General features: G+C 39.2%; 3 protein-coding genes across 4 annotated transcripts; 2 read left to right on the forward strand and 1 right to left on the reverse strand.

Annotated features, from left to right (window-relative positions):
- Nucleotides 1-31,919: 31,919 nt before the first annotated feature.
- On the forward strand, nucleotides 31,920-34,565 carry LOC110893032. Its single transcript, XM_022140155.1, has 6 exons — nucleotides 31,920-32,437; nucleotides 32,651-32,782; nucleotides 32,837-33,023; nucleotides 33,138-33,422; nucleotides 33,828-34,133; nucleotides 34,293-34,565. The coding sequence occupies exons 1-6, from the start codon at nucleotides 31,920-31,922 to the stop codon at nucleotides 34,563-34,565; spliced, it is 1,701 nt and encodes a 566-aa protein (XP_021995847.1).
- Nucleotides 34,566-34,586: 21 nt separating this feature from the next.
- Nucleotides 34,587-35,048, forward strand: LOC110893033. The gene has a single exon (XM_022140156.1). It carries the CDS (start codon nucleotides 34,587-34,589, stop codon nucleotides 35,046-35,048), a length of 462 nt encoding a protein of 153 aa, XP_021995848.1.
- A 1,358-nt stretch (nucleotides 35,049-36,406) lies between these two features.
- LOC110895221 lies at nucleotides 36,407-41,529 on the reverse strand. Of its 2 annotated transcripts, none has more exons than XM_022142498.2 (11): nucleotides 41,277-41,529; nucleotides 41,111-41,193; nucleotides 39,731-39,836; nucleotides 39,558-39,656; nucleotides 39,394-39,459; nucleotides 38,622-38,738; nucleotides 38,399-38,473; nucleotides 37,795-37,897; nucleotides 37,625-37,672; nucleotides 36,754-36,875; nucleotides 36,407-36,669 (listed from the first exon to the last, which is right to left on the reverse strand). In XM_022142498.2, the coding sequence occupies exons 1-11, from the start codon at nucleotides 41,355-41,357 to the stop codon at nucleotides 36,571-36,573; spliced, it is 999 nt and encodes a 332-aa protein (XP_021998190.1). In that variant the 5' UTR covers nucleotides 41,358-41,529; the 3' UTR covers nucleotides 36,407-36,570. The 2 variants fall into 2 exon arrangements, with proteins under 2 accessions (XP_021998190.1, XP_021998191.1); XM_022142499.2 differs by having other exon boundaries at nucleotides 39,731-39,816; nucleotides 41,277-41,505.
- Between the last annotated feature and the right edge of the window lie 30,560 nt (nucleotides 41,530-72,089).

Genomic DNA, 72,089 nt, shown 5'->3' on the forward strand with positions numbered 1-72,089 from the left:
TTGCAAAGATTGTGCTGAGAAAGATACAAAGTTGGCTGCATTGGAAAAGCTCAAAGAGAACTTACTGCACAACGTGAGGAGCATAAAGGAGTCAGATGATCTCCTAAGCAGCAAAGTGAACGTGTACAAAGGAGCTTGTGATGAAGATATTCAGATGAAAAATCTTCTGAAAGCAACAGTTCTTCAAAAGCAAACTGCAATCAACGGATATATTGAGATAAATGCTGAGCTGAAACAAGAATTGGCAGCAATGAATATTGAAACCAAAAGAGTGAACAATTTACTTCGAAGTTATCAAAGTTCAGAGTATGTTATTGATCGCATCTATCCTGCCGTTGCAGCTCATAAGTTTGCAGATAATGAAGGAAATTCTGGTAAGAAAACTGGTGAGTTATAACAGAGTACCAAATCCAATGTGGGATGGCTATACCCCCCCGAGACTTTGAAAAGGTGGCTGAAGCACTCAATCTGAATCTGAAATCCGAGTCTATCGATGGATTGCCAGATGATATTGATGTCACCTTCACAGCGTCTGATACTGATCATGAGTCCGAGTTAATTAAGAAAGTGGTCGATCAGGTGTTGGATAAAGATGAAGAATCAAATTCAGAGTCTAAATCGGAAAATCCGAGTTCATCAGGCAAAAGCTCAAGTTCACCGGTCAAAAGGGTTTTCAATAAAGATTTTCTGATGTCAAAAAATAATTTGAATGACGAAACATTCAAAGTAGCATATACTTTGAATGATTCTGACAAATTATATTCTGATGAAGAATTTCCAATAAGAGGTGTTAAAACTGAAATGATTAACAAGGTTTTCAAATTAACAGAAATTAATATTTCTGAAATAAAAGATGAAAATCTTACTGAAAAACCTAAAAAGTACACCTCAAGAGTTCAACAAAGATTGAACAAGAAAAAGGGTTACAGTTCTGGTTCGGGTTATCGAAAGAAACCAAACCATAACAGTAATTTCAAAAAGAAAGGATTAGGTTTTATTACACCAGAAATTATAAAAATGAGAAAATTTATAAACCAAAAACTAAATTTGTTTCAGGAGCAAGTTCTGAAGAGGAGAAGGAGAAACCGGAGACAGTCAAACAAGGAGTTTCTCGCTGAAAAGAAAAACAATATGTTGAAAGAATCTGAATCGAAAGTTGAAAGAAGAACCTGTTTCAAATGTCAAGAGGTTGGACATATTGCTTGCAATTGCCCAAAGCCAACCAACACAAAACAGGAAGTTTCTTCTAACTCTAAATTGAAAGAAAAATGTGTTGATAAAAAGGAACAACAAATAGAAAAATTTAAAGTGTTCAAAAATTCGACTTTCAAAGTTGGTGAAAGTTCGAAATATTTTTACAAAAGAAGAGCAAATCTTAACAATAAAAAATGGGTGGTTAAGAAATCAGAGGTTAGTTCTGGCAATGAATCTGACTCGTCAAAGTCAGAGGAGCCACATGTTGTGCTAAATGATGAGAATTTCGTTCTAACAATGGATGATGAAAATTTTTCACCATTGTCAAACGGAAACTTGAAGTCAGAAATTGGTAAGATTGAGATTTCAGATCAATTCTTCTCTAACAAGAAAGAATTTAATGCTGGAAAAGCTTTTAACGAAAAAGTGTTACATATTTTTGGAAAAAATGGCTGATGGGAAGGTGAAGGGAGTGAAAGAGTTTTATGAATCGAAAATTGTTAAACCAAATGAGGATGGTTCACCCTTGATTGATCAGGCATGGGTGAGATTCTTTAAGAAGTAAAATCCTGACTTGCCGGAGCTCCCAAGTTGGTAATCATGGAGCATGAATCGGCATCATTCTTGAAAAATGTTTTTGTGAAAAACCTACAAGTGTTAAATTTTTACAAGTGGTTAAAGAAAAAACATTGTGATGAAACCCCATGTTTGTGAAATCAACAAAACTAATTTTCTGGAAAAACCATTTTGATTAAAACAAACTTAAGTGTTTTGAAATCATAATGGGAAAATAGTTTGTTGTCAGGGGGAGTTCTGATTGTTTAAGCCAAGTGGATGGCAAATTGAAGCAATTCACATCAGTTTGTCAGTTTATTTGTACAGTTTATTGCGTTTATTTTCAAATTTTCCTTAAAAATCAAAAATTGAAACATATTTTTGATTTTAGGGGGAGTAAAAAATTTAGAAATTTTGAAAATTTGAAAAATCCAAAAACATGATAAAATCTATGTAAAAAGCCAAAAACATCGAAAAAACAAAAACAAGTTTTGTTGTGAAAAAGAGGAAATGATAGTACATCAGTAGACAATCACAGCATGCTAAAGAAATGGAAAGTCAAATGTGATAAACGGTCTCACTAATGATATGCCAGTAGGTTTTTACACGCTTAGTAGATTGTTTTCGAGATATAAACCTAAATATTAATAGCTTACTTATCTCGTGGGGAACATCTCTCGGATATATGGGTAACCCCCGAAATCTTGTTTGAGAGATTGCCTGATTCTGAGATACCAGGTCTTTATAATGTTTGATATCTGGGGTATTATACTTAGTCTTCTGATATTGCGGAAGCAATGGCCTAGACTTCGTATAAGTTTCTTTACTGCTTTTCATTAAAGAAAAAATCCAAAAAGAATGTGTTTTAGCATAAATTTTGAAAAATCAAAAAGATTTTATTTCATTTTATTTTCGACAACTGAAGTTGAAAAGCTGATTTTCAAAATTCCGAGTGCTAAACATGATGAACTACAGTGGGTTGGGAGAGTTTGTTTTGAAATTAAAAATGAAGTTAAAGTTGAGTTTACTGCTAGTTAATCAAGGTCATTAATTTGAACTTGATATAACTATTGTTGATGATGAATGATATCTACCAGTGGTTTCTAAATTTGTTAAATTTTAAAAATTATGCAATTTACTTTTGGGTAGAGATTTGTGCAGATCCCCGTGTCTAAGCCTGAGCAGAGTTTGAGCCAGGATACGATCTTAGAACGAAAGCTATGTCAGATTGCGATCCCGGAACAATTTAAGGGGGAGTCTGTTAGCAAAGGGGAGTTTGAAGTTTAAAAGAGCCAGACTCAGCTGTTGATGCTGATGAGCAAAAAGAAGATAGAGAGAGATTGAAGTATGCTTACAGAGAAAGACATTTTGGAAAGAGTGAGAAGACTGATCAAGACCGAAGACTCGACACACTGAAGACTCGTCAACATCCAAGGGGGAGTTTGTTGGTGCATATGTCTGTTGACTTCGTCTTGTATCGATCATGTAACTAGATAGGTGTCACACCCCGATATTTCCACGTATTACCGGTGGGCCCGGTGGGGAGTATCGTGACGTAGTTGATATCATCATAGTCAAACAACACAATATTTAAATGCACAGCGGAAACAAAAGATAGATTTATTTCAACCAAATATATTGTAATATTAAGTATCACAAAACAGTTGAAGCAGATCCACAGGCGGATCAAAATAAAGAGGAAACTTGTTCAACAGACTTTAGGCATCTAAGCTTGCGAGACTTCTATTTGATGCTAGGAGAGACCAGCCTATTTCGAGTAGTACCTGCACTTAGCCTTTTTGGGAAAATACGTCAGTTTACACTGGTAAATACAATTTAACTGACTCATTTTGAAAAGGTTTAAAATTGATTTGAATGCTCATGGCACAAAAGATTTTTATAACTTGGGATAATTATTTGTATATAAACTTGTAAAAGAATTACATGTTTGTCATGCGTTCAGTTGCCTGGTTCGTGCCGGGTTAAAGATCAATAGACACACCACATGGTATAGTCCCGCGGCGAGTTATTCTCGTACCGGCAGTTATACCTTGTTAATTTTAAATGCACTGACGGGTGTACGCCTACACCCGCTTGCTAAGGTCGTGGCCATTCCATGAATGATGCCAAGGATATCTGGGACATGGTCATTAACCCCCCAAAGGCGTTAAGCAAACAATACCAAATTTTTAAACGGGTCATCTTGATAATATTTAACCATCAAACGATTAAACTCAAATGCCCGACCAAGCGGTATTTTATATACCGTACCCCAAGCCCGTATAGGGAAAATAAGTTAAAAGTATTTACCTTTGCAAGTATAATTCACAACAAGCAAGTGCACGTAGCTTTTACCAGGTCTCCTATTCTGGAACGAAGGTTTATAATAACCTATTAGATTTCTAACGGGTCTTTTATTAAGCCTAAGCTTAGACCGGTTAGTTTTAAAGAAAGATACGGTTCAAACGCATGAAAAGCGAAGACCGGTTTAGAATGTGGTTTTGACCTGACAAGCTTGCATGCTTGTTTAATATGGGTAACTTAATCACTTTCTGGATTTTGAGACAAAAACGATATGGTTGGCCCCGTTTCGGCTAATATATGTAAACTAGTTACAGAAGCCGATCCGAACGCGAAAGGTGCGTAACGAGTAACCATATGAATCATATACAAGTTTCCTAAGTTAATATGCCTTAAATATGTTGTGACATCAGTAAGATATCTTCTATTATGCCCAAAATAATTTTAAAACAAACTATGCCCCGTAAGGGCATTTTGGTCATTTTAAAGGTTATAAAAGAGTTTAATTAGTAATCTGAGTTACAAGTCTGTTTTAATCAGTAAATATACCTAATTTAATAAGTTATAACAGTAGGGTATCATATATGTGAAATTTATTACTTATAACCATACTATGGACCGTAGGGGCATTTTGGTAATTTCACATAAGCCTAAAAGGTCAAAACTGAAAATCTGAGTTTAGAACATTTGCTTACTGTTAAATTGTAAAATTTTACTGAATATATCAGTAGGCATTAACCCTTATATGTTTAAAATAGTTTTGATACATACTATGCGTTAAAAACGCTTAAAAAGACGATTTGGAGCCATTTCCGGGTTTTCAAAGGAAAGCTGATATTTTTATAATTCCAGAAGGCTCAAAATAATTTATTTATCATATTAGATCAGTAGAAAAAGGTTTGGTACCAAAAGGGTTTGTAAAACACATTTTATAGCCAAAAAGGGCAAAACCGGCAATAACCGAATTAAGCTTAGAACTCTAAGTTATGCTCAGCCTAAAAATAAATAAAAATCTCCAAAAATCACAAAATATTATTTTATATCAGTAGGTATAAAGTTTGGTGTCAAAAATTGGGTTTAGATAGGCTATATGCTAATTACGCCTTTTAATTAATAAAAACCTTTCTAATTACGCTATTGAGCATAACTCTTAATCTAGACCTCCAACTGATGTTAAATTTTAGGTACAAGTTTATAATTCAGCAACTAAGATTCCTACTCTTTTACTTTTTCAAAAATCACATTTTAAGGTGATAAGGGCATAATAGTCAACATTTAAGCACATAACGGAAACATGCAAATGATCTAGATAACTAATGAACCAAGTTGTATAATCTCAGAGGGTTATACTAACATGAAACCTGGTCCAAATAAGGCTCTAAGGCATTTCTAAATTATGTTTAAACGGGTCAGAACTGAAAGTCAAAGCAGAAGTTAAACTATGCGACTTTCGGTTCCAAACCGAGCCTAAACTGAAAATTGTCGGGGTGAACATGTTTAGACATGTTCTTACATTAATTACCAAGTTATATTAATGATAAAACAGGTTACATGGATCCTACATTGCTAATTATGTATTAATTTGAAAATAAGTATTATGTTGACTTTTTAAAGTTAGCTTTGACCCGACAATTGACCTAGTTAGAGTGGGAATCAGAGGGTACCCTTTTAGGGGTTTATTACCCACATAATTACCAACTCATAGGTATTTTTAATTCGAGATTTGACTGAATAATTATTGATTAATCTCGAAGTCAAACCTTAATTACGACGGTTTGACTTTTAGCTAATTAACTAAGCTAAACTGAATTAAGAAAGGTCAAGGACACTTACAAAGGTCCTAAGTGGGATTAGGGATCTTGAGGAAGCTTGTTGAAGTCTAGAGAAGCTCCAGAAATCTGCCTTGGATGGAAATGAAGTGAGCAAGGAAAATGTTGCAACTTGTTCTTCTTATATAGTGAACCCAATTGAGTTGGATGATGCCATGTAACTCTACTGAGGTTATGGGATGCTCCCAGGTGTCCCTATGTTGCCCAATACCAGTTGCAAAGTCCCTGTTTTCGAAAACCATCTTCTTATGGCGGTGCAACCTGCTGAACAAGCACCTGTCCAATTCTGCTGCTAGCGACAGCCTTACGGATCGTAAGAGCTCAAGCTTGCGGTCCGTAAGCAACCCTTTACGAACCGTAAGCCTGAACTCTTACGGTCCATAACCAATGACCAGAGACAAAATTTTTGCAACTTCTTAGGCCTTGTCCATGCAACTTAAATCCGAATTTTCATGCTTTCTTTTCAGTAGAGGGGCCAAGTGCTCAGACCTTGCATGCTTTGCATGCTCTTACACATTTTGGTTCTTTGTGTTGAATGCCTCAAGTGCCAACATTTTCGAGAACTCACATTGGATCCAAGTCTTGAGTTATAATCAATTTGTTATTTAGGATAACCAGATTTATTTGCATAATTTAGATGTTGATTAAATATATCATGGTTAGGGATTTATTAATAGGTCGCTCAGAGGTATAAATTAACATGTCGACGCTTTTAAATCCTACCATACATCTTTATCTGGATCCGTTTTCATAACACGTTTTTATTACATGACACATGTCTTTATTTTATTGGGTATGATTTTACAAGGTGTTACATCCTCACCCCCTTAAAAGAAATCTCGACCTCGAGATTTACTGAAACAATCGAGGGTACTTTTCTTTCATGGTGTATTCTAACTCCCACGTATATTCGGGACCTCTACGGGCATCCCATTTAACCTTCACAATAGGCACATGCTTCCTCCGAAGCTTCTTAACCTGTCGATCCTCAATCGACAAAGGTTTTTCCACAAATTTCAAGCTCTCATCTATGTGCACATTCGTATGTGGTATGACTAGCGATTCATCAGTTAGACATTTCTTCAGATTGCAGATGTGGAATACATTGTGAATAACACTGAGCTCCTCAGGTAAGTTTAACTTATAAGCCACTGACCCTACACATTCGATGATCTCGAATGGTCCTATATACCTTGGGCTTAACTTACCTTTCTTACCAAACCGCATTACCCCTTTCCAGGGTGATACTTTAAGCAAAACTTTATCACCAACCTCAAACTTTAGAGGTTTTCGCCTTTCGTCAGCATAACTTTTCTGCCTATCCCTGGCAGCTTTCAGGCGGTCACGAATCTGGACAATCTTGTCCGTTGTTTCAAGGACTATATCTGGTCCTGACAACTGAGCTTCTCCCACTTCTGCCCAACAAACAGGCGTTCGACACTTTCTACCGTATAATGCCTCAAAAGGCGCAGCCTTAATGCTTGTATGGTAGCTATTGTTATAGGAGAATTCGATCAATGGTAGGTGCTTATCCTAACTACCACCTATATCAATCACACATGCACGTAGCATGTCTTCCAAAGTTTGGATTGTATGCTCACTCTGTCCGTCCGTCTGCGGATGGTAAGCCGTACTAAAATTTAAGCGCGTGCCCAAAGATTGTTGGAAACTTTTCCAAAAATGTGACGTGTATCTGGTATCTCTGTCAGAAATAATAGCCACTGGTACGCCATGCAGAGCTACAATCTTGTCTACGTACAATTGGGCTAACATGTCGGAGCTATAAGTCTCCCTAATGGGTAGGAAATGTGCCGATTTAGTCAGTCTATCAACTATAACCCATATTGTATCATTTCCTTTCCTTGTCTTTGGCAACTTGGTGATAAAATCCATTGTCACCATTTCCCACTTCCAAGTGGGAATTTCAGGCTGTTGTAGCAAACCTGACGGCTTCTGATGTTCAGCTTTGACTTGTGCACACGTCAAACATTTAGCTACGTAGGCAACTATAGACTTCTTCAAGCCTATCCACCAGTAATTTGCCTTCAGATCCTGGTACATCTTATCAGCTCCAGGATGAACGGAATATTTAGAACTATGGGCTTCCTGGAGGATGACATCCCGAAGTCCCCCATAGACTGGAACCCAAATTCGTCCATTTAATCTCAGAATTCCGTCCTTGCCACAGGATAACTGTTCTCCAGTTACTCCTAGCTTTTCTTCAGGATAGTTAGCTTCCAAAACAGCTTCCTTCTGTGCAGCTAACAACCTTTCATTCAAACTATTCCTTATCTCAATACTCTTGGTATTGATCCTTATAGGTTTCACCCTCTCTTTTCTACTTAAGGCATCAGCGACTACAATTGCCTTGCCAGGATGGTATCTTATCTCACAATCATAATCATTTAAAGTTTCCATCCAACGTCGCTGCCTCATGTTCAAGTCCTTCTGATTGAACAAGTGTTGAAGACTTTTGTGATCTGAGTAGATCACACACTTAGTTCCATACAAGTAATGCCTCCACAGTTTTAATGCGAATACAACGGCACCCAGTTCCAAGTCATGGGTGGTGTTCTTCTCGTGCACTTTTAACTGACGTGAAGCATAGGCAATAACCTTGCCTTTTGCATAAGCACACATCCCATCCCGGTGTTTAATGCATCACAATATACTACAAACTCATTAGTTCCTTCAGGTAACGTCAGTACTGGAGCGTTGCTCAACTTCTATTTCAAAATATCGAAGGATTCTTGCTGCTTAGGCCCCCATTCAAACTTACTATTCTTGCGAGTGAGTAAAGTCAGGGGTGCTGCAATTCTTGAGAAGTTCTCAATAAATCGTCTATAGTATCCTGCTAAACCTAGGAAACTACGAATCTCCGTAGGCGTCTTTGGCTCTTGCCAGTTCATGACAGCTTCCACCTTGGCGGGATCTACTTGGATACCACGCTCACTGACCACATGTCCAAGGAATTGGACTTCACGAAGCCAGAATTCACACTTTGAGAATTTGGCATAGAGCTTTTCTTGATGAAGAAGTTTCAGAATGCAACGGAGATGCTTCTCGTGGTCAGCTTGATTCTTCGAGTAGATGAGAATGTCATCGATAAAGACTATGACAAATTTATCCAGATAAGGCTTGCAGACTCGATTCATAAGATCCATGAATGCGGCTGGTGCATTTGTGAGCCCAAAAGGCATCACTAGGAACTCATAATGACCATATCGAGTCCTAAATGCAGTCTTGTGTACATCTTCATCTCTAACCTTTAACTGATGATAGCCTGACCTCAAGTCGATCTTAGAGAAATAACTTGCTCCTTGCAGTTGATCGAATAGATCGTCGATCCTGGGCAAAGGATATCTATTCTTGATAGTGACCTTATTAAGCTCACGGTAATCGATGCACAGACACATCGATCCATCCTTCTTCTTCACAAATAGGATTGGCGCTCCCCAAGGGGAGGAACTAGGTCTAATAAAACCTTTGGCTAGCAAGTCATCTAGCTGTGTCCTCAATTCCTTCATCTCTGTTGGTGCCAACCTATAAGGTGCTCTTGCAACAGGCGCTGCTCCGGGGATGATGTCAATTCTGAATTCTACTTGCCTATCTGGTGGTAAACCAGGTAGTTCTTCAGGAAAAACTTCAGGATATTCAGAAATGACTGGGATATCTTCAGTCTTGGGTTTCTGCTCATCAATAGTCACCTATGCCATATAAATAACACACCCCTTCTTCAAGCACTTAGATGCCTTGAGCATAGACACCTGCTCAGGCAATCCATACTAGGTATCTCCTTGAATGGTAAGTGGTTCACTAGACGGAGTCTTGATCACCACTTGCTTCTTGTTGCAAACATTATCAAATCAATACAATCGACAGTTAAAGTGATTCTAAGTGTGAATCTAGCTGATATAACATCAATACGTCTGATTCCGCCTTTCGTATTGATCAAGAACTCTTCTGAACGTCTCGTTTGATCGATTCACCGATCCTACATTATCCCTTCAAAGGTTTAAAGGTATTCAACTTTCTCTCGAATTGGGTTTAAACACCCCGCCTGGAGCACAAGTTATCCAGGAATAGTTCAAGATAGCGGGACCAGTTCGTGTAACAGTGGCTGACAATTTCGTTATTGTTGGCTATATCCTGGATCCTTAAGGTATATGAGGATTGATCACCCTCTCTCACGAAAGAGTGTTTTCATATTCTCTAAGGTTTAAAGGTTTTCACCTTTCTAAGTCATGGAGTTTATACACTCCCGCCTGTAGCGCACGAAAATAAGGGTTTATCCCCAAGATGCTAAGGGTTTATCCCCATGATGCTAAGGGTTTATCCCCAGGATGCTAAGGGTTTATCCCAAGGATATTAAGGGTTTATCCCCAGTACATTAAGGGTTTATCCCCAGTAAAACTAAAGTTTTTGACAAGATTGCAAAGATATGAAAAATTGTGATTGCACACATTCTTTTATGGATAAAAAGCTACGAAGTTTAATCACTAAGTGAAGGAATACTCAAGTATGTCATGCACTGATGCAATATCCTGCACAGACAGAGGACATCCATGCCGGGGACATTGCAAAGGATTCAAAAGTTGAGGTTGGAAATTATTGCCTAAGTGTTTCTGGTATGATTTATTATTCAAGTCTTGAAAGTCTTATCTAAATGATCTAAGTTTTCTAAAAAGTCATATTCAACCAAGTTTTGTCTAACATTTTGATGGCAAAAGTATTGAACGTTTCATCAGTATCCTGACCATGATATTTGATCAGGATATTCAAAACATACCTTTCAAAATCCTGACCATGATATTTGATCAGGATATTCAAAACATACCTTTCAAAATAAAAACAATAACATATAAGGCTAAAAGGTTAGTTTATTATTAATTGTCCAAAAGATTGTATTCTTGGTTTCATCTCAAAAAGAGACCCATCCACCAAGAACACAATTAAGTTTTTAAAGCATATTTACATAAACAGTTGAAGGTTTCGTCCTGAAAACACGGGATCCCTCCACCTCCAACTGTTAAATTGTTCTAAAGCTTGCAGAAAATTAAAATTGTTCTAAGTACAGGACGACCAGATGATTCAGACCCTACAAAGCAAAATACAGGTATCATTAAAGACAAACTAACCAGGATACAGGTTCGGTATATGTGTACGGGATATAGGATTTGGATATTTACCTTATTAAGGGAGGAGGTCATGGGCTCGATGGATTCCATGAAGCCAAGGTCATCATAAGAGAAACCTTCGGCAGCAACAGCGGAGGGCTTAGAGCTGGTGGCAACAGATGGTTCCTTTTTTACCAGGACAGGCTTGGAGTAACTGTCAAGCTCCTCAAGATCGAAGACAACAGGGACCTTAGCAGAGTCTACAGAAAAGGGAGTAGTTTCAATCTTATCATATTATGTGCTGATTAACCAAACATATACAGGAATGTTCAAAACAGATATCCTTACCGGACATGTTGGAATGACTGAAAAATATATCTGTTGGAACCGGGATATCCAACAGTTATATTTTTGGGGACAATTGTTATGGGTGAAATTCTGAGCCCATATCCTAACTTTATATCTTGATTATCTGTTAGCTGTTTATGATCAGGATACCGGACCAGGATATTAGTAACATCCTGAGGCAGTATCCTGGCCATTACTAACAATTTTCTTGTAGACATTGGCTACAAGGGATTAATGTTCATGAGGACCAAGTTATCCTGAAGACTCGCTCAAATTGGTTAGGATATGGACGTTGAAGCCGAAAGAAGTGGTCTACAACAGTCACAGGGGAATATTCCAAGTATCCCGGAATAATAGGATAGTTAGTTAAACTTAAAAACTATATAAAGGGGGTGCCAGATCCATAGGTCACACACTTTTTCGAGTTCTCCTACTCATTCACTCTCTTTTCTAGCAGCAATCACGCACTAACACTCATCACTTACAATCATTGTACCACTTAGTAGTGATCTGAGCATTATCCTGCACTGTATCTTGGTTATTCAAGCAATAAGAAGAACAAGGCAGCCGACGATGTCAGCTCCCGAGGTTTTATGCCAGAGATCTAGATTGATCAAGGGCTTTCCTCGTATATCTCGTGTCAACCTTTACATTTCTGCTCATTGTTTGATTGTTGATACAGCTCGGTATCCTGAGCTATATCCTGAAACTGTTTTTGCAAACTAACAAACCAGCATATTTTTCACAAGTATTACTAGCACACTACCTCACAAAACTAATTTGATCACTTAATTGCTTCGGTAATTTTTGACTAAAACAGGCGGTTTCTAACAAATGCTTATGTTTCCTCTCTACTACACCATTTTGTTGAGGAACACCTACACAACTTGTTTGATGAATGATACCTTTCTGTGTGAAAAACTCAGCTTGTTTGGTTCCCGATCCTAATTCGAAGGCATTGTCTGATCTAACAGCCTTGATTTTTAAGCGAAATTGAGTTTCAATCATAGCAATGAAGCCTTGAAGAACATTAAAGGCATTACTCTTAGTGGATAACAAATGTGTCCAAGTAGTTCTACTAAAATCATCTACAGTGGTTAGAAAATATCGATATCCATTGTAAGTAGTAGTGTTATAGGGTCCCCATGTATCAATGTGTATAAGGTCAAAAATTCTTGTAGATTTAGTTTGACTTTGGGGAAAAAGAAGACTTTGTTATCTAGCTTTGGGACAAAATTCACAATGCTCAATTTGACCAACATGTGTATAAGAAAACATATTCAATTGCTTTAATTTGTATAATGGCAAATGCCTAAGTCTACAATGCCATATCATGCCATTACCAACAGAATTACAAGAACTTTTAGGAGAAACAATGCCATTAACAACATAATTACAAGAACTTTTAGAGGAAACAAAAGATGAGTCAAACAAAGACCGAAGATTATTAGTATGCAGAATATAAAGCCCTTGAAGAAGTTCACCAAGAACCAGAGGCTTCTTTAGTGAAGGGGCCTGCGGTACACAAAAATTTGATGAAAAATAAACCAATCCATTGTTATCATGGCAAAGTCTGGGAATAGAAAGCAAATTATGCTTGAATTGAGGGACAAACAATATATGTTTGAGGAAAAGATTTGAATTAAGTTGGACTGTTCCAACCTTAGCAACAAGAATAGAATTTCCAGTTGGAAGAAAAAAGTTAAATGGTTTGATAAGCAACTGAATGTCTGAGAAAAGTTTTTCATCAAAACACATGTGGTCACTAGCACCGGTATCAATTATCCATTTTGAATTGAGAGTTAAAGAAGTGCATGCCATAATACATGCAAAGTTGGCATGGCATTTAGTGGTGAAAGCAGGATGAACTTTTCCTGTTGTTAGTCCCAAACGTGTTTTCTGCAACAACTGAATGAGCTGATTATATTGTTCTGGACTTATAGGAAGATGTGTGTTACTTGTTTTAGGAACATCTTCTGTTATCTTTTCACTGTCATCAACACTTATACTGCCAGCAAATCTCTTTCCCTTAGTAAATTGAAATCCTTTGGGAAACCAACAATTCTGTAACATTTGTTTCCTGTGTGACCAGATTTCTTACAATGAGTACATACTACACCCTTCCTATTATTAAATTTCTCTTGTCTAAATTGAGTGTTCACATGCATCGAAGAAGATTCAAGAATGAATTGAGGAGTAACATGAATTTCTCTTTGTTTTTCATCTTGAATTAACAATGCATAAGCTTGATTTATAGAAGGTAAAGGTTGCATCATAAGAGTATTTCCACGAACAGAATCATAGCTAGGGTTGAGCCCCATGAGAAATTGAACCAATCGTCGATCTTCTTCTTGCTCAGCCAGAATTTGAGAAAGTCCACAACTACAGCAAGGAATTACACTCAAAGCATTAAGTTAATCCCAATTAGCCTTTATTTTTGTGAAATATGTAGCAATATCATTGTTACCTTGAGAGATTTCAAAAAGATTATTTTGCAATTGGTATAGTTTTGCACCATTTTCTTGACCGTATCGATCATTCAGTTCAATCCATAATTTGGATGCAGTTTCAGTATACAACACACTTTCACTAATTTCTCTTGATAAAGTGTTAAGGATCCAAGAAATTACCATATCATTGCACCTCTGCCACAGTTCAAGAAGAAGAGGATCAGTTGGCCTTGATGAATTTCCATTGACGAAACTCAATTTGTTCTTTGCAGAAAGAGCTATAGTGATAGCACGTTTCCAGGCTCCAAATCCAGATCCATCAAAGGATTTTGAAACGAGAATTAACCCTGGATGATCAGATGGATGAAGATACAAAGGATTGGATGAATCGATTGATGAATTTGTTGAATTATTAAAAAGTTTCAGGCATGATGAGACGAAAAGAAGATGAAATTGAGTTTGATTTAGAAAAAAATTGAGGAGAAAACGATTCAATTGAGCAGGAGCATCTGCTCTGATACCATGAAATTTGGGAGAATTTTTATATCTGAATTCAATAGCTTACATCATAGCTTATATATACAATGCCTCAACCTAACTAGTTAACAGAATCATAACAAACCCTAACGGACTAACAAACATGACTGAATACTAACGGAAACAATGTAACGGAAACTAAACAATTAACTAACACAAACTAACACCTACCAACTTTGCCTGCATTTGATTTTCTTTTTTGACCTATTTTTTATTATGACTTTCCAATTTTTAAAAAATCTACTTCTTCTTTACTTTTTCCTTTTTTCTCCGACCAGGAAATTCGACGACATTTTCATTTTTAAAATTGACGTCGACCGAATTTCCATAGCAATGCTCGGGTAATTTTACTAGTTGGTTATACAAACCACATGGGTGATTTATTTATTTATTTATTTATTTATTTATAAAGAAACTAATCATTGAAAATAATTTTTCCAATGTTTTCTATTACAAGATGTTAGTACTTAAAAAACTCTATTCAAAGATGTTTTTTTAGGAAAAAAAAACTTGTATCCATTAGGCTGTAGGCCTTATTTTTTTTGTTTTTTCAGAGGTGGTACTTTTATAAATTGTTAAAACTCTATAAGGTTAGTTTGAAACATTAGTTTCAAAGGATCTGTCGACAATTTTGATCTTAGATCCGACTATATAACCTTAATTACATGAAGCTTTTTAGACGGTTTGGTTGGTCCGACCTAACCAGCCAAACCAACACATGTACTCATGTAGCACATCCACTTGCCAAAACTGTTGGTGCACGAAATGTCTGCTGACTACGTCTTATCAAGTCTTGTGTCTAGATAGGCTAAACGGTTGTATAAACGCGATTAAAATAGGGTAGTTTAGGTTTGATAGAACCCTGGCCGTTTGAACAAGCCTGGCCGTTTGAGATTGTCTGGCCGTTTGAGGTCTGGCCGTTTCAACATGAATCAAACGGTCAGCCTATGCCTATATATAGTGGTCATTTTCCAATGGTCAGTAGGAGTTATTGATGTGTTTGTGAGTCGAGGTGTTGTCCAGTTGTATTCAGAATTGTTGTAAAGACTTGCAAACAGTTATAGAAGGAAAAATTGAAAGGAATTGCTGTGTTTGACTTCATTTACGTTGATTCCGCCTTCGTATGTGAAGATGAACTGCTTCTACTGACATTTTAGGACATCAGATCAATCCAACAAGTGGTATCAGAGCTCAGGACGAGGAGTTCATACCGAATACAGCTTGAAATCGCCGGATTATCTCATTTCTACCTTTCTTTTCTGATTTTGACTTGTTGTCACGGTTAAAATGGCTTGAAACGTTCACACATCAAACGAAACATACTGATAATCAATCCTTGAAAGTTTGGAACTAAAATTCGACCTAAAACTAATCGAAATTAACTGGTCCGTGTGAAACTGTTCGGGGAATAATGACGTCATCCGTTTGAAAGTGACACAGACCGTTTGAAAGTGAACCCATCGTTTGAACATATCGTTTGAACAGAGCCATTCCGTTTGAAAATCAAACCTATCGTTTGAAAGTAGTGTATATTCAAACGATCAAGACAGCTATCGTTTGAAATCTGTCGTTTGAAATCTATCGTTTGAAACACTATCGTTTGAAGCCTTGTCGTTTGAAATCAAGTCCCATCGTTTGAAAACTTGATCAACCGTTTGATTACATTCCATTTGAAGTTATTGTTATTTCAAACGGACAAGTCTGTTCCGTTTGAATCTGATATTTTTAAAAAACCAAAATTTTTCTAAGTGTTGTCTGATTTTTCAGGTACATTCACGATGGATGATATTTTCTTGAATCCGTTCAGCGACATGCATGCTTTCACGGGTAGTTCAGGAAACAACGATACTTCTTCAAGCAATGTAGACAAGAGTCCACCTAAAGAAAGAAAGAAGGAAGCTTGGGAGTCTGAAAGCGCATTTGGAACATTTAACAAACCTCCTAAGCTGATGGCTATAGAAGATTACAGCAGGTGGGCAACAAAGTTCGAAGACTGGTTGATGGCATTCGCTTTTCCCAGCTGGAAGAGTATGAAGAATGGATATGCCGAGGGAAAGAAGAATGGTGAAGCATTGAGATCGGCTGAAGAGATTGAGAGTTTTGTGGCCGAGCAAAAGTGTGTGGCATTAATGTTTCAGTCGGTGCGAGAAGACATCATTTCGCTGATAGATTACTCCAATGCTAAAGATTTGTGGGTAAAACTTGAAAAGAAGTGTCTTGGAAGCAAAGAGATTGTAAAAAATAAAACGAAACTTCTTAGAAAAGAGTTCGACATGTTTGGTTGTCTTAAAAATGAATCGGTTTGCAAAATGATTGAAAGATTTGGTCATCTGAAGTTGGAGCTTGCACGACATAAGATCACGTATTCTGATGAAGAAATTGTTGATAAATTGTTCGATTCATTACCAGACGAAGTGGATTGGAGATATTACGCACTGATGTTGAAGAACACTATTGCTCCGGAAAATCTGACTCCAGATGTGGTGATTGAAAGACTTGAAAGCCATGAGCTAGATTTGAAGAAAACATACAAAGTTAATCACTCATCTTATCAGCAAAATCTGGATCTGTACTATCCGAAAAGCTTGATGCCGAAAGCTACTTCTCCGAAAACTGCATTTTCTGCTGAGAATGTTTCTCTAGCAAGTAAAGAAAGCCAAAGCAGTCCAAGCAGCGGAAGCCACAGTGGTTATCACAGTGGATCTACGTCTTCTGCAAATCATTCTGATGCGAAGTTTTCTTGCAATATCGCGATAGATTTGAAGAACGCACAGAATTTTGATGAGGAGTCGGCTAAGCAACAAATGGTCTTCTTGGCATCTGTGTTGGAATCCTACGAAGGGTTGGTGGCTGGTAAGATTGGGAACACAAATCTGACGAAGGAAGATTACGACCAGATAGACCCCGAAGAAATGGAGCTGATCGACATTCGTTGGGCGATGGCAAGTGCTGTTCGACGTGCTCAATGCTTCATGGAGATTACTGGGAGAAAAACGATCGGTGGACCATCTACAAAGTTAGGGTTCGACAAATCAAAGGTGACGTGCTTCAAGTGTAAGCAGAAGGGTCACTTCAAGTGGGAATGCAGAAATGCATACGCTGATGAGTCAGAGAATCCGTTTAAAGATGATTACTACAAAAAGGCAATCTACCATCAAAATAAATCTGAGCCGCCCAGGTTGAAGCAGTCTGAAGATAACAGAGACAAATCAAGGGCTCTGGCTGTGATTTATGATGATGAAGGGTACGATTGGAGTAAAGAAGTTCTACCGGAAGAAGATGCGGTGGGTTACGCATTCATGGCAAGTAATGATGAACCTATTCCGTGGAAAGACGAGCGTACGAAAGAACAGAAGTATAAATACCGGAAGATGATTGCTGAAACCAAGATTATCAGACTTTCTGGTATCTATTTGGAAGCGAGAAGAGCAAAAAGATGGGATCCAGACAGAGAATGCTACCTTGATAGGTATGGAAACATCGCGATTGATGATAAAATGCTAAATATCGAAGCCATCATCAAGGAGTACAAAGAAGAAGATGAATACTGGCAGCACAAGTGGTGGGGAACGCCAACTGAGAAGATGATTGAAGAAGAAAAAAAAAAGGAGAGAAAGGAGAAAGAAGAGAAAGAGAAGAAAGAAAAAGAAGATTTTGAGAAAGCAAAGCAGATTGATACTGGCTTGATTGATACTACGCAGGAGTTGACGGCAGATAACCTGGAAAAGATGGCTGACAAGGTGCTGGCTGCGAAAGCACTTGAGGTAGACCCTAATTCTGTTACTGAGTCAAAGGGGCTAGTCAGTCAAAGTGTGTCAACAAATGCGTCAGGAAACAAGATTGATGGAAATGCTGACTGCAAAAATTGCACCAAACAATGCAATTTTTGTAGCACTGTCACGTATCTTAACAATGAGAAAATCAAGAATCTGACAATAAAAGTTAAAAGTGTTGAGGATCAGATTCTCGGTCGTGACAAAACTGTAAAAGCTTCAACCGAACGGATCAAAGAATTAACGGCTCAAATTGAACTTGATAAAACTGAACGTGAGAAAATAAAGTGTGAAAATGAAAAGTTAATTCTTGAACACCGTCAGATTTCAGAAAAGTTTGAAAAACTTAAGACTATTGTGAAAGATAGTGATGATCGTAATGGCAAAACGTTTAAAGAAAATGAACATCTAAGAGCTGTGGTGAGAATAAAAGAAGAATCAATTAACAATCAACTAGATGAAATTGCTAAACTGAAACTTAAAGTTCAAGAAGCCGAAATTGAAAATGAAAGAATTCAGTTGAAGTTAAACAGCTATAGCTCAGCAAGCTTTGTTTTGCAGCATATTGTTCCTAAACCTATAGGGAAAAACAAAGCTGGCGAGGATGTGTTTTCTGATGGAACGGGTGTAGGGTTTCACAAAGTTCCACCGCCAATCTTAGACAACTACACGAAAAAGCAGTCTAGTTTGGTGGAAATTGAGGAAGAAAGTGATGTTAAACTTCCTGAGAACATTGATGTCACGTTCACGTCTTCCAATGACGAGGGTGTCCAAAATGATGTGGTGAAAAGTGTGGTTGACAAAGTGCTTAAACCGGATTGTGACACTTCAGAGGAGGATGGGTGTTTCTTGGATAAATACATTCCGAAACAAAAGTCCAAGAACAACTTAGATGAAGAATCAAACCTTGTCATGTACAAGATGATGGGTTCGGATAAGTTGTTTTCGGATTCAGAGTTTCCGATGGAGAATGTAAACTTGAACAAATTGACAAATGTTTTCAAACTGGTTGAAGTCGAATTGTCACCGGTGAATAATCTGAGTCAAAAGAAAGATAGGGTTTATAACAAGAAATCTGTTAATCCACCACGCTTTTACAATAACAACAGAAACAACTGGTCGGGTGGTTATCAGGGGGGTAAACCATATCAGAAAAGAAATGTTCCAAACAAGAGGTTTGTCGAAAAGAAAAAGTTTGTGAACAGTTCAAGTTCACTTGCTGATGAAGAAAAAAGAAATTTTTTTAAAATCTAACAAAGAATTTTTTGAGAAGAGAGCTTCACAGGCTCAGTCTGAAGGCACGAGTCGAGTAGCTGATACTCGTACTTGTTTTAGGTGTGATCAGGTTGGTCATATTGCACGAAAGTGTACATATGTGAAGCCTAAGACTGAAGCTGTGAAAGTTCAACAGAAGAAGGTTGATGTGAAGGGTAAAACACCGATGTTTGTTGAGAATAAGAATGTTAAAATTGATAACATCAAAGTGAAAAATGAACCCGTAAAGAAGTTGGTAACTCAAAATGGTAAATTTTACAAAAGAGTTGCATTAACTCAACAGGTGTGGAAACCTAAAATTGAATCAAAAGTTGAGAAGAAAGTTTCAACTTCTGAGGTGAAAAAGGCTGACGAATCATTTACGGTTGATTATGATGCAAATTTTCCACCTCTCAAGGCTGAAAATTTCAAAATTCAAATTGCGAGAGTCAAGGTTACACCTAAGGCTGATGAAGCCTGGGTGGACACCATGTTTGACTAAACAGTTTGAATTGTCGGAGCTTCCTGATTCACGAAGCATGAATCGGCATCTTTCTTAAAGTTGTTTAAGTGATGATTTGTTATGTGCAGGATCTTCCAAAACTTGTATCCAGGTGGATAATGGATAGTGGAGCGTCAAGGCATATGACAGGGAAGACCGCATTGCTGTATGATGTGAATAACATTAATGGTGGTTATGTGGGTTTTACGGGTAATCAAGGAGGAAGGATCATAGGTGAAGGAACGTTGTCGAATGGAGTCATAACGTTTGAGAGAGTTAACTACATCGCTGAGTTGGAGAACAACCTGCTGAGTATCTCCCAGATATGTGACAGGATGTATACTACTCATTTCACCGACAAAGAATGTTTGATCTTGAAACCGGGATTTGTGATACCTGAAGAGTGGATCATCATGAGGGCACCAAGAGTCAACGATCTGTACGTGTTGGACATGAGCGTTGCTACTACAACCACAGGTCAGGCTCATTGTTTTGTGTCCAGAGCAACGGAGAAAGAATCACGGTTATGGCACCGAAAGATGGGGCATATTCACCTAAGGAAAATGAATCACTTGGTGCATAATGATTTGGTCACAGGAGTGCATGTCAAAGGTTTTCATCTGGAAGGGGAGTGCATAAGTTGTGTCAAAGGCAAACAGAAGAAAAAGTCACACCCTACAAAGCAAGTCAATTCAGTTTCAAGACCATTGGAACGTATTCACATGGATTTGTTTGGTCCAGTGAATGTCAAGAGTATAACAGGAGATTCCTACTGTTTGGTCGTGACTGATGATTATTCCAGATTCTCTTGGGTTATGTTTTTGAAATCCAAAGACGAAACGTTTGACAGCCTGATGGCATTGTTTAAAAGAATTGAGAATCTGTACCAGAGGCCGATTTGTAGAATTCGAAGTGATAATGGTACTGAGTTTAAAAACAGTAAGATGGAAGAATTTTGTGATGAACGAGGTATACTGCATGAGTTTAGTGCTCCGTACACTCCGCAGCAAAATGGAGTTGCAGAACGCAAAAAACGGACGCTAATCGAGACAGCCAGAACGATGCTTGCAGATTCCAAGTTACCAATTAATTTTTGGGCTGAAGTTGTTTCTGCTGCATGCTATACTCTCAACAGAGTTCTTACTGTGAAGAAGTTCAACAAGACGTGTTTTGAGCTACTCAATAAACGCAAGCCGAATTTGAAGTATCTAGAACCGTTTGGGTCACCCTGTACGGTGATAGAGCCTAATGGCAAGTTTGGTTCAAAGAACATTGAGGGAATTTTTGTTGGATATTCAAGTCCTACACGGCGTGTCTTTGTTCCAAGCGAGAAGTGGATTATTGATGCAGCGAATGTTGAATGTCAGGTGTACACTATGCCGCCACAGAATCCTGGTGATTCATGGCGTTATCATTATGACAAACTTTGGGATTCGTTTGACATGAGGGAAGAATCTGAGGGAGAAGAAGATTTCTTTGACAAGCTGGATATTTTGCGAGAGTATGAATCGACGCTCAGGTTCCCAGCGGAGTATTCTAGAAGACCTCGGGAAACTTCAAATGATGATGGAGCAGGTCCTAGTAATGCTGGTGAGCATGATGATGAAGTTGCTCCTGGTAATCAATCGGAGGTGAATGATGATCAAGAAGCTGATAACATGCCAGTATTTGACCATGGTGATTCAGATCTTGAGGGGGAGCAGATCCAGTTATCAAGTCAAACAAACCAAGTTGGTGAACAAGATGCAGAGCAGAATGTTACTAATCTGGAGGGAAATGTAGATGTTCCAAGCGAAGTGATGCCGCGAACTCTTTCTAATCATCCAGAGGAGTTAATCATAGGAGAATTGCAATCGGGCGTTCGCACATGACGTCAAATTGACCAGGGCTTAACGTGTTTTTATTCTACAGTAGCACCTTTACAAACTGAATTTTCATTAAGTTGTTTTATCTCGCAGGTTGAACCGAGAACTTACAAAGAGGCGCTTACTGAAGACTCTTGGGTCATAGCGATGCAAGAAGAATTAAGTCAGTTTGAAAAGTTGGGGGTGTGGAAGTTAGTTGATTTGACGGATGGTCAAAGGAAAATCAATACAAAATGGGTTTTCAAATGTAAGAGGGACGACAGAGGAGTGGTTGTAAGGAACAAAGCTCGACTCGTTGTTCAGGGCTTTAGTCAACAAGAGGGGATTGATTTTACCGAAGTCTATGCTCCTGTAGCTCGCCTAGAGGCTGTTAGAATTTTCCTAGCATTTGCGTCTTGGAAGAATTTCAAAGTATATCAGTTGGATGTAAAATCAGCGTTTCGTTATGGGAAGGTCAAAGAGGAGGTTTATGTTGGTCAGCCGCCGGGCTTTACCAATCCGATCCACAAGAACAAGGTCTACTTACTGGACAAAGTGCTGTATGGTTTACACCAGGCCCCGAGAGCTTGGTACGAGACTTTGTCTCAACACCTACTCGCTAACCAGTTCATACGTGGAAAAGTGGATGCCACTCTCTTCACTAAAGTCATTAATGGTCATCTTCTGATAGTACAAATTTATGTAGACGATATAATTTTTGGGTCAACGAATGAGAAATTGTGCAAAGATTTCGAACAGGTGATGAAGCAGAAATTCGAAATGTCATCAATGGGGGAGATGAAATTCTTTCTGGGTCTACAAGTTGAACAACTTCCTGAGGGAATTTTCATTCATCAAACGAAGTACGTGCATGATATTCTAGAGAAATTTGGAATGTCAAGTTCTACTCCAGCTGCTACCCCACTTGCGACTAATCATGGGATTCACCCAGATCTCACCGGAGACAGGGCTGATGAAACGTTTTACCGTTCCATGATAGGTTCTTTGATGTATCTGACTGCTTCACGTCCTGATATCATGTACCCAACGTGCCTCGCAGCAAGATTTCAGTCTAACCCGAGAGCATCGCACATGATTATTGTCAAGAGGATATTACGTTACCTGAAAGGTACTCCGTCATTGGGGTTATGGTATCCTAGGAAAGGCAATTTTACGCTCGAAGGGTATTCCGATTCGGATTTCGGATGCTGCAAAGTCAACGCGAAATCAACAACTGCATGATGCCAGTTTTTTGGTCCTAGATTGGTTACCTGGCAGTGTAAGAAACAAACATCTGTGGCGCTATCTACATGTGAAGCGGAGTACGTTTCTGCTAGCAGTTGCTGCTCTCAGATCCTGTGGATACAACAACAGATGCGCGACTACGGTTTGCAGTTTCTTAACACACCTCTGTTTGTTGATAATGAGGCCGCAATTAACATTACTAAAAATCCAGTACATCACGCTAAAACTAAACATATAGAAATTCGTCATCACTTTATTCGCGATTGCTTCGAGAAAAAGTTGATACGAATTGACAAGATCCACACTGACGAACAAAAAGCTGATTTGCATACCAAAGCTTTTAATAAAAATCGGTTTCAATATTTGTTAAAACTTAATGGTATGAAATTGCTTTCGGTGTCGGATGGGGTTGTAACCGTTGATGAGAGTACTGTTGCGGATGAAGACGAGAGACAATCTGCGATGGTTTGTCGATTTTTTACGTGTTTTGGTATTTAGGGGGAGATAGATAGTTGTACATAGTTTATTTTCAGAAAAATACAAAAACAGTAAAAAATGAAAAATACAAAAACATGATAAAATTGAAAAAGAGCTTGTGTATATAGGGAAAATGATAGTACATCAGCTAGACAATTACAGTATGCTAAAGATTTGGAAAGACAAAATGAGTTAAACAGTCTCACTAACGATGTGTCGGTAGGTTTTCATACATTTAGTAGATTTATTCGGGATATAAACCTAAAATTTCAAACTTGTGAAATTCGTGGGGAACACTACTTGGATATATAGGTAACCCCTGAAATCTCGTTTGAAAGGTCTCGTATTCTGATATACTAGGTGTTTATACTCTATGATGTCTGGGGTATTATTCCGGGACTTCTGCTGAACGGTAGTTCTGACCTAGTCCTTGGCTAATACTTTATCCAAAATGCTTGAAATATAGCATATAGCCCTCTGCTGATTAGACAATAAAATTGATAATCATCTGTTGTAGCTGAAAAGATCCTCTAAAGGGGACATACTGCAAAGTCGAAACTGATATCTCTCTGCTGAACGGAAGTTCTGACCTGAGATCCCTCAGTTCTCGCATTTAACCCCTAATTTATGCACAGACATCATTGTAGTATTCTTGCCTGTAAGACTGAATATTGGGATTCTGGATACGGGAGTATATTCAAGAGGTGGGACACATGAATTGATCTAAGTTCTAAGACACTTAAACAGTATCCTAAATAGATTGAAGTTTGTGTGAGAATTTAAGACGGATCAGTATATCGACAATCGAGGTGAATTGTTTAAATCTGAATATGTAATGTAGCTTAACGGTATTAGTAATTTGTCTGAAAAGCTGATATGATTCCCTGACACGCTCGCCAAAAATAAATTTGTAAATAGTTTACTCTCTGCAATTTAAGTTTTCTGTTATTTCATTTCTTAGTTTAGATCACATTAAAATCCAAAAAGATTTTATTTCTGCTTTATTTTTAGACAAACCAGAGTGGAAAGTTGATTGTCGGATTCTAGAAAGATGAAGCAGATGCAGGAGATTCTGAGCTGAATAATGAGGAGAGCTTACATTGTTGGAAGTTGAATTGTTTCAAAGACAAAAACAAGTTCATTAAATTGATACTTGTTATTTTTAGAATAAGATTGAAAATGTTGTTTTAAATTAGTTTGATTCGTTGAAAGATCAACCAGGGTCATTAAATTGAACTTGGTAGATAAATCAAGTAATCAGGGTCATTAACTTGAACTTGAATACTTGAGCGGATTTCTAGAGCTGATTGAATTTGTGTTTATTGTTTGAAAAGTCTAATGTTATTGGTTAAGTAACAGGTTTGGAAATTTCATTATTCCCACGGAAGCTAATTGTCAAAGCTTGAACCAGAAACCTCAGATCCCAGCATACTGAGAGGGGGAGTCTGTGAAAGGGGGAGTCTGGATCAACATCTAAAGGGAAGACTGAAGATGGAACTAGGAAAAGATTTTGAACCTGTGAAGATTGAGTTGATACAATGAAGAGACAAAGTTGGAGAAAAGACCAAGACTAAAGACTCAGGCACTAAAGACTACGTCAACATCCAAGGGGGAGTCTGTTGGTGCACGAAATGTCTGTTGACTACGTCTTATCAAGTCTTGTGTCTAGATAGGCTAAACGGTTGTATAAACGCGATTAAAATAGGGTTGTTTAGGTTTGATAGAACCCTGGCCGTTTGAACAAGCCTAGCCGTTTGAGATTGTCTGGCCGTTTCAACATGAATCAAACGGTCAGCCTATGCCTATATATAGTGGTCATTTTCAAACGGTCAGTAGGAGTTGTTGATGTGTTTGTGAGTCGAGGTGCTGTCCAATTGTATTCAGAATTGTTGTAAAGACTTGCAAACAGTTATAGAAGGAAAAATTGAAAGGAATTGCTATGTTTGACTTCATTTACGTTGATTCCGCCTTCGTATGTGAAGATGAACTGCTTCTACTGACATTTTAGGACATCAGATCGATCCAACAAAAACACATATATCCTATACTCTTCGATTTCCTATATATTTAATATCATTTCTCAATGATAACTCATGACATTATAGTCTAGTGGTATTTTCTGGGTGAGATAAGGCTTAGGGATCATTTGGTACTGAGTTTGATTCTCACAAAGGCAATTTTTCCAGATTTATTGGGTTTCCTTCTAAATTGGTATATAAACATTAGAGTTAATTATACAAATGGGTCCTGTGGTTTATACATAATTTCGCCTTTGGGTACTAACTTTTTTTTAACAGGTTTAGGTTCTATGGTTTTAATTTTGTAACACCTTTGGGTACTAATACCAAAATTAGTTAATTAATAACTAAAATACCCTTGCATTTTTTTAAGTTTATCAATGTAACACATTTGGGTACTAACACCTAATTTTATTTAATTTTAAATCAATTTTACAAAATCTATTTATTTTTTTTAGAGTAAACTGCCATTTTGGTCCTTGTGGTTTGGTCAGTTTTGCCACTTTAGTCCAAATCTCAAACTTATTACATCTGGGTCCCTGTGGTTTGCATTTTGTTGCCATTTTAGTCCAAAAGTGATATTTGACCAGAATCCTCAAATTAAAACCTCCTGTTTTGTCCATACCCTCAGGGGTATTTTGGTCATTTCAGAAATTATTATAACTAAATATTGATAAATTAAATCTGCCTCTCTCTCTAATATTTGTGTGTTTCAGCTCAACCCAGAATCCCCAAATTAAATCTGCCTCTCTCTCTTCTCTCTCTCTCTCTCTCTCTCTCTCTCTTCTCTGAACTACTACCACCACCACACCACCATCATCCACCAGGTAATCCACCATGACCACCACAACCCCTACGTTACAAATTGGCTCTACAAACGCCTCATTTTGATTCAAACATGCTGATAAACACCATTCCAAAACTCAATTTAAAAAAATCATTTAAAAACCCAACATATTAGCACCACACTATACAAACAAACGAGCATCAAATTGAAACAAATTATTCAGATCTGGAACAAATTCAACAAACAACGAAATCGAGCATCAAAATCCCAACAATTTCAACAAACAAAGAATTTTAGAAATGGAGAAAATCAGATCTAGAACAACCCGATTGCTCATCTTCACAAAACTTGTCGGTGGTTACATCTGGAGCATTCTTCACCTCCGTCTTCTTCTCCGTCTCCGTCACCAAAACCACCCTGTCTCCACCAAAAAAAACCCACCAAAATTCTGGAGGCGGTGGTGTTGAAGAGGCCAAAAAACCGCCGTTGTGGAGGCGGTGGTGTTGAAGAGGCCAAAAAACCCACCAAAATTCTGGCGATTCGCAGCGAGGTTTGGTGGAGGAGACGATTTAGAAGGTGGAGTAGGGTGGAGATTGGTTGTAGGTGGTGGTTACTGGTGAACGGAGATCTATGTCGCCGCCGTTCTCATCAACTGCAACTCAATCCGGTGAACCACCACCTCCTTCACCTGCTCCGCCGGTTCTCATCACGGTGGTGGTGGTGGTGTTCGACAGAGAGGAGAGAGAGAAGAGAGAGATGGGTGTTTGGAGAGAGAAAGATGGGTGTCGTTTTCCGATGTCCGTTCTCATCACGGTGGTGGTGGTATTGGCGGCAGTGGGATGGTGGTGGTGGGGATGATGCAGTGGTGGGGGTGGGGGTGGTGGTGGTGGTGTGGTGGTAGTTCAGAGAAGAGAGAGAGAGAGCTGGTGATGATGAAGATGAACTCAGATGATGTGTGTATATTAATATATATATATATATATTAATTTTGAATTAAGAAAATGTTAAATGAAAAGCAAAATGACCAAAATACCCCTGCACTAAAGGACAAAATAGGAGGTTGCAACAGTAAAAAAGTAGGGTTTTTAAATTTTGGACTAAAATGGCAACAAAATGCAAACCACAGGGACCCAGATGTAATAAGTTTGAGATTTGAACTAAAGTGGCAAAACTGGCCAAACCATAGGGACCAAAATGGCAGTTTACTCTTTTTTTTATTTTCATCTTTTTATTATATCTCTTAATTAACATAAAGTCTATTTATTTTTTTTATTTTCATATTTTTATTAAATTTCTTATTTAACATAAAATCAACAGCAGTATTTTTTTAAATAGATTTTTAAATAAAATCTACTAGCTATATAGTTTTATGTAAATTAAATTTCTTACTCGTTTTAAATAATGTAAATCTTACTCGTTTTCAATTTTGGATTGAAATAATTCATAATAATTAATATCTTTCATGTAAAAAAATTTAAAGCCTTTTTTAACTCGTTTTTTTGTTCATTTACATTTTACTATTTTAGAAAGATATTTAATTTACATAAAATCTACTAGTTGCACTAGTAAAATCTACTAGCTATATAGTTGTATGTAAATTAAATATCTTTTTTACAAAAAAACGAGTTAAAAAAAGGCTTAAATGTTTTTTAGTTTTATCTAAAATATCTAGCTATATGGTTTTATCTAAAATACCTAGCTATATAGTTTTATGTAAATTAAATATCTTTCTAAAATAGTAAAATGTAAATGAACAAAAAAAACGAGTTAAAAAAAGGCTTAAATTTTTTTACATGAAAGATATTTATTATTATCAATTATTTCAATCCAAAATTGAAAACGAGTAAGGTTTACATTATTTAAAACGAGTAAGAAATTTAATTTACATAAAACTATATAGCAAGTAGATTTTATTTAAAAAATCTATTTAAAAAAATACTGATGTAACAAGTAGATTTTATGTTAAATAAGAAATTTAATAAAATATGAAAATAAAAAAAATAAATAGAGTTTATGTTAATTAAGAGATATAATAAAAAGATGAAAATAAAAAAATAAATAGATTTTGTAAAATTGATTTAAAGTTAAATAAAATTAGGTGTTAGTACCCAAATGTGTTACATTAATAAACTTAAAAAAATGCAAGGGTATATTAGTTATTAATTAACTAATTTTGGTGTTAGTACCCAAAGGTAGTACCCAAAGGCGAAATTAGGTATAAACCACAGGACCCATTTATATAATTAACTCTAAACATTATTTAATGTTCAAAAAAGAAAATTTCTCAATGATAATATTTAGGGTGACGCAAACTTTTATTAGTTCACACCAATAGTCACGTGTATGAGAGTCCCTTTCTCTCCTGACTAATCATTCTCGTGAACCCTTCACGGTTGCATGTCCCATGAATCAAATGTGTAATAGCTGTAACGATCTTTTATTCATTAATTCGTTACATTTATATAATTTTAATTAATGTCTTAGTTTTATTGACAAATATATGAAATGAAATAAGATAAACGGTATATAATTTTATCCATCTTTTACTTCCATGATTTGTTCAAACATCTACTCTACACAACATTGGCGAAGGATTTAAGGGGCGGGGAGGGGCGCCCGCCCCCCCTCCCCCCTCCGAACTTTTCGGTCAGTAGTGTTATATATGTACGTTTTGTATAGGATTTTGTAGGTATATACGTTTTCGACCCCCCGGTTTTAATTTTTTTTATTTATATAGCCAAAATAAAATATTTAATTAGTCCAAATATTATAGCCCAAATCATTATATTTGGTAGAATACTAGAATGTATATTATATAACCCAAATCAAATCATTCTATAGCCCAAGTTAAAAGCCCACCCTATAAAAAAAACCCGAGTGAATTTCAAGTTTTGTCCTTTATCTTTATATCAAATTTCAGGCGCTATCCTTTATGTTTAAAATTGACGAGTTTTGTCCTTTATGTATCAGATTGTTGCACGGTTTGTCCTTTGGCCCTAACCCAGTTGGTTTTTTCTGTTAAATCAGAACATATGCAATGCACATGAGGGTAGTTTTGTCTTTTTACCCTATTATTTTAAAAAACCATTTAAAAGAAATATATATATAAGATATCATCATCAGCTCATTTCATTTCTTCCCCTCTACCATCACAGCTACCATCTCCTCTTCCACCACCACCACCACCACCGTAACCACCTTCAAGCACCACCACCGCAACCTCCTTCCACCACTCATCCTCTCTCTGCCTCTCTCTCTCTCTACACTACCCCGCCCCCACAGCCGGAGATCCGCCTTCAAGCACCCCCACAGCTGGAGATCCGCCTTCAAGCACCACCGCACCACCCACACAGCACCACCGCACCACCTGTTCACCTTTCGATTTCACGTCTTCCAGTCATCAAGCACCACCGCCTTCCAGTCATCATCTTCCCCAAAATATGAACCCTAATTCGCCCCTTTCGAATTCACGTCAAATTCGAGTTCCATGATCACATTCTATGGATAAAACCTTGGGTCTTTTGATTGGAAACTGAAAACGAGTAGAATGGTGGCTAGCTCACCTCAAATCGGTGCACTAATTATGATGGTTTCTTGCCAGAAAAGCTTGCAACGGCGGCGGTAATGGTAGTTGTTGGGAGCTACGGTGGTGGAAAGTTAGGGATTGTTAGAAATTAAAAAGAGGGTTTTCGTGTACGAATGAAGATGGGGGTTGAAGGTTGACGATGGAGATTCAATTAAGATGCATCTCTCTGCCTTTCGCTTCTAAACGGTATCTTTTGTTTGGATTTGTTGTGTTCTGTTGGTTTGGTGAAGATAGATCCAATATTGACTTTTTTTGTTGTTGAATATTAATGTTAATTCAAAGTATGAAATATGGATGATTCAGTTGGTGATACAACAGGATGTTGTTGCAGGTGACGAGGGCTTTTATTTTTGGGCTTCTCTGATATTTAGAGCAGTGGTTGTTGATGGTGACAATGGTGGTGTGGCGGTGATATTAAGAGTGGTGGTGGAGAGAGGTAGAGAGAGAGGGCCGCGAGATGGAGGAGTAGAGACAGAAAGGGTTTTGTTTTTTTATATATTCATTTGTTTTATGTTTTATTAGTTTTCTAATTTTTGTTTGTTAGTTTTTTAAATAAATTAGTTAAAAGACTAAACTATCCTTGTGTTATCTGATTTAACAGAAAAAATTAACTGAGTTAAGACTAAAGGACAAACCGTGCAACAATCTGATACATAAAGGACAAAACTCGTCAATTTTAAACATAAAGGACAACGCCTGAAATTTGATATAAAGATAAAGGACAAAACTTGAAATCGTTTACTTTGGGACATCGACCAGAAGAACAGAAGCCAGAAGCCAAAACTGCAGAAGGGGGGTGGGGGGGGGGGGACACAGGTTCCAGAAGTGTTCGACTTCAGCTTCTTGTTCGAGAACAAAAGCCAAAACACTGCTCGTTGTTGTGGTCTTGTACTCTTGTTCGACTTCTTCAATCTTTATAAGGTTAAAGGTATGCGTTTTTTATCTTTAGTTTTAATTTAGGACTGCAATTTATGTGATTTAGGTTGAAATTAGGGGGTGAAATCGGTCCGAATTTTTACCCTAAGCTTGTTGAATCTTTCTGTAACTATGTCTAATTTTATTTGTTCAATCTTATTGTGATTTGATTTAGATAAAAATTAGAGTTTGAAATTTAGGGTGTTTTGTTAACTTGTTTTGTTATTAGATTATGTTATGTGGAAGAATAAAATGATAACTTCTTTTTTAATGTTTGAGAATGTTTTTTATTTGATATTAATGTTTGACCAGACCCGACCCGAATCGAATCACCGACGTCCGACCCGAACATATACCTCGAAACTACGCGATAGAAATTTTTTTTAGGTCTGTTACTTTCCGACCCCCCGAACTTTTTTTTCAAGCTTCGCCACTACTACACAAGATATACCAAAAATGGCTTGGTTTCTATATAAAAGGAGAAATCTCAGACTCTCAGTTACATAAGAAAAGCTGATGTGGCAGCCAGATGGGCTGCCCAACAATGCTTTTCTTATCTCGTTATTACATCACAAGTCTTAATATATAAAATCACTTTAAAATTTATCTAAAAGTCCGCCATCAAAACCTTTGTCCATATACATGTATTTATGTGTAAGAAATTGAAACCTCTGTCATCAAAATCTCTGCCTAGATTCAAAATTCAAAATTCTGGCTCCAGATTCAAAATTCAAACCATACACATATACATATATAACACAACTGATTCTGACTCCACATTCAAATTTCAATTTATCTCTCTAACTCATATCCGCGAGCAATCTCTCTCCCTCTCTCTCAAATGCAGAATTTCCATATTCAATCGGTTCATCTCCGATTACAGATCTTTGTAATTCACATGATTCTATTAAGCATTCTAATTTTTTTTTTGACGTTGGGGACTTTAAAGGGGAGCAATTTAAATATTAATATTATTAACGTTTACGCTCCGCAAAAAAATCCATCTGAAAAAGGCACTTTGGGATGCCATTGGGGGTATGATGGGTTGTTACCCGGGGAGGTGGGTGATTTTGGGTGATTTCAATGCGGTGCGTCACCAGGTTGAGAGGAGAAACTCAATTTTTAATAAAAGATGTGCTTCTAATTTTAATAATTTTATTTATGAAAATGGGTTAAGAGAATATGAAATGAGAGGTAGAAAATTCACGTATTTTAATGAAAATGGTAACAAACACAACAAGATTGATAGAGTTCTGGTTTGTCACGAGTTCCTTACAGAGTGGCCGGTTGCTTGCCTTCGGGCGATGCCGAGGTTTCTTTCGGATCATTGTCCTCTTATTCTGACATGCTCAGATAAAAACTTTGGTCCCAAGCCATTTAGAGTCTTCAACTCTTGGTTAGAGAGAAAGGATTTTGACGAAGTGGGTATTAAGACGTGTGGGAATTTTGTCGGGGATGGGGAACCAGATGTACTTTTAATGAAGAAGTTGAAGGAGATTAAGGAGAGCATTAAAATATGGAAAAAAGAAGTTTTATCCAAGAAAGGGGAAACGGAGATCATGCTTAAAGAGGAATTAGAAATTCTAGATGTTTTGTCGGAGGATAGAGCTCTCTCCGAAGAGGAGGAATGGGCTAAAATAGAATGCTTAAAAGATCTTAAAGAGATAGAAAGTTACAAATCAAAGATCTTAAATAAAGAGCCAGAGTTAGATGGGATTTGGAAGGGGGTGAAAACTCAGCATTTTTTCATGGGTACATTAAAAGCAGACGAGCTTTCAACAATATTCCTGGGATTATGATTGGAGACGTATGGACCACTAAACCTTCTTTGATCAAATAAGAGATTATGGGTTTCTACAAAAGGGCGCTCGAGGAAAAAAATTATAGATAGACCTAAACTCGTCTGCCATAATGTTAGGTGTCTATCGGAGTTGGATGCGGCGTCTCTGATGGTCCCATTCAGCAAAGAAGAAATCAAATATGTTGTGTTTGAATGTGGATCGGACAAAGCCCCTGGGCCGGACGGTTTCGACTTCAAATTCATTAAAAGGTATTGGAATTTATTTGAATCGGATTTTTAGAACTTGTTGGTTTCTTTTTACAGCAAAGGCTCTATTTCGGTGGGATGTAGCTCCTCCTTCATCACTCTTATTCCGAAGAATAAGGATCCGGTGGGCCTGAAAGAGTACCGACCGATAAACCTGATTGAGGTGATAAGCAAAACCATTTATAAGATTCTAGAAAATCGCCTCAAAGTGGTTATTGGATCTATCATTACGGAGAATCAAACGGCATTTCTCAAAGGGAGATACATTCTAGATAGTCCGTTAATGTTAAATGAGCTCATTGCTTGGATAAAAAAGACAAAAAAAAATGCTTTTCTTTTAAAAATTGATTTTGAAAAGGCGTATGATAATGTCAATTGGAGTTTTCTTTTAGACATAATGAGGCAAATGGGTTTTCTGGCTCTTTGGTGTAAATGGATCAAAGGAATTCTAGTTTTGGCTAGATCCTCGGTTCTTTTGAACGGATCACCTACTTTAGAATTCAACTGTTCCAAAGAGGTCAGACAGGGTGATCCGTTATCCCCATTCCTGTTCCTTTTGGTCATGGAAGGTTTATCAAACATTTTGGACAAAGCTAGGTGCGAAGGGCTATTAAAAGGGATACAAACTTCTAATAACGGTCCGGTAAGTTCTCACCTTTTTTACGCTGATGGGGATCCTCTCATATTGGAGGATTGGGAGAGGGAAAATGTGAAGAACGTGGCTAGATGTTTGAGAATTTTTTACCTAGTCTCGTGTTTAAAAATCAATCTTCATAAAATCTAACATTTATGGGTTGGGTGTGGATAGTGGTGAAGTGTTAGATATGTCTAAAATTATTGGATGCAAGTCGGATTCTATCCCGCTTACTTACTTGGGGATTTCGGTGGGTAATTAACAATATGAATAGAATTAACAACTGGATACCTATTATATTTTCGATAAAAGGTTGTCGGCATGGAAAGCTAAAACTTTGTCGATAGGGGGCGACTAATTTTGATCAATTCGGTGTTGGAAATTCTGCCTATATACTATTTTTCGTTATATAAGGCGCCGGTTGGGGTTATTAAGAATCTTGAAGCCAAAATGAGAAAGTTCCTTTGGGTGGGGTCTAGCAGTGTTAATAAAATGAACTGGGTGGCTTGGGATTGGGTTACTTGGCCTAAAAATAAAAGAGGATTGGGTATTAACAGGCTCATTGAGGTCAATGAGGCTCTTCTTGTTAAATGGGGATGGAGGTATACGGTTGAAAACCATAATCTTTGGTGTAAAGTGGTGGAAGCTTGTCATGGTAAGGTCAACCATTGGAGCTTCCTTCCGGTTAACGGTAACATCGCAGGGTGCTGGAAAAACGTGGTAAAGTTGTTAAATAAACTGAAATTAAATGGGAGGGGGTTAAATAGGTTAATCGTGGGTAGGGTGGGGAATGGGGATAATATTCGTTTTTGGATCGATTCTTGGATGGGCGATATTCCTTTTATGGAAAGATGACCGCTTTTGTTTGGTTTGGAAAAGTTCAAATTTGGCAGGGTTACAGAGAGACTTGAAGTGGACCAAGGAAATGGAGGATTTAAATGGCAATGGTCTAGACAGCCAGAGTCCGAAGAGGAGTTAAAAGAGTGGCAGAAGTGCATGAAGGTTCTTAGCCCTGTCAGACTTTCCAGCGATAAGGACAAGTTGTACCGGTTTGATGATAATCAGGATGGTTTCTCGGTGAAGTCGGTTAAAAAGACTTTGATCAAGGAAAGAGATACTTGTCACCCTCCCAATTTTATATGGTGTAAATAAGTGCCCATCAAATGCAATATTATGGCTTGGAGACGCAATTTAGACAGACTTCCTACGAAAGTAAATTTAAGAAGAAGGAATGTGGATATTCCCTCGGTCATGTGTCCCTTATGCGGGGATTACGAGGAGACGGTGGACCATTTATTCACTACATGCTCGGTGGCTATTCGGGTTTGGACGGCTTTCGGTACTTGGTGCAACATCCCACCGCTTTTCTTTTTTGAGTTCAAAGACATTTTAGAAATCCACAAGCTCATAAAAAGTGATAAGAAGGCGGAGAAAATCATTTACGGGCTGGTTATTATAACATGCTGGTGCATATGGAAAAGCAGAAACCATACAGTTTTTAATCAGATGAAATGTAGTCCGGTTGACATCATTGGGGAGATAAAATCTAGAGGTTTTGCATGGGTTAAGAATAGAAATTCCTATAATTATATTACATGGGTGGATTGGTGTAAATACCCTTTATACATGTTGTAATTTGTTGCACTTTGCCCGCTTGGGTCGGGGGTGTTCCTGTATGTTTGGCCTTTTGCCCGTTTGGGTCGAAGGGTGTTTTAATGAAGTATATTTTTCAAAAATAAATTATTAAAAACTAAATAAATAGAACCTTTTATTTTAATTAAAAAAGTTTTTAAAAACTTGGAAAACTAAAAGAAGCATGTGAGCTGATCATTTAATAACAATTAAGCTTATCAATTTAAATTATCAAACTGTCCATAGTTGACTCATGCCATGTGTACCAAAGTCCAGGTAATTAATACATTGTATCACATGCTTATAATTCACTCTTCAATTTTAATTAATTTCATTAAATGAGTGAAGTAATTAACTTGTTATGATCAATTGACTGGTTAAATTGGACTGGAGTAATTAAATTTTATAGTCAATTTACTGGAGTAATTGTCACTTTTTACGATTTTATAAAACTTGTATTTTTATTAAAGATGTTTATTATATATACACAATAATATCCTCTTTATTGTAGAAGATAAAATAAAAGAATCTATAGATATTTTTGTTGAGATATAAGTTCTATTATATAAATTATTGGTCTACTTTATGAGAAAAGAATGTAAATGTGGTCCAAATGAGAATTAAATAAAAAATATTTGATAATGAATAAGGTGTTTAAAGAAAAATTACATTATACCAAATAAAAATTAGTCTTTTTACTAAAATTTAAAATACTAATTTTTGTTAAAACTATGGTAATGTGGTTTTTCAAACATTGTGTTCTCTCTCGTTAAGTCTGACAAAATTTTGTTAGACCTTTAACGCATCGTTCATGAAGAGCACTCGTCTAATATAAAGGAGAGGGTGTTGTTAAGGAAAGAAGCCTATGAGGACAGGACACCCATGGGTATTGATCCATGTGAAGAGAGGGGAGAAACTGGTCCTTGGCGGGCCGACATGGAGGTTAGTTAATGGCATCCGCTTTCTCCTCACGTTGCAGATGATCTTATTATGTTATGTTTTCGACTTTTCTTTACCATATAGCGTAGTTTTTCTCAATCAATTTGTAATATTCCCTTTTAAAACTACTATATACTCTAAAAAAAGAAATCATGGATCCAAAAAAGTAGTTAATGTTTCTTTAAATCCATGAACATTGCATGTGAAGCTTAAATGTCCCTCCAACTACTTCCATTCAACCAAGCTATCCCCTTGGAAATAACCCTTTGGAAATTGTAGGACCAAATAAAGAAGTATATGTCCCATTTTAATTATTATTTTCATACATCTTTGATTTTTGAATTTAGAAAGCATATAATAATGAAACTGGGATAGATTATAGATATGCCAGATTGCCTATATTCATTGAGGGCCCTACAAAATATTTAATAAGGATCATGTCTTTTTCCTGCTTTTTATACATTATTTTTTATAAACAAATAGAAAAAAAAATATGCCCAAAAAGTTGAATTTGTCATCCTTGTAAAATTCAAACTCATGATGTTTAGAACTTTAAATTATACATTTAAAAAAGCCTCAAAACATTTTATGGCTTGCCTTGGAGCACCTGGGCTATCTCCTCTGTTCTTGATTGAATGCCTTTTAAGAACTCGACGGTGATACGCTGCTGATAAGAACCTCCCTCCTGTGTACATTTTGCAAAAGAAATATATTTGGAACTTTAAATTTGAAACAAAACAAGATTATTAATAAGGGGGAATATGCAAACCGTTCGAATGAGTGTTCTTTCTATTCGTTTCTTTATAGCAGCATACAGTTCATCTGGTGAGACGTCCCCTTTGCCAACACTCAAATGATCTATCAACACCTTGTTCCAATCGGATTCTGGAGCTGCAATTAAACACAAGTTTATTGGTTCAAAAGTTTTTAACATGCCCAAAACCGTTTTAATAAAATCGGACTTATGAAAGAAGACGCATTTAAGTGCTTGAGTCCCTCTAGCAAAGGTCTCAGGTAGCACCAGTGGCACACCACCCCCAGCCAGTGGCGGACCCAGGAATTATTTGCTGGGGGTGCGGATGAGGTGTTCAACCATATTTTCAAGGGGTGCGGCCGGGTTTTTTTGCTAAAATATATACTAATTTTTTTTCAAGGGGTGCGGCCGCCCACCTTGGCCAAAGGGTGGGTCCGCCCCTGTCCCCCAGCGACCACTAACACCGAAAACACTCGTATTGAGAAAAAATAAAATCGAATGAAAGTAGACGTAAAAAAGTTGAACCACGCAAGCGAAACATAAAACATAGAAAACAATGACAAAGTCGATCTAGGACCAACGCGTTGCGACGGAGCTGTTAAATGGGAAAATAATAGGCGTAAAAACGTTGAACCACACACGCACACTGTTGGCGTGTTATCTGGCAAAATTTAGGCTGAAATGTAAAAGATGAAACATATAGGAAACTAAAGTTGAAACTGAAAAAGTTTTAGGGTTAAATGGTAAACAATGTAAAAGTATTGGGTTAAAAGTACAAAAACTATATATAAATCAAAAGGTGAGTACAACCCACTAAAGCCCATGGTACAACCCATGATGCATACCTAAGTTTCAATTTAGTATATATACAAATATCAATTAGCACCTTTGATAATTTCTTCAAGACATTGTTCGGCTTTTAAAACTTCATTCCCTGCACCAAATGATTAAACATTTGAATTAGTAAAAGGTCAAAATCTTGCTACATTCCATTCAAATATCTTATGCATTTACTTAAAAAAACAATATAATATTACATAAATACAGATGTAGCACCTTTCATGGCATAACTACGTTTTGAGAGGACTCTTGATGCATACAGTTGCAAAACTTTTTGTAGCATTGCCTCAAGACCTGGTTTGTCTTTATCTTCCTTCGCCTGAAAATTGTTTGCCAAAAAATTACTACTTCAGTTTAACAAGGTTTATCTATATATGGTTAGGGTACAATGAAAACTCCTATGAGTTGTGATAACTTAGAGAACTCGGCCAAAACGAAGGCTTTTTCAGAAACTTTTTTTTTTTTACCAAATATCCTGAAAAAATAACTTTTCAAAAAAAAAAAAAAAGAAAAAGAAAAAAAGCTTTTGTTGATTTACACCACCGTAAAAAACGCTTACAGTGGGTGTAAATGCTGACGTCAGCAGTTTTTGTTTGTTTTTTTATAGCTGTGTTTGTAACATTTTAATAATCTATGTGTGCAAAAAATGGTGGAAAAACTCGCACGGGAAGTCGGAGTTCTCTAAGTTTTCACAACCCCGGGGGGGGGGGGGGGGGGGGGGGGTCTCTTGATCCAAAGGCTCTCTATATATATAAAGAATTTATTATTTAACTGTTGAGAAGTTATAATGAAAAGAAAAGGCAAGAGTGAACGATTTCACCTGCCGTAGTTGTGCACTGACTTCTGCTAGGAATCCCTCGTCCAATTGGCCTTCTTGCTCCCTTTGGCTTACTTCCTGCAAAAATATCATTGACTTGAAAGTGGCCCAAAGTGTATTTTAATGCATAAGTCACCTAGGTAAATTTACTTAATCAATGAAATTATCATTGAACTATTACAATTTTAATCGAGTTTGACACACCAACTATTTAAGCAAACAGTACTTTTTCCATGAGGCGGAGGGCGTTTAGATCCCGAGGAGGCCAACAAATCTCTTCTTCTTCACTGACAACAGGACTTAATATTCCCTTGAGAACGTCGGTAGCTGACTCTATTTTTTCCTGCAAAAAGAAGAAAACTGCGATACGTGTAAAAAGATGTAACAGGAAGAAATAACAAAGATATCATGAAGGATAGATAAACAATAGCTAGTTACCTTCCTAACGTAATGCTACAAGTAAAGAACTCACAAGAGTGTGTGTGTGCGACGTTAGGGCTGCATACGAACACGAACAAGACCTTGTTTATTTGTTAAGGAAATATATGTGTTCACGAACTGTTCATGAACACTTACCGAACAATATTTCATCTTCGTGTTTGTTCGTCAAGAAAATGAACGTGTTTGTGTTCGCTTGTTAATTTTACGCAAACGAACGTTCATGAAAAAAATATATAATACACTAACACTTATAAAATATTTTATGTGTCGGAATTTTGAAGTATTTAAAACACTAATGAACTACCAAACACAAACGGACATAATGAACACGTTACCGAACTTTCACGAACATAAATGAACGAGCGCGCCCTCTGTTCATGTTAGCTCATTTAACTAAATGAACGAAATTTCTTGTTCGTGTTTGTTCCTTTATTAAACGAACGAACACAAAAGAACTTCCCGTCGAATGGTTCACGAACTGTTCGCTGAACGTTCGGTTCGTTTGCAGCCCTATGTGCGTGTCTAAATAAGCTAGAAAATTGGTTAAGGAATAGTACATTGGTCTTGTGTACGACACGGTCAACTATGGTCATGATAGATGAAGCCAATTCTTCTAGATCTTGCTGCAAATACAAAAAAGTCAATACTTTGACTTATTAGAATGCAAGAATCAAATAGAGTGCAAAGAGAAAACAAGATTCAATCAAATAAAAATATGTACTTTATCATCATCTGATTTGCAGGTGTCTGTTCTAGCTGCAAGTCGTATCCAAAAACCTTCATTGAAAGCAAGAATGTTTTCCACCACAAGTTTTTGAAGCTGTTTTCAAGGAAAATAAATAATTAAAATCATATGGAAAATCTGAATGAATAGGTAAAGAAGAGTGTGCTTACTTCGTGATCACTTGCGCTTTTCAACATGTCTATAAGCCTATCAACTTCCACCGTCTTTTTAAATGCATCCTCGGCACCTTTATTGACTGCACATACCAAATTTCTCCTGTTCATTATATTCAAAAATAAGTAATTTAATAATTAATGGTATAACATATAAGCGGAAAAAAAAATACTTTGGCAAGAACAATTGGGTTAGCATGCTAATTTAAAATTTGGTATCTTGATCACCAAAACCTGTATTCTCAAAGTGTTTGTACGGATAAGATTATAACGTAAGCTATATGTAAGATTCTAGAAAAGGTGGTAAATCCGATGCGTTTGATCCAAAATTTGATGCACGGTGCGAGGGCATCACGTATGTGATGCACTCTATGTAAAAAAAAATACTAAGAAATTAATTATACACAACAGCTTATAAAAACATACGAAAACTTAAAATACACACGTAATAAGAAGAAAAAGTTGTGCTTTTTGGTTCAAATAAAGCGTACTAAAATATTTCTAGAACCACAAAAAAGTGTTTAGGAACCATAATGGTCCAAATCAAGCATCATAAGATATTAGTTATTGAAAAAACCCAACCCATTTCAAAATTTTGAAAAAAAAAAACAAAGCAAAACAGACAATGTTGCGTGCAATGTAGCGGATCATGCGAAATCGTCGTAATATCCTTGCATCACGTAAACGCAACACATCAGTTGTAGCGATGATGCGCTCTCATCAGCGCAACGGGTGCATCACGCTTCAAAACCAAGCTTGTGAGTTTTCCGGTAACGGTTTCTCATGTTACTAAAATAAGAAAAATCTAATTTGGAACTCAAATTTGATCCTCTTTTCGAAAGAGACACAATGAGCCCGGTTTTGAATGAGAGACAAAAGTGAGGAATCCTCTTTTCGACTCTAGAACTCTCCCACCATATATATGATTTCTACGGAATCTAACATGAGTCATTTTGATCGCATAAAGAAAAATTTGCATATAATGAAACAACTAGAAAACGAGTCGACTTCAAATGACCATAACTTCTAATCATGGTGCTCTTACGGGCTCACAACCTACCTCCAAATTCAGATTGGGAACAATAACACATTTCTCCAAATTTTCAAGATTTTTATTACTTTTCGGGTGGGAAATTTCAGAATCACTGGAATTATTAGAACTTTTGTCATGGCCACATACCCAAAGACAACATCATCTTTGTAAAAGTTCCATTGTAATTCTAGAAAATAATTCATAAAATTCAACAAATTGTAACTCTTAAACCCAAATTCCCAAACATAAAATTACCAAACACAAATATATACAACAATTTAAGAACGCAAACATGTCGGAAGTCATAGAATCCCTAAAAGGGGGAAGCTCAGATGAAACAATACCTTTTCTTTGTATCCGTTCGAGTAGTTGCAGCAAATGAGTTACTGTTGGGTATCCGAATATGCCATGTGCGAGGAGATGAAGACTGCAAACATAAAAGAAAAGATTATCATTATATAATAAGAAAGACCCAATTTCATGGAAGAACAGTGGGGGAGTAGAAGCTACCAAGAAGGTTGGTGAAGAAGAAGAAGAAGAAGTGGAGCGTAGAAGGTGAGAGGATGGAGAAGAAAGCAGAGCAGTAGCCATTTCTTCTTCACTCGTCGACAGTTAACTAACACCAACCAAAGCAGCAGCAGGGGGAGCAGATAGGACACTCCTGTTTGGGACACTAGTTTTTCACAATTTCGGTTTAAACATTTTTTTTTCTTTTTTCTACGGACGAACTCACACACTCTCTAAACTATAAACTTACGAATAATGTTCACTAGAAGCTTGAACTATAAATAAATATTTATTCTTACTACACACCTTTAGGGTACACAAAGCACCGATCGGATACCCCTTGCGGGTAGTAGCCCAACTACACCACCGCAAGCCCAAACCCACTGGCAATCGGGTAGCCTAAATAGGTATCATAACCCGTATGTTTGACCATTTAACTTGAAAGACGTTCTTGAGAACAACGACGCAAGTTGATACAGGTTCCAATGGGTTTAAACTTCAAATAGGGGAGATGAGGTATCAATCGGTGATTGGGTGATGAACGGATTCCGACAGGTTGCGTCCCGAGCACCCTTATATTGCTAAGCTACAATTCCTTTTGTAGCTTATTACTATCACACTAATTTTCTCTAACACATTTCTCTAACACATATGTGTTCTTGAGTTTACTAAAGGCAAGAAAAGAAGAGAAAGATAATTTAGGAGAGATGAGAAGGGAAAAAAATGTAAAGATATAATTTCATTTTGAATTCTCAAGTTCGAAAGAAAGGAAAAGAATGTAGTGATTTTATGTGTTTTCGAGTTGAAAGGAAGAGAAAAGAAACAATTTTACAATAATACCATCATTGGGTTTTATATTAGGTAAAGTGGGAGGGTAAAATAGTTAATTGTAAAACGATAAATGGTAAAACCTTATATTTGTCTGCCTTCCATTTCGTAAAGAAAATTACAACTGAAGATCTTCATTCTGTTAAAAAAAAACTTTCGAATACAAATATTTTCCACTTCCTTCCGTTAGTAAACTCGGAAACACAATGTAAGGGTACACGAAATGCATGGCCGGCCCATGAAAAGGGCAAGGTGGGAGACCGCCCAGGGCCCACTATGCCATGGGGTACATAATTTTTTTAATTATTTATATAATATCTCAACCGATGGCGAAAACATCGGAGTGAGATGAAAACGAGATTGTTCGAGATTTCAAAACGACTAATTGTGACAATATTTAAATAATTCAAATTTCATTTCATACTAAAATAGGAAATACATTGTTTTGGAATGGAAAGTACAACATATTGCAAATAAACAAAACAACATGAAACAAGTACGTAAATTAAAGTTTAGGTGTGTTTCTAGTCCACCCTAACCATCGTTCTTTATGTGTCATCACTAGTTTCCTGCAACATGTATTAAAATAAAATCAACAAAAGTTGGTCGAGTGTACAAGTTTGAATACATAGCATAATCGTGACTAAAAGTTGTCTCATATCCAACATGGTAATTTGCATATGTTGTTTATTAACATACTAGTGCTAACTATAAGTCAAACCAAAGTATTCCGCAATTGTGCATATCCTTGTCGCCGAAACGACAAGGTCGTAAAGTAACAATACCACAAGAGTACAGGCAGTGCGTTAATCCTATAGCACTATAATTGTTAAGGTATGCTTGCAAAGTTAGTGAGCATATGGAACACCAGAATGAATATAGCATGTAAGAACAAGAATATAACAAGTATCATGTTTTAACGGATAAAATGTTTATATGAACAAGTTTAATCATGAGTATGTGGATTTGTAATATAGTGTACATGTTGCACCCAAAGTGTATAAAAAGGAAAATGGGATCGAGTATATCGACAGTTTGCGTAGTAAATCCACGAACGTGAGTTTGATAAGTCTTAAGTTGGAAACACCAAAGTTACCCTAAGATGGAAAACAAAGGTGTGTGAGTTGTGGATTTGATTGTTGGGTTGGATTCGGAATTTAGAGGATAATTTATAAGTTATAGTAAAATGTAAAGTAAAGGTACCATGAGAATGGTCATGCAAGGCGGTAGGATGATTAGCATCCATTGAACCTCATTATATGATTCACCAAAGCACAAAATCATTAACTTAGTTGATGATATTGACTAAAATGGAAATACGTAAATTGTTAAGTAGACAGATGAGGACAAACCGGACGTGTGCATACCCCCAACATGGTAAGTGTTGGGGACGAGGTGGGGTTGGTTCATTTTGGTTCTCGAAAGCTACTTTGAATATTGTAACATCTAAGTCACTAAATAAACAAGTGATATCAAACTAGACTAGTGCATTCCAATCATAGCTAATGTTTGGAGACTTGGTGTAGTTTGGAAACAAAGTTGGAAAGCCTAGGCTCCCACGGTTCACACTATTACCAAAGTACAAGGCTCATAACATGGAAGGTAGTGAGCTTAGATGGTTTCAACACTTATAGGTTGCTTGGAACCTTGTTAAAATAGAAAGTTTATGAGGTATTTGGACCTTTAAACTTATGGAATCAACCATACTCAAGCCCCATAACCATGGGTTTGGTTAGGTACATGGTTGGTACAAGATTTCCACAAGAAGATTAAGTTTATGAAAAGTTTGTAAAAGATAATTTAAAACATAAAGTTTGGACCTCAAAATGGTGATGTTTCCACCTTAGTTTACCATTGAAAACTTGTGGAAACAATCCTAGAGATGGTCCACGCTTTCAAGAAGAAGAAAATTGAAGAAAGCATGAAGGAAAGTGAGATGAGAGCTCACTTTTGAGCTTAAGTATAATCTGCCCAAACTTGCTATTCCAACTGATTAGAGAGTGCTTTGAGAGTGTTTGAGGGTTTGGAAAAGTGAAAGAAAGGTGTAGGAAGCTTGGTTATATAGTGGTGAGTTAGAGTTTGTGTTTTAATGAAGATTGAAGGTGATTGGGGAAGAAAGGAGGTGAGAAAAGGTGAAATTCGGATTGGTGCAAACAACATCCTCGCATTGCGCAGACTTCAAGTGTTTACCCACCGCGCTACGCGACGTGTTCCTTTTGCAACCAGATTTTGATTTTTGACACTTTTGGCCCCTAAACTTGTATAAGTTTGTTATTTTATGCCAAAAGTTTGCGTTTTAACTTGTTTTCGAGTATGGAACGTGTTTGTAAGTATGTGATAAGTATCGTGCGCACATAGTTGATAATTCAAGCGTATAATAAGTCTCGTTTTGCATGTAAATGTGCATTCAGTGATTGTTTGCGTGTAACACAAGTACAACAAGTATTAGTATAAAAGTGAGTTTCCATTATGATCGAAGTCTTGGATTACAAGATTGGAAATGAAATACGAATACAATACGGATACAAGTTTCTAAATATAGAAATGTGACTACAACTCTCTAAATAAGGAAAGTTCAGAAATACGAAACGTTATAGTCTCCCCTACTTTAAGGAATTTCGTCCCGAAATTTATTCAAGAGGGAGACTCAATGAACAAGTGTGGATACTTGGTCTTCATATCACTTTCGAGTTCTCAAGTGAATTTGGTGCTACGTTTTCCTTCCCATTGAATTTTAACTATGGGAATTCGAATGCGCCTAAGTTGTTTGGTTCATCGGTCTATGATTTTGACCGACTTCTCAACAAAATGCAGAGACTCGTTGATTTGTATGTCGTCGAGTGGAATTTGAAGCCCTTCTTTAGCTAGATACTTCTTGAGGTATGAAATGTGAAATGTCGGATGAACGTTGTTAAGTTCTTGAGGAAAGTCTAGACGTAATTCCACCTTGCCAATCCTCTCAAGAATCTTGGAAATACAATGTAAGGGTACAAGAAATGCATGCCCGACCCATGAGAGGAACAAGGTGGGCGACCAGCCATGGCCATGGGGTGCATAATTTTTGAAAAAATTGCACAAATCAACCTTTATGTTATGCCTAAACTACACTCCACACCTTTCACTGTGAAATCGGCTAAACCCAACCTTTATTGTAACACCCCAACCACGTATGAAAAAAAAAACTCGCGGCGGAAAAGTTGGGGAGTCACGTTAAATATTGTTTCACAACACATGGTACATAAAGGTTTGTTTTATTGAATTAGTTTAAATTAAATTGTCTTTGAGAATTCAAAACAAAACACAACAACTACAAATAACTTGTTCTTTATTTTAAGCAAACTAAGACCCGAGTCCAGATCCTAAGTGTAGCATACTTGATCATGCGTTAGTACGTGAAACATATGTGAAAATAAAGTCAACATTGAATGCTGGTGAGTGACGTGTGTGCGGGTGTGTATGATTTTTAGATATATTTTAAGCACTTTTTACTCGCGAATCAAGCTTTAAATTTATAAAACATGATATAATACTATCACTCTACACACGTTAGGGCAAGTGCACCCATCGCAGACGTAGTATAGTTGTCGCAACCCCCGACCCCTACCCCGGGAGCGGGCGTCCGCGAGGACAGTATTAGTGGTATCGGTGTTTATTAGTTTGGCAGCTGAAAATACATCAGGACTGTAGTTAGGAAAGAGTTTATCAGAGTAAAACACCACACTTTTATAAATAATAAATACATGGGAAAAACCCAAGTTTCCATTACAAATATGTTTATAGGGATAAGTCCCAATTTATTGAAATAAAACTTCTTTCTTGTTTAGATAACTTTTATAGCCACTTTTCCAAGCCTTCAGTGCTCTCCAGCTGGCTTCTATTTGGCTTTCACATTTTGTTACCTGAAACGCATTTTAAAAAGTTTTATCAGCAAGAAATACTGGCGAGTGCATCCCGGTTTAATCAAAACATAATTTTATATCTTTACAGAATTGAGAGCGATTACAATGTTTATATCTACCCAACTACCACCCACGGTACTGTCAATCCTGACTTGTGGTAATGCTACTACTCACAGTGTAGTAAAAAGTAATGTATACAAAACCCCAACATACCGACAGTAATTGTAGAATACATAGACTCAATCGCTGCTAAATATACTTGAAAACAATTGAGGTTTTGTAAAAACAGTTTACAAAAAGTGAATGTACTCACAAAAAGATTTACAAAAATAAGATGTACTCACATTGCTATTTTAGATACTACTATTGCTTTCTGGTGACTTCCTGGTTATAATCTATTAAAATAAACAATGCACACGTGTTAGTAAGATAACCCAATTTACATTAGCTATACCCCCCGAGACAGAACTCCAACGACTGAGTCAGGAAGAGCCTTGACATGCGTTACGGAGCTCTAGATCAATCGGGCAGAGTAACTAATACGTAACCGGGGGTTATAATACTTACAACGAGGCAGAGCTTTACTTTTTAGGGGGTATTATACCCGATAATTTTAGCTTATTAGAGATTCGATAGAGAAAGGAATTTCTGAACGATTTGTGAACTGAAGCCAAAGGCCCCTATTTATAATGCAGATCGAACAGCGGGTCACGGCCCGTGACCCAGTTTGCTTCGGCCTTCGCGGCCCGCGGGCGACATAGGGTAGGCTCTAGCCCTGATGAATCAACGGTGTAGGTTCGATGCCTAACTGGACACGTGGCACACGGAGGTCCGGCCTGGTGTCACTTGCTCGCGGCCCGCGACGGACACACCTAAGGGTGTCGCTCCCCGCGAGAGACCATTTATATTTGTTTTATTTGATTTTTGTAAATATAAAGGTATTTTGGGCTTATTTCTTGTGTGGGGTGTATTTCAGGACGTATAGGACATGTTTAAGGGTTTTAGGAGAGTTGTTATATCCTCCCCACCTTGTTTTAGATCTCTTCCTCGAGGTCTACTGGAACAGGTGTGGATATTTCCTCTGCATCTCTGATTCGAGCTCCCAAGTGTATTCTGGTCCTCTCCTGGACTAAAACTAATCTCTTGTGTTTGAGATTCTTGATCTTTCTGTCTTCGATCTGTAGGGGTTTCTCTACAAATTTAAGGTTCTCATTTACCTCTATGTCGTTAAGAGGTACCTTTAATGATTCAACTGCTAGACATTTCTTGAGATTACATACATGAAATATATCATGTATTCCTGCCATTTCCTCTGGCAGTTGTAGTTGGTAAGCTACTGGTCCTATTCTTCTAATAATCTCAAAAGGTCCAACATACCTGGGGCTTAGCTTTCCCCTCTTAATAAATCTGACCACTCCTTTCCATGGAGAAACTTTTAATAATACTTTATCTCCTACTTGAAATTCCAACGGTTTTCGCCTGTTATCAGCATAACTCTTTTGTCGATCGCGTGCTGCTTTTAATCTTTCCTTGACTTGAATAATTTTGTCCATTGTTTCCTGTACTGTCTCTGGTCCAGACAGTTGCTTTTCTCCAATTTCTGCCCAACAGACTGGGGTTTGACACTTTCATCCATAAAGTTGGGGCTGTAAACGAACTGAACGTTCAGCGAACAGTTCGTGAACTGTTCGGCGGGAAGTTCATTTATGTTCGTTCGTTTAATAAACGAACGAACATGAACAAGAAATTTCGTTCGATTAGTTAAATGAACGAACATGAACAAAGGTCCCGTTCGTTCGATTGTGTTCGTGAACATTCGGTAAGGTGTTCGTGAACGTGTTCTTGAACATTCATTGATTTGTGTTCATTTATGTTCGTATGTTTGTGTTTTAATTAAGATCTTTGTAATTTCTTGTATTTTTTGTACTTTTTATATTATTGTACTTTTATTTATTTTATTTCCCTAACAATTAAACTAGAAACCCCACTTTCACCTTGTTTATGCATCATTTCCCTTTCATTTCTCATTATTTACATCCACGAATACAATCGACCTCCGTTCCACAATAAGGGATTCAAGTTCGAGTGCTACTCTCTGGGACATCTATCTTTATCCTTCGTCGCGTTCGCCAAATTTATTTGTGTTCGTGAACCGTTCGCGAACATGCTCATTTCCTTAATGAACAAACACGAACATAAAATCTCGTTCGGTAAGTGTTCATGAACCGTTCGTGAACACATCTATTTCCTTAACGAACAAACACGAACAAGACCTTGTTCGTGTTCGTTCGGTTCGTTTACAGCCCTACATAAAGTGCTTCAAACAGTGCAGCATTGATACTGGTATGACAACTGCTATTGTAGGAAAATTCGATTAATGGTAAATGATCATCCCAATTTCCTCCGAAATCAATTATACAAGCTCTAAGCATATCTTCAATTGTCTAAATCGTCCTTTCGCTTTGTCCATACGTTTGGGGATGATAAGCAGTGTTTAGATTTAACTTGGTTCCCATATTGCTTTTTGGAAACTAGTCCAAAAATGAGAAGTAAAACGGCTATCTCTATCAGAAACAATAGATAAAGGAATTCCATGTAATGAAACTATTTCATTTACATATAACTTGGCTAATTGTTCCATACTGAAAGTTTCCTTCATTGGTAAGAAATGAGCAGACTTGGTTAATCTGTCTACAATCACCCAGATTGTATCATTACCTTTTCATGTCTTGGGTAATTTAGTAACAAAGTCCATTATTATAAATTCTCATTTCCATATAGGCATTTCTAGTTGCTGCAATAAACCTGAGGGTTTCTGATGTTCAACTTTAACCTGTGAACAGGTTAGATACTTAGCAACATAGGTTGCTATATCCTTTTTCATTCCAATCCACCAGATTTTTTTTCTTAAGTCTTGATACATTTTATCATTACCAGGATGTATCGTATACTTAGACTTTTGGGCTTCTTCTAAAATTCGGTGGCGTAAATTTTCTTGTTCGGGTATCCAGATTATTTTCTTATGGAATCTCCAAATTCCATCTGTTCCTTATTCTAATTCCTTAATCATTCCTTTTAATTTTTCAGTCTCGTCCTTGATTACTAATTTCTGTATTTCTCTAATTTTCTCATTTAAATCTACCTCAGATTTAATTTGAGAGAAGGTACTCGTTTTGGCTTTTCAAGATACTTTCGACTTAAAGCATCAGCTACTACATTAGCCTTTCCTGCATGATACTGAATATTACAATCATAATCACTAAGAATTTCCACCCATCGTCTTTGTCTCATATTTAACTCTTTTTGCCCGAAAACATATCTTAGACTCTTATTGTAACACCTCGAATTTTTGTGTCCAATGATGTGTTAACACGTGTCATTTGTTTACACGTGGCATCTATAATAAATAAAGGACTAATTTTGACAAACCTTGAAAGTATATAAATTCGAGGGTTATAAATGTCAACAAGGGTAAATATACTGTATAGTATCCCTAAATAATGCTTAAACCTTCAAACGAATAAATTATAGATCGTACATAAACAAAACGCGGAAGAAAGTGAGAGATTACAAACTACAGGGGTTAACTGTGTCAACATGTTTAATAATACCTCTGAGTGACCCTTTAACGTTCCAAAGACTTTGTAACGGTATTATACCCTCACTAAAATAATATATATAAATTTCGCGAAGTTTCGATATGAAACGAGAAAGTTACGATCGAATTCGTAGAAGAAGGATTAAAAGCGTCAATAGTGAAAGTTAAGGCTTTCAGAATAATTAATAAATAAACCGGGGACTTAATAATGCGGGTAATTAACACGAGGCCCCTATCGGTAAATAACCGAGGGCCAAACCGCAAAGTTACCCCTTCAAATCCGAAAGGTCAGGCAAATCATTACGAAAGATTTCGTTATTAATGGCCCGATTCTGTAATCATCATAAAAGATTTGAAAAATTCAGAAAATATAACCCCACGCGACCCGCGTAAGGTTTAGACATAAGTCGAGGCGGGCCGCGAGCCTCCTCACTAACTCGCCTGATTTCTTAACCTTTAGGCGACCCGCATTAGAAAGCATGGGAACTCCCATGCGGGCCGCGTAAAGTGCCCAGATGCAGAAACTTTGTAGTTTCTTGACTTTTGGAGCTTGTGAACGATCATGCACATAATTATGGGGCATGGGCACCCTATGCTCGACCCATAACACTTAGGGGACACCTACCATCACCTCTGGTCTGATTGTAAGAGTTGTAATGATCAAAGATGCTTGGCATTGGCTATAAATAGCCACCTTAAGCTCATATCATTCACACAACTCAAACAACTTCCATCTGATTATTCTAAGTGCTCCCAAGTGTTCTTCTTTGCTCCATATTCAAGTCCTAACTTCTGTAAGTTGCCTTGATCATTCATACTTCAGTTTATGCTTAGTATTTAGCTAAAAACCAAACCGTCGTAAGTACGGTTTGACTTTAAAATAACTCAGTGATGGTTCAGTCTTATGACGAACCAAAAGTAGTTTTGAGTTGGTAATTATGTGGGTATTAAACCTCAAAAAGGGTTCCCCCTGATCACCACTCTAACTATGTCAAATATCGAGTCAAACGTGCGGTTAAAAAGTCAACAGAAAGCTATTTTGGCGATTTATGCATAATCTGTAATATATATGTTATGGAACCTGTTTTGACAATCATAAAACATGATAATAAGTATATAAACATGTTTGCGCTCGTTTGAATCGATCATTTACTATATAGAACCGGTTCGGAACCGAAAGTCGCAAAAGTTTGACTTTTGCTTTGACTTCAGTTCTGACCCGTTTTAGTGAGGTATAAATATACCTTAGGACTCTCTTAGGACCAGGTCACATGTTGGTATACGCCTCTGTGGTCGGTTCATGAGTTATCCGAGTCTTTTACGTATTTCCGTCATTCGCCTAAAAGTTGACCGTAACAGCCTTTTAAAATTAAAACGAGTATTTCGGACACGTGAACGGACCAAAACCTTGCTTGTTAAATTATAAGCATGTCCTTAAAGTTTCACGTCAATCCGAGGTCGAGAATGAGAGTTATGCTAAAAGGCGCACTTTTAAGAAAGTTTTGTAATTAACGGCGCAATTAGCATAACGCCCATTTAACCCAAGTTTTCGTCACCAAAACTTTTACCCACTGTGGTAAAATAATATTTTGGGAATTTTAAAGATTTTTAATAATTTTTACCTTGCTCATAACCTGTGGTTATGGCTACGGTTCGGTAAATACCGAATACGCCCTTTTTGGCCAAAACGGGAGTTCTACAAGGTCTTTTGACCCGATTCCAGTTGCTACTGGTTTTAAATAATAAATAAAGTATTTTAAGCTTTATAAGCTGGTCGGGAAACTCAGATTTCCTGTAGAACTCGAAAATCCCTTTTAAAATCTTTAAAATGACCGAAAAGCCCCTACGGGGCATAATATAAACTTAAACTCATTACGGGCATTACGGGAGGTACCCTACTGATACCAAAATACTTTTAAGGCATATTGACTTAGGAAATAAGCGTACGACTCTCATAGTTAACCGTTTCGCCTATTTGCGCACACGGTGCGGCTCATGAAACTAGTTTTCGTGCAATAGCCGATATGGGTCAAATTATAGTATTTGAACCCCAAAATCCAGAGTATGAACTATAAACCCATATAAAACAAGTCTCCGAACTTGTTGGGTCCAAATCATACTCCATTCTCGGTTTTCGCCTTTTCGTGCGAATTAACCATATCCATATATATCGGAATCAACCGGTTTAAGCTACGGCTAATACAAGGACCGTTAGGATTCCAAGAGGTTAATTAAAACCTTCGTTCCAGATTAGAAGCCCCAGTAAAAGCTATCGGTGACTTGATCTAAATTAAGGATTAATACTTGCAAAGGTAAATACTTTTGACTTATTTCCCCTATATGGGCTTGGGTTACGGTATATTAATACCGCTTGATTGAGCATTATATACTTCCATCGCTTAGGTGGTTAATTGATTAAATATGATCGGCTCATTTAAACAGTTTTGTTGCTTATAAGCCTTTGGGGGGTTTAATGACCGTTGTCCCGGATATCCTTGGCATCATTTTACGAAATGGCCACGACCATCGACATCCCGGTGTAGGCGTACACCCGGTATAAAGTGTCGACATTAAAACTAAAAGACGTAGCCGTTGGTCTCTGTACTACGGTTTTACGCAAACGTGGTGTGTCTATAAATCTTTAACCCGGCACGACCCGGGCTACTGAACGCATAAAAGAACATGTAAAACGTTCACAAGATTATTATGAATTTTCCCAAGTTATAAAAGAGTTTGTGCCTTGTGCATTCAAATCAATTTTAATAAACATTTTCAAATGTGTCAGTTGAACGTATTTACCAGTGTAAACTGACGTATTTTCCCCAAAAAGATTAAGTGCAGGTACCTAAACGTAATTGGCTGGTATTAGCTCCCTAGCGTCGGGATAAGCCTCGCAAGCTTGATTGCAGTATCTAATGGAACAATACTTTACTTTTATTTACGATCCACTGTGGATATATCCAACCCCTGTAATACGTTTTGATATTACAATCAGAGGTTGAAATTTATATATTTATCTTATGCTTCCGCTGTGCATTATATAATTGTGTGGTTTGACTATATGGTTGCCAACATCGTCACGGTAATCCCCCACCGGGCCCACCGGTGAGACACGTGGAAATCGGGGTGTGACAGGTTGGTATCAGAGCCAACATTGAGTGAATTAAACACATTAGGCATTGTGTTTAATCTCAGTGACACAATTGCACATACTTGAGTCTAGACAAGAACTTAGGACAAATTCGGATTAATACTCCTTTTTGTCTTTACTTTTCGATTTGATTTTTAATAAGTTTTGGAGCAGGAAAATGCCACCTGTTATATTCCGAGGAAGAGGAAGGGGACGTAGAGGCCGAGGAGAAATCGTGACACATCACGATCAAGAAGCTGGACCATCTGGTACAAGACATCCTTCGATGACACGAAGCGAAGAGCCACAACGACGAAGAGATCTTTACGAACCAGCGAGGCATTCCACTTCGCACAACTCGACGCCATCCTACCGGCACTCCTTTGGGCCAGATTCAGAAAATAATCCCAACAACCCACAACCTTCCTTCATACCTCTACAACGTTCGGTTTCACACCGGAATTATGACGACCCTAGTCCATACTATGTAGCTCAGTTTAATCCGGCTGACTACATACAGGAACCTTCAGGTTTTGTTCCACTAGGGCCACAAGACCATTTTTCTGAAGATCCCATGGAGGAAGATGAGGATCCAACTGAACCAGCTCGTGGTACGCCCACGCATCCGATAGAAGTATCTGATGGATCTTCATATCATGGTCCTCAGTATCAAGGCCCAGACAGCTTTATGGCCTTGTTTGACCGACATGAGTGGTACAACACACCATCTCATCAGACATCACAACCGAGACATCCACAGGATCCATCTGAGGATTCACGATTTGAGGCAGTTACGCCACCACCTCCGCCACCGGCACAACCAGTTATACCTGATCCGCCGAGGCGTAGGAGGACCAATGCTCGTATGTCTACAAGAGGAGGAGGGGGTAACCACTTCAGCACTCCTCGACATTCTAGTAGTAGCCACTATCCGTGTCACACCCCAACCGATGGCGGAATCATCGGGGCGCGGCACTGAGCGAAACAGATTGTTCAGAAGTTTCCACAACAACTATCATACAATTCAGTTATATAACACGTCCCATACCGTGTCCCAAACAATAACAAGTTATCATAGAAAGCAACTAAACAATATGGGAACTGTTCCGACAACTCGGATTCTTAATTATTACAAACCAAAAGTAAATATTGTTTTAAGACCCCTAGACGACTACTGTGGATCTTACTGACTACAGGTGCCAGTGCAAGATCTACAGATAATTATGGCCCTGGAACAGGTACGTGGACACTGTCCTAAGGACACAGACTCCTAGAAGTTTATTATTGCCTCGCTTCCCTAGCACGCTAGTAGCTTAAACACCTGTCACATACGTTAAAATAAAAGTCAATACATATAATGTAAAGGTGAGTACACAAGTTTGATATAGCATATAAAGTTCGAATAGTTTACGCATAACCAAGCACGTACACAAGGGCAAACGATGCATGTAAATTATCAACATGGGACCATCGATACCAATGACTTCGGGTTGACTGTCCGAGACAGTTCGCAATACATGATTACCACCGTAATCCATGCAGGTAATTGTCCTTAGCAACCCCCGTGTGAACGGGTGCTGAGTCCAAACTATAGTACTACGTTGCTAAAGCAGGTAGATAGCACTCCACGTGTAAACATAATAAACAGCAATCATTTAGACAAGTAATACATGCAAGTAGGTTAGCGTTCAAATAGTTTGAGTTGTTTGTGAATTTGGTAGATTACGTATGTAACACCCAAAAGTGCAGAAAGCAAAAAGGGATCGAGTATACTCACAGTGATTGATTGTGGATTGAAGGGAGCACTGAGAATAGGTTAGCCTGAATAGTTTGATAACACAACGATGAGTAACGCGGAAAAAGTAAACAAAGGAAACTGGATCGGATAGACCAATCGATCGGACAGCAGTTCGATCGAGTGGGCTGTTCGATTGGTTTGAGAGTCCGTTCGAACATCCATTCGATCGGCTGGCTGGCTCGATCGGTTGGTTCCTTCAAGTGGATTGTTTCTTCCTTTGATGTGAAGGATGTGTTTGTGTACGATGGTTTGTACTACCTTTCAAGTTGGCCGATCGAACTGCTGTTCGATCGGTTAGTCCAACCGATCGGTTAGCACTTCGTTGTTTTCAAGTATGTCACTCGATCGGCTGGCATGTTCGATCGGGTGACTTTCCAATGTTTCGAAAAGTCTAAGTGTTTTAAAGCATAGTATCTCATGATCCGAGTAGTAATGATTACAATCGAGTGGCGTAGTCGATCGAACAGTACCTCGTCAATACTACACTTTTGTGAGTTGGTGGGTCTAAGTGCTAGTCAATCGGTTAGCCTAGCCGATCGGCTGGCATAGTCGTTCGGTTGGGCTGTTCGATCGAACAGCCTAGCCGTTCGGCCAGCTTCTCGATTTGGTTAACTTATCACCTAACACTTGGTTATTCCCGTTACTTGGTGTGATTTGGAGATATTTTGACTACGAGTTGAACCACGAAACTGAAGTTCTTACTTAGTCTACTGACTCGAGCAGGAATCACCCAAACTCGGTCAGAGACGGTTTGGAACCTAAGTTTAACATTCAACCCGAGATCGGTAAATCTCTTGGTAAACCCGAATCTTGAACCATGTGTTTGTTTAGGTTGATTTATGAATCGGTTCAAGCTCGTTTTCACCGGCTTGAGTGTAAAAGAGTTGAAAGATAGATGAAAACCCATCTCCCAATCCTTTTCCACCGTGAAATGTTAAGATCCTTGGAAGATTTTAGGTTATTGATGTGGAAATCGGTTAGATCTAGCTTATTCATGGCTGAATGAAGTCAAAAACATGAAGTTCTTGATGAACACCAAGAACACCATGATGACATCACTCAAGAACACCTGGATCTTGGTGATTTCATGGATGAAATTCAGATTTTGAAAGATAGAAAGATGGAGAATCGATTAATGAACAAAAACGTACAAAGATTAGAGTGAAATACTTACAGGTTTGAGAGAAATCTTGGATTTAGTGAGAAGAAGAGGCTGGTCGGTCAGAGCTTTTCCAAAAGTGGAAAGTATGACAAAGACAGCCCTATTTATAGGCTTCCAAAAGAGGAAAGGTCAGCTGATCGAACAGCATTCCTGATCGAGTAGCTGTCCGATCGAACAGTCCTGTTCGATCGGCTAGCCTGTTCGATCAGGTTGCCCTGTTCGATCGGCTAGCCTGTTCGATCAGGTTGCCCTGTTCGAACGGCTTGCCTGATTTTGAGTGTTTCGCGATGATTTTCGATAATTCGAGTTCGATGAACGATGATTTGAGGATGATAGAATTCCTAATCAAATTACTTTTAGTCCCAACTACTATATCTAACATACAAGCATCCTTACAACTCGTTTCCAAAGTCGGTTTTGATTGAGTTTGATTCACCTTCGAGTCTTGATTGATTTGATTGATTCACCACACACTTTATCATAAAAGTAAACATGCACAAATAACACATAAGGCACACACACACGTATAAAAAGTACTAAAATCCCCACACTTGAGTTTGATGATTGATTTGATTAGCTTGATTATTGATTGACTAGCTTTATTGCGTTGTTACTTCCTATCACTCACAGTCGGTCGTTGATTCACAGTTCGATTATCGGTCGATTTAGTTTAATTATACAACACTTACTCCAAATAATACGAAAATCAAAATGAAACTAAAATGAAATTAATCTTTATTAATCTTTAATTCCAATAACAGTCAACACTTGACTTTGACTTTGACTTTTGGAAAACACGGGGTGTTACAGTCTCCCTTCCTTTAGGGAATTTCGTCCCGAAATTAGGCCGAGAACCGTACATCGCCGTGTGATTTTACCTATTTGATGCTTCAGATCTATCTGAATAACTGCGGGTACTTGGCCTTCATGTCACTTTCGAGTTCCCAAGTGAACTCCGCGCCTCGTTTGCCTTCCCATCGTACTTTTACAATAGGAATGCGAGAGCGTCTGAGTTGCTTGGTCTGTCGGTCCATGATTTCGACAGGCTTTTCCACGAAGTGTAGAGTCTCATTGACCTGAAGATCGTCGAGTGGTATTATAGAGTCGTGGTCGGCTACACATTTTCGAAGGTTTGATATATGGAAAGTCGGGTGGACATTGCTGAGTTCCTCCGGTAATTCGAGTTTGTAGGCAACTTTACCGATCCTTTCCAGAATCTTAAAGGGTCCAACAAATCGAGGCGCAAGTTTCCCTCTTTTGCCGAATCGGACTACTCCCTTCCAAGGTGATACCTTTAGGAGCACGTAGTCGCCAACTGCAAATTCGCGGGGCCTGCGTCGTTTATCGGCGTACATCTTTTGTCTATCCCGGGCCTTTACCAAATTTTCCCTTATTTGGTGGATCTTGTCAGTCGTTTCTTGTAGAATCTCGGGCCCAGTCAATTGTGAATGACCGACCTCGTGCCATACAATAGGCGAGCGACATCTCCTACCATACAAGGCTTCGAAGGGTGCCATTTCGATGCTGGAGTGATAGCTATTATTGTACGAAAATTCGACCAACGGTAGGTGTTTGCTCCAACTACCACCAAAATCAATAACACACGCACGGAGCATGTCTTCAATAGTACGAATCGTTCTTTCAGTCTGCCCGTCGGTTTGCGGGTGGAATGCGGTACTCAAATTCAGCGTCGTTCCTAGAGCTGCTTGAAAAGTTTCCCACAATCTCGATGTAAACCGAGCATCGCGATCCGAAATGATGTCTCGAGGCGTACCATGATTCTTAATGATCTCGTCGGTGTAGATTTGGGCTAGCTTGGCCACCTTGTAGTCTTCTCGTATTGGCAGAAAGTGAGCTGATTTGGTTAGACGGTCGACTATAACCCAAATACTGTCGTGACCTGATGGCGTGGTCGGAAGCTTAGTTATGAAATCCATAGCTATGCTTTCCCACTTCCATACGGGTATCGGCGGTTGTTCGAGTAAGCCTGAAGGTCTTTGGTGTTCAGCCTTGACTCTTGCACAAGTTAAACAGCTACCAACATATAGAGCAATATCCCTTTTCATCCCAGGCCACCAGTACTTGTAGCGAAGGTCCTGGTACATTTTGTCCGCACCGGGATGAATGGAATATCGGGATTTGTGAGCTTCGTTCATGATGATCTTTCGCAAATCTGTCCTCCTCGGAACCCAGATTCGGTCCAGATAATAGAATATCCCGTTGGCTTTGCTCACGAGCTGAGTTCCATCGTGATAGATTCGTTCTTTCTTCAACGTACGCTCGTTAAAGCAAGCGTGTTGTGCTTCACGGATGAGAGCTTCGAGGTTATACTGAGCCTGGATGTTTCGAACACCTATCACGTAATTCTTTCTGCTGAGGGCGTCTGCAACTACATTCGCCTTGCCTGGGTGATAACGGATCTCACAGTCATAGTCGTTGAGAAGTTCTACCCATCGGCGTTGACGCATATTGAGTTCCCTCTGGTTAAAGATATGTTGTAGGCTCTTGTGATCGGTGAAGATCGTACACTTTGTACCATACAGGTAGTGTCGCCAAATCTTTAAGGCAAAGACAACTGCGCCTAGCTCGAGGTCATGGGTTGTATAATTCTTCTCGTGGATTTTGAGCTGTCGAGATGCGTAAGCTATAACCTTGTCTCGTTGCATGAGAACACAGCCAAGTCCAAGGTTTGAAGCATCACAATAGACAACGAAGTCATCGCTTCCGTCCGGCAATGTAAGAACTGGTGCATGGCACAGCATGTGTTTGAGGGTTTGGAAAGCAGTCTCCTGCGCGGTTCCCCACACAAAAGGCTTATCTTTATGAGTAAGGGAGGTAAGCGGTACAGCAATCTTTGAGAATCCTTCGATAAATCGCCGGTAGTAACCAGCTAATCCGAGAAAAGAGCGAACTTCTGACGGATTCTTTGGCGTAACCCATCCCTTGACTGCCTCAATCTTTGCAGGATCAACGTGTATACCCCGACTATTCACAATGTGACCCAGAAATTGAACCTCCTCTAACCAGAACTCACACTTGGAGAATTTGGCGTAGAGTTGGTTTCCCTGAAGCAACTCGAGAACCAATCGCAAATGCTGCGCATGTTCGGCCCTCGATCTGGAATAGATCAGGACATCGTCGATAAATACAATGACAAAACGGTCTAAGAACGGTTTACACACGCGATTCATTAGATCCATAAAGACCGCGGGTGCGTTGGTCAAACCAAAAGGCATGACAACAAATTCGTAGTGGCCGTATCGGGTTCGAAAGGCGGTTTTGGGTATGTCTTCCTCTTGAATCCGCAACTGGTGGTAGCCTGAACGTAGATCAATCTTGGAGAAACACTGAGCACCTTGTAATTGGTCAAACAGGTCATCGATTCTTGGTAAGGGGTATCGGTTCTTGATGGTCAGCTTGTTCAATTCCCGGTAATCGATGCACATCCGGAACGACCCGTCCTTCTTTTTAACAAAAAGGACTGGCGCGCCCCATGGAGAAGTGCTCGGGCGAATGAAGCCTTTTTCAAGTAACTCTTGGAGTTGGTTCGAGAGTTCTCGCATCTCAGATGGAGCGAGTCGATACGGAGCTTTTGCCACTGGGTTGGCTCCTGGAATAAGGTCGATTCGAAAGTCGATATCACGACTTGGAGGTAATCCAGGAAGATCATCAGGGAACACCTGAGGAAATTCTCGGACAACAGGGACATTTTTGACTTCAACTTTCTTTTTCTTGTCCGTCTCTGCTACAACTATGTTGGCCATGAAGGCTCGATATTCCTTGCGGAGGTATTTGCGAGCTTGGAGACAAGACATGAGCTTGAGATCTTTCGCAGTAGTTTCACCATAAACACATAGAATATCACCACTAGCTAGCACAAAACGAATCATCTTATCAGCACACACAACTTCAGCATGGTTTTCACGAAGAAAGTCCATGCCTACTATGACATCGAAACTTCCGAGCTGCATTGGAATGAGGTTAATCGGGAATATATGATTGTTGAGCTTGAGAGTACAATCACGGAGCACGGAATTGACAGCAATGGTTCTTCCGGTAGCGACTTCTACTTCGAAGGGTGTCGAAAGATAAGAGCGCTTACGTCTAAGAAGCTTCTCAAATTCAAATGACACAAAGCAGTTATCGGCTCCAGTATCAAACAAACATGATGCATATATACCATTCACAAGGAACGTACCATTGACCACGTTGTTGTCAGCTTGAGCCTGACGTGCATTGATGTTGAAAGTTCTGGCGTGAGCGGCTTGTTGTTGAGGCTGTTGTTGTTGTTGCTGGGGTTGTTGAGCTTCTTGTTTCACCACCCTGTTCGGGCACCGGTTTGCGAAGTGGTTAGGGTCACCACATGCGAAGCAGGTCCGAACATTGTTTGTTGGGGCCTGTGCAGCTTGAGGAGCTTGAGGAGCAGGGAGTAGAGCCTGGTTAACAGCAGCTTGAGCTTGAGCTTGACGGGGACCATAGCGACAACTCGCAGTGAAATGCCCGTAGACGTTACAGTGAGCGCAGAATCGGCAGGCCACACCCACCGGGTGATGATAAGAACATGTAGCACAGAGTGGGTGGGGGCCGGTGTACGCACGCTTTGCTGGCGGCGCATTGATCACTGGCGCTGAACGCTGTGGCTGTTGCTGCTGCGCGGGTACAGACTGTAGTGGAGTAGCAGTGGTTGCGGCAGCGCAACTCTTCTTCTTTCTTCTCCTTGAGGACTTGGAGGCTTGAGCAGTAGGGTTGTCGGTTGATGCAGTAGTAACTTGATGCAACGATTTGGATGGCTTATCCCAGACACCAGCCTTAACTCGCTTGTCGTTAATCTCAGCAGCGAGTAGGTAGGTTTCCTCGATCGTTGCGGGTTTGGCGGCGTGAACAAAATCTGCGACACAATCCGGAAGAGCACGGATGTATTTCTTGATGGTCATGTCAGAAGTCTTGACCTGGTCTGGACAGATAATGCTCAACTGCTTGAAACGGGCAGTGAGACCAGCATTGTCTCCCTCCTTTTGCTTGATACTCCAGAACTCATCCTCCAACTTTTGGCGTTCGTGGGGAGGACAGAACTCGTCCATCATGATCGATTTCAACTCCTTCCACGTCAGCTCGTATGCAGCGTCGTTCCCGCGCTTGTTCCTTTCTGCAGTCCACCAGTCCAAAGCTCGCGACTGGAAGACACCGGTAGCATTGAGAGTACGGAGGTGATCTGGGCATCCGCTTTGACGAAGGGTAACTTCCACAGAGTCAAACCAATGAAACAGAGCCGTAGGGCCATCTTCACCGGTAAACTCTTTTGGCCCACATGCCTTGAATTGTTTGAAGCTAAAAGTAGCTTTGTTGGAGTCTTTGGGCGTGAGGGTTCGGGATTCCTCAGATGACTTGCTTGCGTTTTCGAATACTTCACTCACAGCCTTTGCTACTGTTTTAGAGAGGATAGCAGCAAGACGACGATCTCTCTTCTCCCGACGAGTAAGACGTTGACGAGGCCTTGATGATGACGACATGGTCTGCAATAGACATCGCCATAGGGCTCAACACAACGAATTCGAATCTCGCACGTCTTAGTTTACTAAAGCTTAGAATCACGTCGCATCTCACGTCACGTAACACATATAAACACATAAACACATAATCACAGAGACACATAAGCACAGAAGCAATTAGAGCACCTAAGCAATTAAGCAATTAGAGCACTTAATTTCCTAAACACGTACGAAATTTTATCACAGAAGCAGTCAGAAAACAGAAACCTATGTCCACATGTCGAGTGTCGTTTGTTTTGCATATCGGATAGCATCACATTGTATCGTCTAACTTAGTCGTATAGGTAGCCTAGCACACTGGTTTCGTTTAGATCACATCTCCAGAGATTTGAATCAAGATAGGATAGCAACAAAAGTCACGCTGATTGATAGCAAATGGAGCAATCAACAAATCTTAAAGCACGTAAACAGGTAGATCATATAAAATCAACAAAGCAACACTCAAATCGGAAAATGGATTGTCTGCGGCTACTAGACTTTGACTAACCATGGCAATTTAACTATTCGCAGTTGACTTGTCGTCACTTTCGACTCTAGGGGACATGTTTCTGCCTCGATTCTTGGGCATTATGCATGCGCATTCTAGGCCATACTCGTGAGTTCAGGTCGTTGGAGTCCGTCAATTGCTTTGGCGAGATAAAATAAAATCGGAAAAACTGCCAAGGTTTGGGTTTCACCCCTAGCTTAGCAATTTCTTCCTTGTTTCAAGAAAATTTAGAGGAAGTTTTTATCAATTTATGGGCCTCAGCCCCAAATTTGGTATAACTTTCCCCCGTTTTGTTAGAAAATCGCACAAAATAATCGACAAAAATTTGCAATTTAGGCAGGAATTTGCGGATTTCACTCCTAATCCCGTCCAAATTACAAAATTTGGCTCGGAGTTCGGATGTAATGATAGAATAAAAGGAAACAACATAGAATAAGCACATAAACTTGGTCTCTTGGTTCCTAACTATAGTCTAGGTTTCTAAGACAGCGATCCGGACTAGATCGTGTCTGACCTAATTCCCTATAGTTATGGCTCTGATACCAATCTGTCACACCCCAACCGATGGCGGAATCATCGGGGCGCGGCACTGAGCGAAACAGATTGTTCAGAAGTTTCCACAACAACTATCATACAATTCAGTTATATAACACGTCCCATACCGTATCCCAAACAATAACAAGTTATCATAGAAAGCAACTAAACAATATGGGAACTGTTCCGACAACTCGGATTCTTAATTATTACAAACCAAAAGTAAATATTGTTTTAAGACCCCTAGACGACTACTGTGGATCTTACTGACTACAGGTGCCAGTGCAAGATCTACAGATAATTATGGCCCTGGAACAGGTACGTGGACACTGTCCTAAGGACACAGACTCCTAGAAGTTTATTATTGCCTCGCTTCCCTAGCACGCTAGTAGCTTAAACACCTGTCACATACGTTAAAATAAAAGTCAATACATATAATGTAAAGGTGAGTACACAAGTTTGATATAGCATATAAAGTTCGAATAGTTTACGCATAACCAAGCACGTACACAAGGGCAAACGATGCATGTAAATTATCAACATGGGACCATCGATACCAATGACTTCGGGTTGACTGTCCGAGACAGTTCGCAATACATGATTACCACCGTAATCCATGCAGGTAATTGTCCTTAGCAACCCCCGTGTGAACGGGTGCTGAGTCCAAACTATAGTACTACGTTGCTAAAGCAGGTAGATAGCACTCCACGTGTAAACATAATAAACAGCAATCATTTAGACAAGTAATACATGCAAGTAGGTTAGCGTTCAAATAGTTTGAGTTGTTTGTGAATTTGGTAGATTACGTATGTAACACCCAAAAGTGCAGAAAGCAAAAAGGGATCGAGTATACTCACAGTGATTGATTGTGGATTGAAGGGAGCACTGAGAATAGGTTAGCCTGAATAGTTTGATAACACAACGATGAGTAACGCGGAAAAAGTAAACAAAGGAAACTGGATCGGATAGACCAATCGATCGGACAGCAGTTCGATCGAGTGGGCTGTTCGATTGGTTTGAGAGTCCGTTCGAACATCCATTCGATCGGCTGTGTAACACCCCGTGTTTTCCAAAAGTCAAAGTCAAAGTCAAGTGTTGACTGTTATTGGAATTAAAGATTAATAAAGATTAATTTCATTTTAGTTTCATTTTGATTTTCGTATTATTTGGAGTAAGTGTTGTATAATTAAACTAACCGACCGATAATCGAACTGTGAATCAACGACCGACTGTGAATGGTAGGAAGTAACAACGCAATAAAGCTAGTCAATCAATAACCAAGCTAATCAAATCAATCATCAAACTCAAGTGTGGGGATTTTGGTACTCTTTATACGTGTGTGTGTGCCTTATGTGTTATTTGTGCATGTTTATTTTTATGTTAAAGTGTGTGGTGAATCAATCAAATCAATCAAGACTCGAAGGTGAATCAAACTCGATCAAAACCGACCTTGGAAACAAGTTGTAAGGATGCTTGTATGTTAGATATAGTAGTTGGGACTAAAAGTAATTTGATTAGGAATTCTATCATCCTCAAATTATCATTCATCGAACTCGAAATATCAAAAATCGTCGCGAAACACTCAAAACTAGGCAAGCTGTTCGAACAGGGCCACCTGATCGAACAGGCTAGCCGATCGAACAGGGCAACCTGATCGAACAGGCTAGCCGATCGAACGGGACTGTTCGATCGGACACCTGCTCGAGCAGGAATGCTGTTCGATCAGCTGACCTTTCCTCTTTTGGAAGCCTATAAATAGGGCTGTCTTTGTCAAGCTTTCCACTTTTGGAAAAGTTCTGACCGACCAGCCTCTTCTTCTCACTAAATCCAAGATTTCTCTCAAATCTGTAAGTATTTCACTCTAATCTTTGTACGTTTTTGTTCATTAATCGATTCTCCATCTTTCTATCTTTCAAAATCTGATTTTCATCCATGAAATCACCAAGATCTAGGTGTTCTTGGGTGATGTCATCATGGTGTTCTTGGTGTTCATCAAGAACTTCATGTTTTTGACTTCATTCAGCCATGAATAAGCTAGATCTAACCGATTTCCACATCAATAACCTAAAATCTTCCAAGGATCTTAACATTTCACGGTGGAAAAGGATTGGAAGATGGGTTTTCATCTATCTTTCAACTCTTTTACACTCAAGCCGGTGAAAACGAGCTTGAACCGATTCATAAATCAATCTAAACAAACACAGAGTTCAAGATTCGGGTTCTACCGAGAGATGTACCGATTCCGGGTTAAACGTTAAGCTTGGGTTCCAAACCGTCTCTGACCGGGTTTGGGTGATTCCTGCTCGAGTCAGTAGGCCAAGTAGGGACTTCAGCTTTGTGGTTCAACTCGTAGTCAAAATATCTCTAAAACATCAACAATTAACGGGAATAACCAAGTGTCAGGAGAAAGGTTAACCAAATCGAGAAGCTGGCCGAACGGCTAGGCTGTTCGATCGAACAGCCCAACCGAACGACTATGCCAGCCGATCGGTTAGGCTAACCGATCGACTAGCACTTAGACCCACCAACTCACGAAAGTGTAGTATTGACGAGGTACTGTTCGATCGACTACGCCACTCGATTGTAATCATTACTGCCCGGATCATGAGATACTATACTTTAAAACACTTAGATTTTTGAAACAATGGAATGTCACCCGATCGAGCATGCTAACCGATCGAGTGACATCTTGCCAAGTCTGCAATGCTAACCGATCGGTTGGGCTAACCGATCGAACAACTGTTCGATCGACCAACTTGAAAGGTAGTACAAGCCATCATACACAAACACATCCTTCACATCAAAGGAAGAAACAATCCACTTGAAGGAACCAGCCGATCAAGCCAGCCAGCCGATCGAATGGATGTTCGAACGGACTTTCAAACCAATCGAACAGCCCACTCGATCGAACTGCTGTCCGATCGATTGGCCTATCCGATCCAGTTTTCCTTTGTTTACTTTTTCCGCATTACTCATCGTTATGTTATCGAACTATTCAGGCTAACCTATTCTCAGTGCTCCCTTCAATCCACAATCAATCACTGTGAGTATACTCGACCCCTTTTTTGCTTTCAGCACTTTTGGGTGTTACATACGTAAACTATCAAAATCACAATCAACACAAACTATTTGAACGCTAACCGATTTGCATGTGCTACTTGACTAAATGATTGCTGTTTATTATGTTTACACGTGGAGTGCTATCTACCTGCTTTAGCAACATAGTACTATAGTTTGGACTCAGCACCCGTTCACACGGGGGTTGCTAAGGACAATTACTTGCATGGATTACGGTGGTAATCATGTATTGCGAACTGTCTCGGACAGTCAACCCGCAGTCGTTGGTATCAATGGTCCCATGTTGATAATTTACATGCATCGTTTTCCCTTGTGTACGTGTTTGGTTATGCGTAAACTATTCGAACTCTATATGCTATATCAAACTTGTGTACTCACCTTTACATTATATGTATTGACTTTTATTTTAACGTATGTGACAGGTGTTTAAGCTACTAGCGTGCTAGGGAAGCGAGGCAATAATAAACTTCTAGGAGTCTGTGTCCTTAGGACAGTGTCCACGTACCTGTTCCAGGGCCATAATTATCTGTAGATCTTGCACTGGCACCTGTAGTCAGTAAGATCCACAGTAGTCGTCTAGAGGTCTTAAAACAATATTTACATTTGGTCTGTAATAATTAAGAAATTGAGTTGTCGGAACAGTTCCCATATTGTTTGGTTGATTTCTATGATAACTTGTTATTATTTGGGACACGGTATGGGACGTGTTATATAACTGAATTGTATGATAGTTGTTGTGGAAACTTCTGAACAATCTGTTTCGCTCAGTGCCGCGCCCCGATGATTCCGCCATCGGTTGGGGTGTGACAGATTTGGTATCAGAGCCATAACTATAGGGAATTAGGTTAGACACGATCTAGTCCGGATCGCTGTCTTAGAAACCTAGACTATAGTTAGGAACCAAGAGACCAAGTTTATGTGCTTGATTTATGTTGTTTCCTTCTATTCTATCATTACATCCGAACTCCGAGCCAAATTTTGTAATTTGGACGGGATTAGGAGTGAAATCCGCAAATTCCTGCCTGAAAATACAAAATTTTGCTAATTATTTTGTGTGATTTTCTATCAACAAACGGGGGGAAAGTTATACCAAATTCGGGGCTGAAACCCATGAATTGATGAAAACTTCCTCTAAATTTTCTTAAAACAAGGAAGAAATTGCTAAGCTAGGGGTGAAACCCTAACCTTGGCAGTTTTTCCGATTTTATTTTATCTCGCCAAGGCAATTGACGGACTCCAACGACCTGAACTCACGAGTATGGCCTAGAATGCGCATGCATAATGCCCAAGAATCGAGGCAGAAACATGTCCCCTAGAGTCGAAAGTGACGACAAGTCAACTGCGAATAGTTAAATTGCCATGGTTAGTCAAAGTCTAGTAGCCGCAGACAATCCATTTTTTTCGATTTGAGTGTTGCTTTGTTGATTTTTTTTATATGATTTACCTGTTTACGTGCTTTAAGGCTTGTTGATTGCTCCCTTTGCTATCAATCAGCGTGACTTTTGTTGCTATCCTATCTTGATTCAAATCTCTGGAGATGTGATCTAAACGAAACCAGTGTGCTATGCTACGCTATACGACTAAGTTAGACGAAACAGTGTGATACTATCTGATACGCAAACAAACGACACTCGACATGTGGATATAGGTTTCTGTTTTCTGACTGCTTCTGTGATAAAATTTCGTACGTGATTAGGAAATTAAGTGCTCTAATTGCTTAATTGCTTAGGTGCTCTAATTGCTTCTGTGCTTATGTGTCTCTGTGGTTATGTGTTTATGTGTTTATATGTGTTACGTAACGTGAGATGCGACGTGATTTTGAGCTTTAGTAAACTAAGACGTGCGAGATTCGAATTCGTTGTGTTGAGCCCTAAGGCGATGTCTATTGCAGACCATGTCGTCATCATCAAGGCCTCGTCAACGTCTTACTCGTCGGGAGAAGAGAGATCGTCGTCTTGCTGCTATCCTCTCTAAGACAGTAGCAAAGGCTGTGAGTGAAGTATTCGAGAACGCAAGCAAGTCATCTGAGGAATCCCGAACCCTCACGCCCAAAGACTCCAACAAAGCTACTTTTAGCTTCAAACAATTCAAGGCATGTGGGCCAAAAGAGTTTACCGGTGAAGATGGCCCTACGGCTCTGTTTCATTGGTTTGACTCGGTAGAAGTCACCCTTCGTCAAAGCGGATGCCCAGATCACCTCCGTACCCTCAATGCTACCGGTGTCTTCCAGTCGCGAGCTTTGGACTGGTGGACCGCAGAAAGGAACAAGCGCGGGAACGACGCTGCATACGAGCTGACATGGAAGGAGTTGAAATCGATCATGATGGACGAATTCTGTCCTCCCCACGAACGCCAAAAGTTGGAGGATGAGTTCTGGAGTATCAAGCAGAAGGAGGGCGACAACGCTGGTCTCACTGCCCGTTTCAAGCAGTTGAGCATTATCTGTCCAGACCAGGTCAAGACTTCTGACATGACCATCAAGAAATACATCCGTGCTCTTCCGGATTGTGTTGCAGATTTTGTTCACGCCGCCAAACCCGCAACGATCGAGGAGACCTACCTACTCGCCGCTGAGATTAACGACAAGCGAGTTAAGGCTGGTGTCTGGGATAAGCCAAACAAGTCTCTGCATCAAGTCACCGCAGCATCAACCGACAACCCTACTGCACAAGCCTCCAAGTCCTCAAGGAGAAGAAAGAAGAAGAGTTGCGCTGCCGCAACCACTGCTACTCCACTACAGTCTGTACCAGCCCAGCAGCAACAGCCACAGCGTTCAGCGCCAGTGATCAATGCGCCGCCAGCTAAGCGCGCGTACACCGGCCCCCACCCACTCTGTGCTACATGTTCTTATCATCACCCGGTGGGTGTGGCCTGCCGATTCTGCGCTCACTGTAACGTCTACGGGCATTTCACTGCGAGTTGCCGCTATGGTCCCCGTCAAGCTCAAGCTCAAGCTGCTGTTAACCAGGCTCTACTCCCTGCTCCTCAAGCTCCTCAAGCTGCACAGGCCCCAACAAACAATGTTCGGACCTGCTTCGCATGTGGTGACCCTAACCACTTCGCAAACCGGTGCCCGAACAGGGTGGTGAAACAAGAAGCTCAACAACCCCAGCAACAACAACAACAGCCTCAACAACAAGCCGCTCACGCTAGGACCTTCAACATCAATGCACGTCAGGCTCAAGCTGACAACAACGTGGTCAATGGTACGTTCCTTGTGAATGGTATATATGCATCATGTTTGTTTGATACTGGAGCCGATAACTGCTTTGTGTCATTTGAATTTGAGAAGCTTCTTAGACGTAAGCGCTCTTATCTTTCGACACCCTTCGAAGTAGAAGTTGCTACCGGGAGAACCATTGCTGTCAATTCTGTGCTCCGTGATTGTACTCTCAAGCTCAACAATCATATATTCCCGATTAATCTCATTCCAATGCAACTCGGAAGTTTCGATGTCATAGTAGGCATGGACTTTCTTCGTGAAAACCATGCTGAAGTTGTGTGTGCTGATAAGATGATTCGTTTTGTGCTAGCTAGTGGTGATGTTCTATGTGTTTATGGTGAAACTACTGCGAAAGATCTCAAGCTCATGTCCTGTCTTCAAGCTCGCAAATATCTCCGCAAGGAATATCGAGCCTTCTTGGCCAACATTGTTGTAGCAGAGACGGACAAGAAAAAGAAAGTTGAAGTCAATGATGTTCCTGTTGTCCGAGAATTTCCTCAGGTGTTCCCTGATGATCTTCCTGGATTACCTCCAAGTCGTGATATCGACTTTCGAATCGACCTTATTCCAGGAGCCAACCCAGTAGCCAAAGCTCCGTATCGACTCGCTCCATCTGAGATGCGAGAACTCTCGAACCAACTCCAAGAGTTACTTGAAAAAGGCTTCATTCGCCCGAGCACTTCTCCATGGGGCGCACCAGTCCTTTTCGTCAAAAAGAAGGACGGGTCGTTCCGAATGTGCATCGATTACCGAGAATTGAACAAGCTGACCATCAAGAACCGATACCCCTTACCCAGAATCGATGACCTGTTTGACCAATTACAAGGTGCTCAGTGTTTCTCCAAGATTGATCTACGTTCAGGCTACCATCAGTTGCGGATTCAAGAGGAAGACATCCCCAAAACCGCTTTTCGAACCCGATACGGCCACTACGAATTTGTTGTCATGCCTTTTGGTTTGACCAACGCACCCGCGGTCTTTATGGACCTGATGAATCGCGTGTGTAAACCATTCTTAGACCGTTTTGTCATTGTATTTATCGACGATGTCCTGATCTATTCCAGATCGAGGGCCGAACATGCGCAGCATCTGCGACTGGTTCTCGAGTTGCTTCAGGGAAACCAACTCTACGCCAAATTCTCCAAGTGTGAGTTCTGGTTGGAGGAGGTTCAATTTCTGGGTCACATTGTGAATAGTCGGGGTATACACGTTGATCCTGCAAAGATTGAGGCAGTCAAGGGATGGGTTACGCCAAAGAATCCGTCAGAAGTTCGCTCTTTTCTCGGATTAGCTGGTTACTATCGGAGGTTCATCGAAGGATTCTCAAAGATTGCCGTACCGCTTACCTCCCTTACCCATAAAGACAAGCCTTTTGTGTGGGGAACCGCGCAGGAAACTGCTTTCCAAACCCTCAAACACATGCTGTGCCATGCACCAGTTCTTACACTGCCGGACGGAAGCGATGACTTCGTTGTCTATTGTGATGCTTCAAACCTTGGACTTGGCTGTGTTCTCATGCAACGAGACAAGGTTATAGCTTACGCATCTCGACAGCTCAAAATCCACGAGAAGAACTATACAACCCATGACCTTGAGCTAGGCGCAGTTGTCTTTGCCTTAAAGATTTGGCGACACTACCTGTATGGTACAAAGTGTACGATCTTCACCGATCACAAGAGCCTACAACATATCTTTAACCAGAGAGAACTCAATATGCGTCAACGCCGATGGGTAGAACTCCTCAACGATTACGACTGTGAGATCCGTTATCACCCAGGCAAGGCGAATGTAGTTGCAGACGCCCTCAGCAGAAAGAATTACGTGATAGGTGTTCGAAACATCCAGGCTCAGTATAACCTCGAAGCTCTCATCCGCGAAGCACAACACGCATGCTTCAACGAGCGTACGTTGAAGAAAGAACGAATCTATCACGATGGAACTCAGCTCGTGAGCAAAGCCAACGGGATATTTTATTATCTGGACCGAATCTGGGTTCCGAGGAGGACAGATTTGCGAAAGATTATCATGAACGAAGCCCACAAATCCCGATATTCCATTCATCCCGGTGCGGACAAAATGTATCAGGACCTTCGTTACAAGTACTGGTGGCCTGGGATGAAAAGGGATATTGCTCTATATGTTGGTAGCTGTTTAACTTGTGCAAGAGTCAAGGCTGAACACCAAAGACCTTCAGGCTTACTCGAACAACCGCCGATACCCGTATGGAAGTGGGAAAGCATAGCTATGGATTTCATAACTAAGCTTCCGACCACGCCATCAGGTCACGACAGTATTTGGGTTATAGTCGACCGTCTGACCAAATCAACCCACTTTCTGCCAATACGAGAAGACTATAAGGTGGCCAAACTAGCCCAGATCTACACCGACGAGATCATTAAGAATCATGGTACGCCTCGAGACATCATTTCGGATCGCGATGCTCGGTTTACATTGAGATTGTGGGAAACTTTTCAAGCAGCTCTAGGTACGACGCTGAATTTGAGTACCGCATTCCACCCGCAAACCGACGGGCAGACTGAAAGAACGATTCGTACTATTGAAGACATGCTCCGTGCGTGTGTTATTGATTTTGGTGGTAGTTGGAGCAAACACCTACCGTTGGTCGAATTTTCGTACAATAATAGCTATCACTCCAGCATCGAAATGGCACCTTTCGAAGCCTTGTATGGTAGGAGATGTCGCTCGCCTATTGTATGGCACGAGGTCGGTCATTCACAATTGACTGGGCCCGAGATTCTACAAGAAACGACTGACAAGATCCACCAAATAAGGGAAAATTTGGTAAAGGCCCGGGATAGACAAAAGATGTACGCCGATAAACGACGCAGGCCCCGCGAATTTGCAGTTGGCGACTACGTGCTCCTAAAGGTATCGCCTTGGAAGGGAGTAGTCCGATTCGGCAAAAGAGGGAAACTTGCGCCTCGATTTGTTGGACCTTTTAAGATTCTGGAAAGGATCGGTAAGGTTGCCTACAAACTCGAATTACCGGAGGAACTCAGCAATGTCCACCCGACTTTCCATATATCAAACCTTCGAAAATGTGTAGCCGACCACGACGCAATAATACCACTCGACGATCTCCAGGTCAATGAGACGCTACACTTCGTGGAAAAGCCTGTCGAAATCATGGACCGACAGACCAAGCAACTCAGACGCTCTCGCATTCCTATTGTAAAAGTACGATGGGAAGGCAAACGAGGCGCGGAGTTCACTTGGGAACTCGAAAGTGACATGAAGGCCAAGTACCCGCAGTTGTTCAGATAGATCTGAAGCATCAAATAGGTAAAATCACACGGCGATGTACGGTTCTCGGCCTAATTTCGGGACGAAATTCCCTAAAGGAGGGGAGACTGTAACACCCCGTGTTTTCCAAAAGTCAAAGTCAAAGTCAAGTGTTGACTGTTATTGGAATTAAAGATTAATAAAGATTAATTTCATTTTAGTTTCATTTTGATTTTCGTATTATTTGGAGTAAGTGTTGTATAATTAAACTAACCGACCGATAATCG

Source organism: Helianthus annuus, chromosome 12, assembly GCF_002127325.2.
Source record: "Helianthus annuus cultivar XRQ/B chromosome 12, HanXRQr2.0-SUNRISE, whole genome shotgun sequence".
NCBI classification, from domain to species: domain Eukaryota; kingdom Viridiplantae; phylum Streptophyta; class Magnoliopsida; order Asterales; family Asteraceae; genus Helianthus; species Helianthus annuus.

Excerpts from the sequence above, each read along its gene's own strand:
- LOC110893033 (XM_022140156.1), top strand. The coding sequence starts at position 34,587 with ATGGCTTGGAGACGCAATTTAGACAGACTTCCTACGAAAGTAAATTTA.
- LOC110893032 (XM_022140155.1), top strand. The coding sequence starts at position 31,920 with ATGAGAGGTAGAAAATTCACGTATTTTAATGAAAATGGTAACAAACAC. Across the intron at positions 32,783-32,836 it reads GACTTCAAATTCATTAAAAG|CAAAGGCTCTATTTCGGTGG; the intron begins GTATTGGAATTT and ends TTCTTTTTACAG. Across the intron at positions 33,423-33,827 it reads AAACTTCTAATAACGGTCCG|GCGCCGGTTGGGGTTATTAA; the intron begins GTAAGTTCTCAC and ends TCGTTATATAAG.
- LOC110895221 (XM_022142498.2), bottom strand. The coding sequence starts at position 41,357 with ATGGCTACTGCTCTGCTTTCTTCTCCATCCTCTCACCTTCTACGCTCC. Across the intron at positions 38,739-39,393 it reads GTGTCGTACACAAGACCAAT|GAAAAAATAGAGTCAGCTAC; the intron begins GTACTATTCCTT and ends TTCTTTTTGCAG. Across the intron at positions 36,876-37,624 it reads TCTTGAAGAAATTATCAAAG|CTCCAGAATCCGATTGGAAC; the intron begins GTGCTAATTGAT and ends GTTTAATTGCAG.